Genomic DNA, 72,089 nt, shown 5'->3' on the forward strand with positions numbered 1-72,089 from the left:
TGGAGGCCGTATCCTCAGCGGCGATCGAGCCGAATATCGACCTTACCCTTCACGAGAGCCGTGTTGCCAAATTGCCGGATCCTTCTCCGGCCACGGACTCCGAACCACCTGCGCCCGTTCCTATCGAATTTGATTGGGCGCCGATCATGGAGTTTACCTCCGTGGATATTTTTCAGCACTCGCCCTTCGGCGACATACTGAACTCATTAAGGTCTCTCTCCTTGTCTGGAGGATCCTGGCCGAAATATGTCCGGCAGGATTGGGATGCGGATGACGAAGAAATTCGCCGCCCACCCACCATCCACTTAGTAGCCACTGTCGACGACTTAACCGACATGCTCGACTTCGACTCCGAAGACATCAACGGTATGGACGACGATGCGGGAGACGAAGAGGAACCACCGCCCACAGGGCACTGGACAACCACCTCATCATATGATATATACATGGTGGACACACCAAAAGAAGGCAATGGCGACGAGACAACGGAGGATGACCCCTCCAAGAAGCAACCCAAGCGCTAGCGTCAGCGGCGCCGCTCTAAGTCCCGCCAAGGCAAAAGCGGTGATACCAGCACAGGAGATAGCACTCCGGACAGTGCCGAAGACGGCAACAATCCCCTCCAGCAATTTAGGGCAGGAGGATGGAGAAGCCAGCCCTCCTGAGAGAGCGGCAGACGGAGAGGCGGAGGATGATAATTACATGCCTCCCTCCGAAGACGTGGAAAGCCTCGACGATGACGAATTCGTCGTGCCTGAGGATCTCGTCGAACAAGCGTGCTTCAAGAGCCGGCTTATAGCCACGGCAAATAGCCTTAAGAAAAAGCAACAACAGCTTCAAGCTGATCAAGATTTGCTAGCCGACAGATGGACCGAAGTCCTTGCGGCCGAGGAATATAAACTCGAACGTCCCTCCAAGAGTTACCCAAAGCGTAGGTTGCTACCCCGACTAGAGGAGGAAGCACTCAAACCCACATCTCCGTCATATGATGCGGCTGACTAGCCACCTCGGGGCCGCGACCGAGAGGCATTTCAGCCAAAAGCTCAGCTTGCACTCCGACGCCACTCACATAAAAACGTCAAGGCATGGGGAAATACGCCAGAACTGCAAGACGTATTGGAGGACAAAGAAAAACATGCAAGATCGATCTACGGATCACGAGGGCGCGCCACTATGTGAAACGATAATCGTCACGTCGAATACAGTAAAAGTAAGTCCGGCTGGGCCGAACACAGCGGGCAAGACTCATTCGAGCTGCGTCGCGACATAGCCCAGTACAGAGGCACTGCACACACCCTATGCTTCACAGACGAAGTAATGGATCATCAAATCCTAGAAGGTTTCAAACCTTTAAAATATAGAATCATAAGATGGCACAACGGATCCTGCGGTATGGATCGAGGATTTCCTCCTGCATATCCACATGGCCCGCGGAGATGATCTACACGCCATTAAATACCTCCCACTCAAACTCAAAGGACCAGCTCGGCATTGGCTCAATAGCTTGCCAGCAGAGTCCATTGGCTGTTGGGAGGATCTGGAAGCCGCATTCCTCGACAACTTCCAGGGCACTTATGTGCGACCACTAGATGCCGATGACTTGAGCCACATAATTCAGCAGGCAGAGGAATCGGCCAGGCAATTCTGGACACGGTTCCTAACAAAGAAAAATCAAATCGTCGACTGTCCGGATGCAGAGGCCCTAGTAGCTTTTAAGCACAACATCCGCGACGAGTGGCTCGCCCGGCACCTTGGTCAGGAAAAGCCGAAATCTATGGCAGCCCTCACGACACTCATGACCCGCTTTTGTGCGGGAGAAGATAGCTGGCTGGCTCGCAGCAATAACATATCAAAGAACCATGGTACTTTGAATACCAAGGATGGCAATGGCCGTTCACGTCGCAACAAACATAAGCGCCGCATTAACAGCGACAATACCGAGGATACGGCAGTCAATGCCGGATTCAAAGGCTCTAAACCCGGTTAGCGGAAAAAGCCATTCAAAAGAAGCACCCCGGGCCCGTCCAGTTTGGATCATATACTCGACCGCTCATGTCAAATACATGGCACCCCCGACAAGCCAGCCAACCACACCAACAGGGAATGTTGGGTGTTCAAGCAGGCCGGCAAGTTAAATGCCGAAAACAAAGACAAGGGGTCACATAGCGATGACGAGGAGGAGCCCCGGCAGCCGAACACCGAAGGACAGAAGAAGTTCCCCCCACAAGTGCTGACAGTGAACATGATATACGCAACCCACATCCCCAAGAGGGAGCGGAAGCGTGCGCTAAGGGACGTATATGCATTGGAGCCAGTTGCCCCAAAGTTCAATCCATAGTCCTCCTGTCCGATCACCTTCGATCGCAGGGACCACCCCACTAGTATTCATCATGGCGAATTCGCCGCACTGGTCCTAGACCCAATCATTGACGGATTTCACCTCACTCGAGTCCTTATGGATGGCGGCAGCAGCCTGAACCTGCTTTATCAGGACACAGTGCGCAAAATGGGCATAGACCCCTCAAGGATCAAACCCACAAAAACGACCTTCAAAGGCGTCATACCAGGTGTAGAGGCCCATTGCATAGGCTCAGTCACACTGGAAGTGGTCTTCGGATCCCCGGATAACTTCTGAAGCGAAGAGTTAATCTTCGATATAGTCCCGTTCCGCAGTGGCTATCATGCACTGCTCGGGAGAACCGCATTTGCGAGATTCAATGCGGTACCGCATTATGCATACCTCAAGCTCATGATGCCAGGACCCCGGGGGCATCACAGTTAATGGAAACACAGAGCGCTCTCTCCGCACGGAGGAACACACTACGGCCCTCGCAGCAGAAGCGCAAAGCAGCCTCTTAAGGCAATCCACTAGTTCGGCGATTCAAGACCCGAACACCTTCAAGCGCGCCCAGAGTAATCGACAACAAGACCGCCTGGCACGTTCCGAGATCGCATAGCAATGCGGCCCCCACCCCAGTACCAGCCAAACGGCTAACTCCGTGCCCCGCGTACATAATTACGCATTAAAAATACCATGGGCACAGATGGGGAGGGGGACACGACTACGGCACGCCCCAAGACGCGGCTCAACCGCACCAGGGGCTCCCCGTTTTGTTATTTTTCTCTTTCAGGACTTTAATCTCTGGAATCCCTGTCCGGCAGCATGATTGCGAACACATGATGCAGCAACCAAGGAGGCAGAAAGCTATGTCACACCACGGAACTCCCAAGTGGATTACGATAACGAGTGAAATACTTGCTTTAATACCATTCCTCAGCTTGCCCTTGGAGGGGACATGTCAAATAGTCCTATTTTTTGCTTATCGGACTGCTTGTATCATTCTGCTTCAACACACCTTTTTTATAAACAATGCATAGCACTAAGACTATTATTGCATTTTTCCTTTTTTATATATGTTCATCCATGACATCCAGCACCCGTACACTCTGGTACGGCCAATACGCTAGGGGCTTAAGCATACCCCATAAAACGGCATGAGAAGTCTGAACACTTTCGACAATGCGGCACCCCGAACTTATAACATTATATGCATCAGCTCCGAATCATGTCTTGGGTCAATAGTTGGGTTTGCCCGGCTCCCATGTTTTGGTACCTTACGTTCCGTTATATCGGCTAAGGTAGCACTAGGAGAACTACTGCGATTGTGCCCCGGTTCTGCTGGGCTAAGCACCTCGGTAGAGAAAGCTAAAACTGACTGTCATGATAAGGCGAGAGACTGGTCGCTGTTCGAGATGTTTCAAGTCCCTAAAGACTTATGCCGCTTAGAGCGAGGAGTCGGCTCTGTCCGGCTTAAGGCGTGTATAGCGCCCCGAATTCGGCCTTCAGAATACCAGGGGCTTCGCCGAAATTTAAAATTATAGAATTCTATGGTTAAGTGAGAGTGATAAAGCATTATAGTCCGATTACCTTGTTCGTTGTGCTGAGCACCTCCCTCGATGTTGGGGAACGTTGCAGAAAACAAAAATATTTCCTACGTTTCACCAAGATCAATCTATGGAGTCAACTAGCAACGAGAGGAGAGTGCATCTACATACCCTTGTAGATCGCGAGCGGAAGCGTTCAAGAGAACGGGGATGATGGAGTCGTACTCGCCGTGATCCAAATTACCGATGACCAAGTGCCGAACGGACGGCACCTCCGCATTCAACACACGTACGGAGCGGATAACGCCTCCTCCTTCTTGATCCAGCAAGGGGGAAGGAGAGGTTGATGAAGATCCAGCAGCACGACGGTGTGGTGGTGGATGCAGCAGTGATCGCAGCAGGGCTTCGCCGAGCTTCTGCGAGAGGGAGAGGTGTAGCAGGGGAGAGGGAGGCGCCAAGACTTGAGGTGTTGCTGCCCTCCCCCCCCCTTTATATAGGCCCCCTAGGGGGGTGCGCCGGCCCTAGGAGATGGGATCTCCTAGGGGGGGCGGCGGCCAAGGGGGTGGAGTACCCCCAAGGCAAGTGGAGGCGCCCCCTCCCCTAGGGTTCCCAACCCTAGGCGCATGGGGGGCCAAGGGGGGGCGCACCAGCCCACCAGGGGCTGGTTCCCCTCCCCACTTCAGCCCATGGGGCCCTTCGGGATGGGTGGCCCCACCCGGTGGACCTCCGGGACCCTTCCGGTGGTCCTGGTACAATACCGGTGACCCCCGAAACTCTCCCAATGGCCGAAACTGCACTTCCTATATATAATTCTTCACCTCCGGACCATTCCGGAACTCCTCGTGACGTTCGGGATCTCATCCGGGACTCCGAACAACTTTCGGGTTACTGCATACTCATATCTCTACAACCCTAGCGTCACCGAACCTTAAGTGTGTAGACCCTACAGGTTCGGGAGACACGTAGACATGACCGAGACGGCTCTCCGGCCAATAACCAACAGCGGGATCTGGATACCCATGTTGGCTCCCACATGCTCCTCAATGATCTCATCGGATGAACCACGATGTCGAGGATTCAAGCAACCCCGTATACAATTCCCTTTGTCAATCGGTACGTTACTTGCCCGAGACTCGATCGTCGGTATCCCAATACCTTGTTTAGTCTCGTTACTGGCAAGTCACTTTACTCATACCGTAATGCATGATCCCGTGATCAACCACTTGACCACTTTGAGCTCATTATGATGATGCATTACCGAGTGGGCCCAGAAATACCACTCCGTCATACGGAGTGACAAATCCCTGTCTCGATTCGTGCCAACCCAACAGACACTTTCGGAGACACCTGTAATGTACCTTTATAGTAACCCAGTTACGTTGTGACGTTTGGTACACCCAAAGCACTCCTACGGTATCCGGGAGTTGCACAATCTCATGGTCTAAGGAAATGATGCTTGACATTCAGAAAAGCTACAGCAAACGAACTACACGATCTTTGAGCTAAGCTTAGGATTGGGTCTTGTCCATCACATCATTCTCCTAATGATGTGATCCCGTTATCAATGACATCCCCATGTCCATAGCCAGGAAACCATGACTATCTGTTGATCAACGAGCTAGTCAACTAGAGGCTCACTAGGGACACATTGTGGTCTATGTATTCACACATGTATTACGATTTCCGGATAATACAATTATAGCATGAATAATAGACAATTATCATGAACAAGGAAATATAATAATCATTTTATTATTGCCTCTAGGGCATATTTCCAACAGTCTCCCACTTGCACTAGAGTCAATCATCTAGTTACATTGTGATGAATCGAACACCCATGGAATTCTGGTGTTGATCATGTCTTGCTCTAGGGAGAGGTTTAGTCAATGGGTCTGCGACATTCAGGTCCGTATGTACTTTACAAATTTCTATGTCTCCATTTTGAACACTTTCACGAATGGAGTTGAAGCGACGCTTGATATGCCGGGTCTTCATGTGAAACCTGGGCTCCTTGGCAAGGGCAATAGCTCAAGTGTTGTCACAGAAGAGAGTCATCGGCCCCAACGCATTGGGTATGACTCCTAGGTCGGTAATGAACTCCTTCACCCAGACTGCTTCGTGTGTTGCCTCCGAGGCTGCCATGTACTCCGCTTCACATGTAGATCCCGCCACAATGCTTTGCTTGCAACTGCACCAGCTTACTGCCCCACCATTCAAAATATACATGTATCCGGTTTTTGACTTAGAGTCATCCAGATCTGTGTCGAAGCTAGCATCGACGTAACCCTTTACGACGAGCTCTTCGTCACCTCCATAAACGAGAAACATGTCCTTAGTCCTTTTCAGGTACTTCAGGATATTCTTGACCGCTGTCCAGTGTTCCTTGTCGGGATTGCTTTGGTACCTTCCTACCAAACTTACGGCAAGGTTTACATCAGGTCTGGTACACAGCGTGGCATACATAATAGACCCTATGGCTGAGGCATAGGGGATGACACTCATCTCTTCTATATCTTCTGTCGTGGTCAGAAATTGAGCTGAGCTCAATTTCACACCTTGCAACACAGGCAAGAACCCCTTCTTAGACTGATCCATATTGAACTTCTTCAATATCTTATCAAGGTATGTGCTTTGTGAAAGACCTATGAGGCGTCTTGATCTATCTCTATAGATCTTGATGCCTAATATATAAGCAGCTTCTCCAAGGTCCTTCATTGAAAAACTCTTATTCAAGTAGGCCTTAATGTTGTCCAAAAGTTCTATATCATTTCCCATCAAAAGTATGTCATCTACATATAATATGAGAAATGCTACAGAGCTCCCACTCACTTTCTTGTAAACGCAGGCTTCTCCATAAGTCTGCATAAACCCAAACGCTTTGATCATCTCATCAAAGCGAATGTTCCAACTCCGAGATGCTTGCACCAGCCCATAAATCGAGCGTTGGAGCTTGCACACCTTGTCAGCATTCTTAGGATCGACAAAACCTTCCGGCTGCATCATATAAAATTCTTCCTTAAGGAAACCATTAAGGAATGCCGTTTTGACATCCATTTTCCATATCTCATAATCATAGAATGCGGCAATTGCTAACATGATTCGGACGGACTTCAGCTTTGCTAAGGGTGAGAAAGTCTCATCGTAGTCAACCCCTTGAACTTGTCGATAACCCTTAGCGACAAGCCGAGCTTTATAGATGGTCACATTACCATCCGCGTCTGTCTTCTTCTTAAAGATCCATTTATTTTCTATGGCTCTCCGATCAACGGGCAAGTCAGTCAAAGTCCATACTTCGTTTTCATACATGGATCCTATCTCGGATTTCATGGCTTCTAGCCATTTATCGGAATCTGGGCCCGCCATCGCTTCTTCATAGTTCGAAGGTTCACCGTTGTCTAACAACATGATTTCCAAGACAGGGTTATCGTACCACTCTGGTGCGGAACGTGTCCTTGTGGACCTACGAAGTTCAGTAGGAGCTTGATCCGAAGTATCTTGATCATCATCATTAACTTCCTCTCTAATCGGTGCAGGCACCACAGGAACATTTTCCTGAGCTGCGCTACTCTCTGCTTCAGGAGGCAGTACTTCATCAAGCTCTACTTTCCTCCCACTTACTTCTTTCGAGAGAAACTCCTTCTCCAAAAAGGATCCATTCTTGGCAACGAAGATCTTGCCTTCGGATCTGAGGTAGAAGGTATACCCAATGGTTTCCTTAGGGTATCCTATGAAGACGCATTTTTCCGACTTGGGTTCGAGCTTTTCAGGTTGAAGTTTCTTGACATAAGCATCGCATCCCCAAACTTTTAGAAACGACAACTTAGGTTTCTTCCCAAACCATAATTCATACGGTGTCGTCTCAATGGATTTCGACGGAGCCCTATTTAAAGTGAATGCGACAGTCTCTAAAGCATAGCGCCAAAATGATAGCGGTAAATCGGTAAGAGACATCATAGATCGCACCATATCTAATAGAGTGCGATTAAGACGTTCGGACACACCATTACACTGAGGTGTTCCAGGCGGCGTGAGTTGTGAAACTATTCCACATTTTCTTGAGTGTTTGCCAAATTCGTGACTCAAGTATTCTCCCCCATGATCTGATTGCAAGAACTTGATTTTCCTGTCACGTTGATTCTCAACCTCACTCTGAAATTCCTTGAACTTTTTAAAGGTCTCAGACTTGTGTTTCATTAAATAGACATACCCATATCTACTCAAGTCATCAGTGAGGCGAGAACATAACGATAGCCACCGCAAGCCTCAACACTCATTGGACCGCACACATCAGTATGTATGATTTCCAATAAGTTGGTTGCTCGCTCCATTGTTCCTGAGAATGGAGTCTTGGTCATTTTACCCATGAGGCATGGTTCGCACGTGTCAAATGATTCGTAATCAAGAGACTCTAAAAGTCCATCTGCATGGAGCTTCTTCATGCGTTTGACACCTATGTGACCAAGGCGGCAGTGCCACAAGTATGTGGGACTATCATTATCAACCTTACATCTTTTGGTATTCACACTATGAATATGTGTAGCATTACGCTCGAGATTCATTAAGAATAAACCATTCACCATCGGAGCATGACCATAAAACATATCTCTCATATAAATAGAACAACCATTATTCTCGGATTTAAATGAGTAGCCATCTCGAATTAAACGAGATCCTGATACAATGTTCATGCTCAAAGCTGGCACTAAATAACAATTATTGAGGTTTAAAACTAATCCCGTAGGTAAATGTAGAGGTAGCGTGCCGACGGCGATCACATCGACCTTGGAACCATTCCCGACGTGCATCGTCACCTCGTCCTTCGCCAGTCTCCGCTTATTCCGTAGCTCCTGCTTTGAGTTACAAATGTGAGCAACCGCACCGGTATCAAATACCCAGGAGCTACTACGAGTACTGGTAAGGTACACATCAATTACATGTATATCACATATACCTTTCGTGATGCCGGCCTTCTTGTCCGCTAGGTATTTGGGGCAGTTCCGCTTCCAGTGACCACCTCCCTTGCAATAAAAACACTCAGTCTCAGGCTTGGGCCCATTCTTTGGCTTCTTCCCGGCAGCTTGCTTACCGGGCGCGGCAACTCCCTTGCCGTCCTTCTTGAAGTTCTTCTTACCCTTGCCTTTCTTGAACTTAGTGGTTTTATTCACCATCAACACTTGATATTCCTTTTTGACTTCTACCTCTGCTGATTTCAACATTGAATATACCTCAGGAATGGTCTTTTCCATCCCCTACATATTGAAGTTCATCACAAAGCTCTTGTAAATCGGTGGAAGCGACTGAAGGATTCTGTCAATGACCGCGTCATCCGGGAGATTAACTCCCAGCTGAGTCAAGCGGTCATGCAACCCAGACATTCTGAGTATGTGCTCACTAACAGAACTATTTTCCTCCATCTTACAGCTGAAGAACTTGTCAGAGACTTCATATCTCTCGACCCGGGCATGAGCTTGGAAAACCATTTTCAGCTCTTCGAACATCTCATATGCTCCGTGTCGCTCAAAACGCTTTTGGAGCCCCGGTTCTAAGCTGTAAAGCATGTCTCACTGAACGAGGGAGTAATCACCAGCACGTGTCTGCCAAGCGTTCATAACATCTTGCTCTGCAGGGAAAGCAGGTGCTTCACCTAGCGGTGCTCGTAGGACATAATCTTTCTTGGCAGCTATGAGGATGATCCTCAGGTTTCGGACCCAGTCCGTATAGTTGCTGCCATCGTCTTTCAGCTTGGTTTTCTCTAGGAACGCGTTGAAGTTGAGGACAGCGTTGGCCATTTGATCTACAAGACATATTGTAAAGATTTTAGACTAAGTTCATGATAATTAAGTTCATCTAATCAAATTATTTAATGAACTCCCACTCAGATAGACATCCCTCCAGTCATCTAAGTATAACATGATCTGAGTTAACTAGGCCATGTCCGATCATCACGTGAGACTGACTAGTCAACATCACTGAACATCTTCATGCTGATCGTATCTTCTATACGACTCATGCTCGACCTTTCGGTCTTCTGTGTTCCGAGGCCATGTCTGTACATGCTAGGCTCGTCAAGTCAACCTAAGTGTTTGCATGTGTAAATCTGTCTTACACCCGTTGTATGTGAACGTTGGAATCTATCACACCCGATCATCACGTGGTGCTTCGAAACAACGAACTGTCACAACGGCGCACAGTTAGGGGGAACACTTTCTTAAAATTATTATGAGGGATCATCTTATTTACTACCGTCGTTCTAAGTAAACAAGATGCAAAAACATGATAAACATCACATGCAATCAAATAATAGTGACATGATATGGCCAATATCATATAGCTCCTTTGATCTCCATCTTGGGCTCCATGATCATCTTGTCACCAGCATGACACCATGATCTCCATCATCATGATCTCCATCATCATGTCTCCATGAAGTTTCTCGCCAACTATTACTTCTACTTCTATGGCTAACACGTTTAGCAATAAAGTAAAGTAATTTACATGGCGTTTCTCAATGACACGCAGGTCATACAAAAAATAAAGACAACTCCTATGGCTCCTGCCGGTTGTCATACTCATCGACATGCAAGTCGTGATTCCTATTACAAGAACATGATCTCATACATCACATATATATCATTCATCATTCATCACAACTTTGGCCATATCACATCACATGACACTTGCTGCAAAAAACAAGTTAGACGTCCTCTAATTGTTGTTGCAAGTTTTACGTGGCTGCAATAGGGTTCTAGCAAGAACGTTTTCTTACCTACGCCAAAACCACAACGTGAATTGCCAATTTTTATTTACCCTTCATAAGGACCCTGTTCATCGAATCCAATCCGACTAAAGTGGGAGAGACAGACACCCGCCAGCCACCTTATGCAACTAGTGCATGTCAGTCGGTGGAACCGGTCTCATGTAAGCGTACGTGTAAGGTTGGTCCGGGCCGCTTCATCCCACGATGCCGCCGAATCAAGATAAGACTAGTAACGTCAAGCAAATTGACAATATCGATGCCCACAACTACTTTGTGTTCTACTCGTGCATAGTAACTACGCATAAACCTGGCTCATGATGCCACTGTTGGGGAACGTTGCAGAAAACAAAAATATTTCCTACGTTTCACCAAGATCAATCTATGGAGTCAACTAGCAACGAGAGGAGAGTGCATCTACATACCCTTGTAGATCGCGAACGGAAGTGTTCAAGAGAACGAGGATGATGGAGTCATACTCGTCGTGATCCAAATCACCGATGACCAAGTGTCGAACGGACGGCACCTCCGCGTTCAACACACGTACGGAGCGGATGACGTCTCCTCCTTCTTGATCCAGCAACGGGGAAGAATAGGTTGATGTAGATCCAGCAGCACGATAGCATGGTGGTGGATGCAACAGTGATCGCAGCAGGGCTTCGCCGAGCTTCTGCGAGAGGGAGAGGTGTAGCAGGGGAGAGGGAGGCGCCAAGACTTGAGGTGTTGCTGCCCTCCCCCCCTTTATATAGGCCCCCTAGGGGGGTGCGCCGGCCCTAGGAGATGGGATCTCCTAGGGGGGCGGCGGCCAAGGGGGTGGAGTACCCCCCAAGGCAAGTGGAGGCGCCCCCTCCCCTAGGGTTCCCAACCCTAGGCGCATGGGGGGGCCAAGGGGGGGCGCACCAGCCCACCAGGGGCTGGTTCCCCTCCCCACTTCAGCCCATGGGGCCCTTCGGGATGGGTGGCCCCACCCGGTGGATCCCCGGGACCCCTCCGGTGGTCCCGGTACAATACCGGTGACCCCCGGAACTCTCCTGATGGCCGAAACTGCACTTCCTATATATAATTCTTCACCTCCGGACCATTCCGGAACTCCTCGTGACGTCCGGGATCTCATTAGGGACTCCGAACAACTTTCAGGTTACTGCATACTCATATCTCTACAACCCTAGCGTCACCGAACCTTAAGTGCGTAGACCCTACGGGTTCGGGAGACACGTAGACATGACCGAGACGGCTCTCTGGCCAATAACCAACAGCGGGATCTGGATACCCATGTTGGCTCCCAGATGCTCCTCGATGATCTCATCGGATGAACCACGATGTCGAGGATTCAAGCAACCCTGTATACAATTCCCTTTGTCAATCGGTACGTTACTTGCCCGAGACTCGATCGTCGGTATCCCAATACCTTGTTTAGTCTCGTTGCCGGCAAGTCACTTTACTCGTACCGTAATGCATGATCCCGTGATCAACCACTTGACCACTTTGAGCTCATTATGATGATGCATTACCGAGTGGGCCCAGAGATACCTCTCCGTCATACAGAGTGACAAATCCCAGTCTCGATTCGTGCCAACCCAACAAACACTTTCAGAGACACCTGTAATGTACCTTTATAGTCACCCAGTTACGTTGTGATGTTTGGTACACCCAAAGCAATCCTACGGTATCCGGGAGTTGCACAATCTCATGGTCTAAGGAAATGATGCTTGACATTCAGAAAAGCTATAGCAAACGAACTACACGATCTTTGAGCGAAGCTTAGGATTGGGTCTTGCCCATCACATCATTCTCCTAATGATGTGATCCTGTTATCAATGACATCCCCATGTCCATAGCCAGGAAACCATGACTATCTGTTGATCAACAAGCTAGTCAACTAGAGGCTCACTAGGGACACATTGTGGTATATGTATTCACACATGTATTACGATTTTCGGATAATACAATTATAGCATGAATAATAGACAATTATCATGAACAAGGAAATATAATAATCATTTTTATGGTATATGTATTCACACATGTATTACGATTTTCGGATAATCATTTTTGTGACAATTATCATGACGGAGAGGTATCTCTGGGCCCACTCGGTAATGCATCATCATAATGAGCTCAAAGTGGTCAAGTGGTTGATCACGGGATCATGCATTACGGTACGAGTAAAGTGACTTGCCGGCAACGAGACTAAACAAGGTATTGGGATACCGACGATCGAGTCTCGGGCAAGTAACGTACCGATTGACAAAGGGAATTGTATACAGGGTTGCTTGAATCCTCGACATCGTGGTTCATCCGATGAGATCATCGAGGAGCATCTGGGAGCCAACATGGGTATCCAGATCCCGCTGTTGGTTATTGGCCGGAGAGCCGTCTCGGTCATGTCTACGTGTCTCCCGAACCCGTAGGGTCTACGCACTTAAGGTTCGGTGACGCTAGGGTTGTAGAGATATGAGTATGCAGTAACCTGAAAGTTGTTCGGAGTCCCTAATGAGATCCCGGACGTCACGAGGAGTTCCGGAATGGTCCGGAGGTGAAGAATTATATATAGGAAGTGCAGTTTCGGCCATCAGGAGAGTTCCGGGGGTCACCGGTATTGTACCGGGACCACCGGAGGGGTCCCGGGGATCCACCGGGTGGGGCCACCCATCCCGAAGGGCCCCATGGGCTGAAGTGGGGAGGGGAACCAGCCCCTGGTGGGCTGGTGCGCCCCCCCTTGGCCCCCCCATGCGCCTAGGGTTGGGAACCCTAGGGGAGGGGGCGCCTCCACTTGCCTTGGGGGGTACTCCACCCCCTTGGCCGCCGCCCCCCTAGGAGATCCCATCTCCTAGGGCCGGCGCACCCCCCTAGGGGGCCTATATAAAGGGGGGGAGCATGTGGGAGCCAACATGGGTATCCAGATCCCGCTGTTGGTTATTGGCCGGAGAGCCGTCTCGGTCATGTCTACGTGTCTCCCGAACCCGTAGGGTCTACACACTTAAGGTTCGGTGACGCTAGAGTTGTAGAGATATGAGTATGTAGTAACCTGAAAGTTGTTCGGAGTCCCGGATAAGATCCCGGACGTCACAAGGAGTTCCGGAATGGTCTGGAGGTGAAGAATTATATATAGGAAGTGCAGTTTCGGCCATCGGGAGAGTTTCGGGGGTCACCGGTATTGTACCGGGACCATCGGAAGGGTCCCGGGGGTCCACCGGGTGGGGCCACCCATCCCGGAGGGCCCCATGGGCTGAAGTGGGGAGGGGAACCAGCCCCTGGTGGGCTGGTGCGCCCCCCCTTGGGCCCCCCTGCGCCTAGGGTTGGGAACCCTAGGGGAGGGGGCGCCTCCACTTGCCTTGGGGGGTACTCCACCCCCTTGGCCGCCGCCCCCCTAGGAGATCCCATCTCCTAGGGCCGGCGCACCCCCCTAGGGGGCCTATATAAAAGGAGGGGAGGGAGGGCATCAACACCTCAAGTCTTGGCGCCTCCCTCTCCCCTGCTACACCACTCCCTCTCGCAGAAGTTCGGCGAAGCCCTGCTGTGATCACTGCTGCATCCACCACCACGCCGTCGTGCTGCTGGATCTTCATCAACCTCTCCTTTCCCCTTGCTGGATCAAGAAGGAGGAGACGTCATCCGCTCCGTACGTGTGTTGAACGCGGAGGTGCCGTCCGTTCGGCACTTGGTCATCGGTGATTTGGATCACGGCGAGTACGACTCCATCATCCCCGTTCTCTTGAACGCTTCCGCTCACGATCTACAAGGGTATGTAGATGCACTCTCCTCTCGTTGCTAGTTGACTCCATAGATTGATCTTGGTGAAACATAGAAAAAAATTTGTTTTCTGCAACATTCCCCAACACCGCGGGCCGGCGGCGGAGCTGAGGAGAGAGGGCGGCGGCGGACAGATGGCGGTCTCCGATTGGACGCAGGCGGCGGCGGACATGTCCGGGCCGCGGGATTTTTGTCCGGCGGCGCGAGGGAAAGAAGCTAGGGTTTGTACCGCGGATTTCGGGAGGGGAGCACATATTTATAGGTAGAGGGAGCTAGGAGAGTCCAAATGAGGTGCAGTTTTTGGCCACGCGATCGTGATCGAACGCTCTAGAAGATGGAGGAGGTTTAGGTGGGTTTAGGGCCACTTTGGAGGGGTGTTGGGCTGCAACACGCACGAGACCTTTTCGGTTCCTCGGTTAACCGTTGGAGTATCAAACGAAGTCCAAATGGCACGAAACTTGACAGGCGGTCTACCGGTAGTAAAACAAGGCCGCATGGCAAGTCTCGGTCCAATCCGAAAAAGTTTAACACCCGCACACGAAAAGAGGTAGAAAGGGACACCGGGTGACATAGGAGCGCCGGATTGCAAAACGGACTACGGGGAAAATGCACGGATGCATGAGACGAACACGTATGCAAATGAAATGCACATGATGACATGATATGCAATGCATGACACGCAAGCAATGACAAGGCAACAACAGCGAATAACTGAAGGACACCTGGCAAATCGGTCTTGGGGCGTTACACGCTCATAGGCATTGGGTGTTCGGTCCCAGTATACTGAGACCAGAACAGCTTCTCCGTCGATCTTCCCTCCTCGGCATGGTAAAACTTGGCGGCATCCGACACACTACGGGGAAAATCTGCGAATGCTCCAAGAGAGCTCCGGACTCGGGTAAGTAACAAGTAATTTACTTTCACACGCTTGCTTTGCGTATTGAATGCCTTACCCGCCGCTATCTTCCTCATCGTTTCAATCTCCTGGAGGGCCTTTTGGGCTTCGGCCTTGGCATTCTTTGCGCTCTCGAGGGCCGCGGCAAGCTCGGACTCTCGCGTCTTCGAGTCAAGCTCCAAAGCCTCGTGCTTCATCACGAGAGCCTGGAGCTCTTGCTGCACCTCGCCCACCCGGGCCTCTTGTTTCTCCCGCTCGGTGCGCTCCTTGGCCGCTTTATCTTCGGCCTCGGACATCGCTTGCTTTAGGGTTGCCACTTCGGTCGTGGCCCCTGGCAAATTCATGATGATCCTGTCACTTTGCAATTGCATCTTTTTTATGTGTGTGTGTGTGTATATATATGTATATATATAAACACTATTCTGATCACGGGATCAGAATAATATTCTGATCACAACCTGACCTGCCCCGCTAGTAGTACGTTGAACTTCCCTGTTAACTAGGTTGAACTTTCGCCAACATTGCCCAAATGGGGCTTGCGATATACCGTTGGAAAGCTATGGACACCAATATCATGACCCAACTTAAATTTTTGGCAAAATATAAGCGGTTTAAGAGCAGTTTTGAAAACCGTTTTTTCTTCGCACAAAAAACGTGAATCGTATTTTCGATCACATTTTTAAACCTTTTATCGGAATGAGGCATATAATATGGCGTTGGAAAGCTGCTGCAAAACCGCTCCTTCCATATGTTGAAAGTTTTCTCTAATTCCCTATGGTTAAAGAGTAATTTGAAAAAACGTAAAATTTTGTAAACCGAACAGCTGAGTTCGTTTTTCGATGTCATTTCTAAATGGCTAATCCAATGGAGGCATATGATACGGCGTTGGAAAGCTTATGAAAATGCGCTACTTTTTCATCTTGAAAGTTTTTTTCTAATTTTGAATGGTTTAAGAGTAATTTAGAAAATTGTCCAAGTCCTACCGAGTTCATATTTTCGAGCTAATTTTTTAACCGTGCGTCCGAATGCAGCAAATGATATGGTGTTAGAAAGCTTGAACAAATGCGAAACTTTTTGGTATGTATTGTTTCTCCCAATTCTTTACAGTTTTAAGCCAGTTTTGAAAATGGCGAAAAACATATTTTCACCATAATTTCTACAAACTTTATCGGAATGGGGCAAATAATATACCGCTGAAAAGCTACGAAAAATGTGAAACTTTTTCATGTTGATGGTTTTCTCTGATTCCTAGCCGTTTTCAAGTAATTTCGAAAACGGCGGGATCATGCGTTCCGCCTTTATCGTGAAACAGATTCTTCAAAAATGCACCGCGTGAAGAACCTGAACTTCTCGGCGCGTGTACCTGAACTTCACTTTGTTTTTCACGTGATTTTTTTGCTCGTAGGTCTCCATCCACTGCTCGTAACTCTCCATCCACTCACCGGAATTGAGCAAGTGATATACCATTGGAAAGCTGCTGTAAGCACATAACTTTCCCGTGTTGATCGTTTTTTCATACTCGTGATGATTTTAAAAGTTTTTCATCTGAAATTCATTCAGCGCACTAGTTGAACTTCATGTTGTTTTCATGTTGAACTTCTGTGACGTATTTTCGTTTGTAATTTTCTCATCCATTCATTAGTTTTACACAAATGCTACTCCTTTTGTACAAACCCCTCTCACAATAATTTTTTTAACTTTCTCTGGCCGAGGACTTGAAACTTACACAAATGATATTCTTGTAGTTTTGAGGTAAATTAGAAAATGGCGAGATCATGATTTTTGCGTTCATCGCGAACGGAAATGCACTGCGTGAACTAGTTGAACTTCTGGGGCATGTTTGTTTGAACTTCACACTGTTTTTGACGAGCTGTTTTTTGCACTGCGTGAAGTAGTTGAACTTCTGGGGCATGTCTGTTTGAACTTCACTCTGTTTCACTTTATTGTATTTTTCTTATATGAAATACACACCATGTAGTACCTGAACTTCCGGTTGTTATCATTTTGAACTTCTCTCTGATTTGAGAGAATTATATTAAAACACAAAAAACAACATAATTTTATGTATTTTTGGACATCTAAATACACGGTTAACCTCTCTCACAAGAATTTTTTGAACTTTTGCTCGCCGAGCACTTGAACTTCTAGCAACCATTTTTTCGTTTATGAGTTGTTTTTAAAAGTGCAAAAATGGCGGTGTGTTTTTTATTTTTTTCAATAGGTAAACCCTAGGTTTAAATAAACTCCGAACTTCTCTGTTATTTCAATTTGAACTTCACCTTTTTATATTTTGAGTAAAGAATTGTATCGATTTTTATACGAAAAAAATCGAACATGGAAATACAAGGTGAACCTCTCTCACAAGAATTTTTGAACTTCCCCGGATAGAGCACTTGAACTTCTTTTCAACAAACCTTTTAAGCTTTTATTTTTCCGTACTTTTATTCTCACCTGAAATGCATTCCTTGCAGTACTTGAACTTCTCATTGTTTTCACCTTGAATTTCTGTCAGTATTTTTGTTCAACCTCTCTCATAAGAATTTTTGAACTATCTCGGGCCGAGCACTTGAACTTCTAGCAACAAAACTTTTAGCCTTTGCTTTTTCATTCTTTTTTTAATACAAAATGCACACCATCTAGTATGTGAACTTCTGGCGGTTATCAATCTGAACTTCTGAGATCATGAGTTCTGCCTTCATCGCAAAAACAAAGTCTCTGAAAATGCACTGCGTGAAGAGGTTGAACTTTTCTCTGTTTTTCTCACTGTTGTTTTTTGCCCCTAACTCCCCAACCACTTACCGGAATTGAGCAAATGATATACCGCTGGAAAGCTGTTGAAAACATGCAAATTTCCCGTGTTGATAGCTTTTTCTCGTGAAGTTTGAACTTGTAGTTTTTCTTAAAAAAATGGGAAAATCTTTTAAAAAAAATTGTGCTTTCTATTTTTAATTTGAACTTCTTAGTTTTATTGTTAAGTAACGAGGAAAGTCGAGTTTTTTTGAACTTCTTTGTTTTAAAATTTGAACTTCTTCGTTTTATTTTTTAATAATGTGAAAAAATCAAATTTTTTATAGACATCGAACTTCACCATTTTTTAAATTTGAACTTCCTAGTTTTATTGGTTAGGAACAGGAAAAATCCTCTTTATTTTATAAACATTGAACCGCACCATTATTTTAATTTGAACTTCGAGTTTATTTAGAAACATGAAAATTCTTTTCTATGGAGTTCTTGAACTGGTATGTTAATTTAATTTAAACTTCTTGGTTTTTATTGGTTTTTCCGCCATGAATTACTCATGTCTACACAGTGGATTTTTCTTCTCTGCACATCCCGTCTCTTGAGTCGCGACTTTTAAATCCAAATGAATTTGTTACATGAAATAAACAAGTTTGTTCTTTTTTGTGCCTACATAGTTTTTTATTCTCTGAATTTCTCTCGTAGCTCCCTCTGAACTTCTATACGTATGTCATGAATGTTCCGTAGTTTGTTTTAACCTTTTATTTTTATTTTTTGAACTCTAGGATTAGTGGTTTTTTTGTTGAACTTCGCTGGTCTTCATTTTTGGACTCGAAGGGGTTGTCATATCAACTAATATCTTTTTTATCATTCCTCTTGAGCATATTATTTCATGAACTTCTACTGTTGACAAATGCACCAGACTTTGGGAACACCTCGTTCTTTCTTTTGAACTTTTTTCAGCAATAGTAATACTTGAACTTCACTCACTTTTTTCTGGAGCAACCAAATGTGCAGACCACACAGGGAAGAGGGCACATTTTCTTTCGTTGTGGACATTTTTTAAAATCACATGGAGAGCACACAATCAAAAAGATGAAAATAAAGAAGGAAAAAACTATGCATTTTTCTCTTTTTTTGCTCATACATAGAAAATGTGTATATCCGCATTTTTAAAATTTCTATGTTGTTTCTTTGATCTACATGACAGAAAATAGTCTTTTTCAATTCAGTGTAGTACGCACGCACACACGCACAACAAATCCGCATTTTTTGGCTGACATCAATTCACTTATTTCTATTCAGGCATAAATACAAACACATTTTTATGTACTATAGCTCGCCTGCAAGTATCATTCTTCTTTTATCAGACTCGAGTTCTCTGCAATCCTTGAAGCTCCATTGGGAAGCTAGCAAGCAACACTAGTGCTCTCAGGTGAAAATCAAACGACCAAAAAATAGCCTCTCCACCTCCACGGGTTCGTTCACGATCTACTTCTGCTTGTTAGACTCCATCGCCGGGTGGTGCAGCCTGCTGCTGCTAGCATTATGAGACAAATAGCTTTTCCTAGGCAACCTTACAAAAGCAAAAACTTCTTGCAACAAGTTGGATGAAAGAAAGATATGTGTTTTTGTGAACCGACAGAAGGAGCTGAGTAACCCCAGGTAACTGCTAAACACATGCGACAGAAGATTCATGTTCATGAAACCTGACAACCTCCCAGGAAACAAATGCTACATGTTCAGAAAATTGGAATCTTCTGTTAGATGTGGCAAGAAGGCACGCTAGGTTGAAAATGAACAGAAACCTAACACAAAATTCTAACTCACCATGGCCCTTGAACTTGTATCCTAATTTCTTTTGAACTGCTACATTTTTGTGTAGGGATCCGGCGAGCTCGCCATGGTGTCCACCACACGCAGAGGAAGATGAAGTGAGATCACATCCCCATGTGGAAATGCACCCCAAAAACAGCACAAAGATCACATACATCATTCTGAACTCCAACCTTCTTTCTGCACATCATGTGATATTCTCCCCTTCCTGATAGTGACCTTCTTCATTCCTATATTCACGCAGGTAGCGAGCACCAGCAGCACATAGGTCTCTGCAGACACAATTTTCAAACATAGGCAAACAAGAATCTGCCACAAGCATTCAGGAAGATATTCTTTGTTTATTTTTTTGGTCAAACTTGTGTCATGAACAAGCATTCTAAACAGGAGTGAGTGACAAGCATTCAGGAAGTGCATAAGTGTCAGATGCATAAGCCTCAAGCTTCGAGTCTCTATCCGATGTATAGTCCATTCGAGAAGAGAAGTGAAAAGCCCAACAACGATACTAGAATGATGCTTTCCATTGGAGTTAGTCTGTCAATTCTTCACGTGGGGCCTAGTTCTGTTCTCACCTTCTTGTATGAGATCGCATCACAAGGAATTGCATCCGAGCTCCTGCCATTTCTACAATTTTCGATCAATAAACACATTTGGCCTACTAACAGTCAACACATTGGACTGCAGCCATACTTATTACAGAAGAAAATGGTGGTTTCGCAAAATCTACAGGGAACAGTCACCTTTTTGTGAAGAACGTCAATGACATCCAGAGCACGATGCCTGCGGGGCTTCACCAATGAACATCAGGATGGCATGACGGTGGTTGGAGAAGAAGTTCGAGCAGAGGAGGGGAAACCGTCCATGGTGAGTCAGAGGTGTGCAAACGAGGAACAACGCTAGCCGAGCACGGGGTCACGGGTGGAAGGCGGGGACAGTGGCTAGCGGGGTGGATGGCACCGGTGCCGTAGCCTGGCGGGGTTAATGGCGGCTGGCGGCGGCACTTGATCGGGTGGATCCAGCAGGGACGCACATTGGCGTTGCCGGCAATGGGGATGCGAGAGGAGGTCGTCGACGGGGTTGCGGGAGGAGGCCGCCGGCGGGGTTGCGGGAGGAAGCTCGCGGTGGCAGCAGGTTTGCGGGATGAACCTCGCGGCGGCGGTGGGGTCTGCAGGAGGAGGCCGCGGCGGTGGCGGCGGGTTCTGCGGGAGGAGGCACGCGGCAGCGGCGGGGTCTGCGGGAGGAGGCCCGTGGTGGCGGCGGGTTTTGCAGGAGTAGGCAGGCGGCGGGGGGGTCTGTGGGAGGAGGCCCCGCGGCGGCGGGCGGCGGGTCTGCCGGAGGAGGCCAATGGCGGCGCTGGTGTTCCGGAGATGGGAGGAATCGAGAGATTGGAGAAGACAAGGAAGGTCGTGGGTAGATTATGCGTCGGTCCAGGATGTGATAGTGGGCCAGTCGGGTTGCTCTGTTTTTTGCTTTCACGGATCAGGAAAATCCCATCAGGCCTTATATAGGGCTGATTGTGATCCAAATAGTTATTCTGATCCCAGGATCAGAATAGTGTTACTATATATATAGAGAGAGAGAGAGAGACAAGGAGGTACTTACCTTTGTTCTCCTCGAGCTGCCTCTTGGCAAGGCCGAGCTCCTTCTCGGACCCTTCGAGGTCCTGCTTCAGTGCGGCAACCTCCGCAGTTAGTGCGGCAGAGGCCAGCAGCGAAGCCTGCATACGCATATAGACATACTTATGTTAGACTCCTGCGATATTGTTTGATCCTCTATTCGGCTTTTCTTTGTGAACACCGAACAGAGCATCAGGGGCTACTGTCTATGCAGTAATATTTTTCCTACATTTTAAATACTTACCTCAAAGCCTGTTAGAAGGCTGGCACATGCTTCAGTCAGTCCGCTCTTGGCGGACTGAACCTTCTTGATCACCGCACTCATAATAGTGTGGTGCTCTTCGTCGATGGAAGCGCCGCGAAGCGCTTCCAGAAGGTTGTCCGGTGCCTCTGGATGGACAGAGGTCACCGGCACGGGCGTCTTACCCCTTTTGGAAGGGGGTCGCTTGCTAGAGTCCGGAACCACTGGAGGTTCCGGCACGGTGTCCGACTGAGTGCCGGACTTGGAGCCCCCGGGAGCCTTGCTCCCTTTGCTCCTGGAGTCCGGAAGGTCGCCTTGAGGCGCCTCCGGGATTGTCTCTCCCCGTCTCGGTGCCCCTTGGGACAATACCTCGGCATTGTCCATAGGGCAAGGGGAGGAGGCGGTCGAAAGTGGATCGCTATCCATATCCGACGAATCCAAGGAGCCGTCCGACAAGGATACGTCGATACGGGCTTGGGGCAGTCTGCATAATTACATCCAGCGTTAGGAGAAGCAGTGCGACGACGGTATGCTATGAGTTACTCTGGTATCCGAACACTTACGATTTCGCCAGGGGCTTGGCCCTGAGCAACCACTCGTCCTCGCCGTCGGCGGTGGTGGTGGAGCAGTCCGGAAGGAGAGTCCTTCCCTTCTTGGACCCTTCGGCCTCCCCGGTTGGGGAGGCCTTCCTTTTCTTATCTCCCCCGGCTGGAGGGGGAGCATCTCCGTCTTCCTCCTCCTCATTGTCATGGGAGGAGTGTGTCACGGAGTTATCGGATGATGAGTCCGATAACACCTGGCGCCGGGAACTCTTTCGGGTTCCCTTGGCCTTCTTCTTGGTCTTCTCCGGCACCTTATAAGGAGCCGGAGTCAGCATCTCCGTCAGGAGAGTGTCCGCGGTGTCTTCGGGCAGGGGGGCCGGACAGTTAATCTGCTCCGATGCCTCCACCCAGTCCTGTCAAAGGCATGAAAGCTCAGACCCCGCGCATGGTTAAGCTATGGGAAGTAAACATCCTACCAGATGTACAGGACTTACCGGATTCGTAGGGCGCTTTGCGCTTAGCCCACGGTCCTCGGTGAGAGAGGGAGGGACCTCGGCGCCCTTGAACAGCACCCTCCAGACGTCGTTGTGCGTCGTGTCGAAGAGCTCGCTTAGAGTCTGGTGCCGGGCCGGGTCAAACTCCCATAAGTTAAAATCCCGTTGTTGGCACGGGAGGATCCGGCGGAAGAGCATGACCTGGACTATGTTGACAAGCTTGAGCTTCTTGCTTGTCATATTCCGGATACACTTCTGGAGTCCGTCCAGCTGCACCGATGAACCCCAGGACAGGCCCTTCTCCTTCCAGGAAGTGAGCAGCGTGGGGATTCCGGATCGAAACTCAGGGGCCGCCACCCAGTTGGTGTCGCGCGGCTTGGTGATGTAGAACCACCCCGATTGCCACCCCTTTACGGTCTCCACGAAGGAGCCCTCGAGCCATGCGATGTTGGGCATCTTGCCCACCATGGCTCCGCCGCATTCCGCTTGTTGTCCGCCCACCACCTTCGGCTTAATGTTGAAGGTCTTCAGCCACATGCCGAAGTGGGGCCGGATGCGGAGGAAAGCCTCACACACGACGATGAACGCCAAGATGTTGAGGATGAAGTTCGGGGCCAGATCATGAAAATCCAGCTCGTAGTAGAACATGAGGCCGCGGACAAATGGATGGAGGGGAAACCCCAGTCCGCGGACGAAATGGGGGAGGAAGACCACCCTCTCGTGAGGTTCCGGGGTAGGGATGACCTGCCCCACGGCTGGTAGCCGGTGCGCTATGTCCGCGGCTAAATATCCGGCTCCACGCAACTTTTTGATGTGCACCTCCATGACGGAGGAGGCCATCCACTTGGCTCCCGCTCCGAACATGTTTTGGAGAGAGTTGAGGAGGAGGATGCGGACTTGGGCGCTGGAGCTCAAGTGCGCAAGAATGGATGAGCAAGAAGAAGGCATGGGTAGGAAAGGGTGAGATTCTATCCCTTTATAAGGGCGGACTAAATTATGCGCCCCCACTTGCCTGGTAAAACTCGCTTGTTCCCCAAGCGCCGTAATTGATGGTGCGGTTGGGTTACCCATGTCCGTATTGATGAGAATCCCGTGATAAGGGGAACACGGTCTCTGCTTTGACAAGACGTGTTAAGAAACCGCCTCGCGTTATGTGCGGGGCTGGTTAAAGAAAAACGGTTCGAATAATTACCGGGCCATGACGTGATGTCGTGCTGCCAAAACGTGTCAGCAGATTGGATTTGTGGAAATATTGTTCTCTCTACGGTGGTATGTAGAACTTATTTTGCAGGGTCGGACACTATCCTTGTATTCAAATTCTTTCATGGTGTATTCGGAGGAGGAACCCGCCTTGCAATGCCGAAGACAACACTGCGCGCCGGACTCATCGTTATTGAAGCCTGGTTCAGGGGCTACTGAGGGAGTCCTGGATTAGGGGGTCTCCGGATAGTCGGACTATATCCATTGGCGGACTGTTGGACTATGAACATACAAGATTGAAGACTTCGTCCGGTGTCCGGATGGGACTCTACTTGGCGTGGAAGGCAAGCTAGGCAATACGGATGTGTATATCTCCTCCTTTGTAACCGACCTTGTATAACCCTAGCCCCCTCCGGTGTCTATATAAACCGGAGGATTTTAGTCCATAGGACAACAGACAATCATACCATAGGCTAGCTTCTAGGGTTTAGCCTCTCCGATCTCGTGGTAGATCAAATCTTGTACTACTCATATTATCAAGAATAATCAAGCAGGACGTAGGTTTTTACCTCCATCAAGAGGGCCCGAACCTGGGTAAAACATCGTGTCCCCTGCCTCCTGTTACCATCCGCCTTAGACGCACAGTTCGGGACCCCCTACCCGAGATCCGCCGGTTTTGACACCGACAATTACCATGGTGTTATTTATGTGCAGAAACAAAAGTTCTCGGAATGACCTGAAACTTTACGGAACATCTATTCGGAAAATATAAAAAATACCTACAAAAGATGAAGACCGGGGGGTCCACCACCTGTCCATGAGGGTGGGGGCGCGCCTGCCCCCCCCCCCCCAGGCGTGCCCCCTACCTCGTGGGCCCCCTGGAGCTCCTCCGACCTCAACCCCAACTCTATATATTTGCTTTTGGGGAGAAAAAAATCAGAGAGAAGGATTCATCGCGTTTTACGATACGGAGCCACCGCCAAGCCCTAAAACCTCTCGGGAGGGCTGATCTGGAGTCTGTTCGGGGCTCCGGAGAGGGGAATCCGTCGCCATCGTCATCATCAACCATCCTCCATCACCAGTTTCATGATGCTCACCGCCGTGCGTGAGTAATTCCATCATAGGCTTGCTGGACGGTGATGGGTTGGATGGGATCTATCATGTAATCGAGTTAGTTTTGTTAGGGTTTGATCCCTAGTATCCACTATGTTCTGAGATTGATGTTGCTATGACTTTGCTATGCTTAATGCTTGTCACTAGGGCCCGAGTTCCATGATTTCACATTTGAACCTATTATGTTTTCATCAATATATGAGAGTTCTTGATCCTATCTTGCAAGTCTATAGTCACCTATTATGTGTTATGATCCGTTAACCCCGAAGTGACAATAATCGGGATACTTACCGGTGAGGACCGTCGTTTGAGGAGTTCATGTATTCACTATGTGTTAATGCTTTGTTTCGGTACTCTATTAAAAGGAAGCCTTAATATCCCTTAGTTTCCGTTAGGACCCCGCTGCCACGGGAGGGTAGGACAAAAGATGTCATGCAAGTTCTTTTCCATAAGCACGTATGACTATATTCGGAATACATGCCTACATTACATTGATGAACTGGAGCTAGTTCTGTGTCACCCTAGGTTATGACTGTTACATGATGAAACGCACCCGGCACAATTCTCCATCACCGATCCATTGCCTACGAGCTTTCCATATATTGTTCTTCGCTTATTTACTTTTCCGTTGCTATTGCTATCATCACTACAAAATACCAAAAACATTACTTTTTCTATCATTACCTTTTGCTACCATTACCACTACTATCATATTACTTTGCTACTAAATACTTTGCTGCAGATATTAAGTTTCCAGGTGTGGTTGAATTGACAACTCAGCTGTTAATACTTGAGAATATTCTTTGGCTCCCCTTGTGTCAAATCAATAAATTTGGGTTGAATACTCTACCCTCGAAAACTGTTGCGATCCCCTATACTTGTGGGTTATCAGTAGTCATGTGAATTTGGTATTCGTTCGATATTTCGATGAGATGTATGTTGTCTCTGCTCTAGTGGTGTTATGTGAATGTAGACTACATGACACTTCACCATTATTTGGGCCTAGAGGAAGGCATTGGGAAGTAATAAGTAGATGATGGGTTGCTAGAGTGACAGAAGCTTAAACCCTAGTTTATGCGTTGCTTCGTCAGGGGCTGATTTGGATCCATATGTTTCATGCAATGGTTAGGTTTACCTTAATACTTTTGTTGTAGTTGCGGATGCTTGCAATAGAGGTTAATCATAAGTGGGATGCTTGTCAGAGTAAGGACAGTGTGACGCCCTCGATTCAATCATACACTAATCATACACGCAAATGTGTACGATCAAGATCAAGGACTCACGGGGAGATATCACAACACAACTCTAGACACAAATTAAAATAATACAAGCTTTATATTACAAGCCAGAGGCCTCGAGGGCTCGAATACATGAGCTCGAATACACAAGAGTCAGCGGAAGCAACAATATCTGAGTACAGGCATGAGTTAAACAAGTTTGCCTTAAGAAGGCTAGCACAAAAGCAACATCGATCGAAAAGGCAAGGCCTCCTGCCTGGGAGCCTCCTAACTACTCCTGGTCGTCGGTGGTCTTCACGTAGTAGTAGGCACCCTCGGGGTAGTAGCAGTCGTCAAAGGTGGCATCTAGCTCCTGAACTCCACCATCTGGTTGCAACAACCAGCAAGAAGAAAGAAAGGGGAAAAAGGAGGAGCAAAGCAACCGTGAGTACTCATCCAAAGTACTCGCAAGCAAGGATCTACACTACATATGCAACATTATCAAAGGAAGGTTGTATATGTGGACTGGGCTGGAGAAATGCCAGAATAGAGGGGAAAGCCTAGTCCTATAGAAGACTAGCATCCTCAGCATCTTCAAGCATCATGCAGCATCAGAAGGGATAAGAGTAGCATAAAGTAAAGTAGAAGTAGTAGTGTTATCAACCTCGGCCAGAGATCCTTCCTCGACTCCCTGCGAGAAAGCAATTCCAGAGCCATACTATCCATTTCTCATCACAATCCATTTCTCATCACAAGTATCCAGTTCTAGTTGTATCAATCAGGATACAACTCCAAGTGTCCGTTACCGTAGGACAAGCTATCGATAGATGTTTTCTTCCCTGCAGGGGTGCACCAACTTACCCACCACGCTCGATTAACTTCGGCCGGACACACTTTCCTAGGTCATGCCCAGCCTCGGCCAAACAATACGCCGCAACCCGACCTGGGCTTAATAGAGAGGTCAGCACGCCGGACTAAGCCTATGCCCCCAGGGTTCATGGGCCATCGCCCCGGGAACTCCTGCACGTTGCGTGGACGGCCGATGAGCAGACCTAGCTACCTCCTTCAAAAAGGCAGGTGCTTATGCAGTCCAACCCGGCACGCGCCGCTCAGTCGCTGACGTCTATTAAGCTTCGGCTGATGTATACGATGCAGAACGCCCATACTATGCCCACGTGATGGTTAGTGCTATTAGGCCAAAGGCCCCTCGGATCAAATATCCAAATCGTAGTGGATTAGGAACGCGCGGTAACAAGCAGAGACTCACGAAAGATGTGACCCCGTCGCCCCGTCTAGAGTACTTGCGGCAAGGGCTAGGAATGCCCGGCCACGCCTCATAAGTATCTCGCGGGCACCTTCCAAGTCAACCCAACTCCACATCACTCGCTATTAAGCTAGCGCGGGTACCCCTCAGGGTCGACCCGTCTTTAGTAACATGGTTCAGTGTAAAGTCATAGTAACCATAGTAACTGTGTGTCTAACACAAAGGGGAAAACCCGAGGAATCACCCCCGGTGAATTCCACTCGATGTTATCATCAAGGTGAATGTAAGAGGATCCACCCTCGAGGTTCACATTTGAGGGGTTGCACGACAGAGTTGTAACGGAAGTGGTTAAGGAGGAAATCACCCTCGATGACCTCGACCGTATAGCTACACTACAGAGATCTCATTAGGAGTGATGTAAGAGGTTCCACCCTCGGCACTCGATGGTAACTCTGTAGAGTCATACACTAGGGGGTGATGTGTGGTGTCGGGGCCTGGACGTCGATCACGTTGATCGAGTCATCGAACATAAAGCGGGGCAACTGGGACAAGGTGGGGGTCACTGATGGATCACTAACCAACCTATACTAAGCAGTTTAGAATAAGCGGGTAAGGTATGAAAGTAGGTAACAAAAACAGGCTATGCATCAGAGTAGGATCATACAGAAAGCAGTAGCAATTCTAATGCAAGCATGAGAGGGAAAGAAATGGGCGATATCGGAATGCTCAAGGGGGGTTTGCTTGCCTGGAAGCTCTGCTGAAAAGGAATAAGTCTCGTCGACGTAGTCGATCACAGGGGCAACATCGGTCTCGGGGTCTACCGGAGAGAAGAGCGGGAAGAAAGAATAAATATACAACAAACAAAGCATCATAAAGCATAACATGGTAATAGGTTGTGCTAGGAGCGATCTAACGTGATCCTAGGTGTTACAGACGAAGAGGGAAAGCATCCGGGAATGTTTTCCCGAAGTTTGGCATTTTCGGACATACGAACTGGAGAGGAAAGGTTGCATGTTCGCTAAGTTAGGGACACGTGACAGATGAACGGAGAGCGTATTCGGATTCATTGGACTTTTCTGAGCAACTTTCATGTATAAAACTTTTTCATCCGAGTTACGGATTATTTTATATGATTTTTCAAAGTTTTAAACAGTTATTTGGAATTTCCTGAAAATTGGCTAAGTCTGAGAATCGCCCAGTTTTAACACCACTTAGCTGTTTCCCAAAGGCTATAACTGTAGTTCTGTACATCCTATGGCTTAGTGATCTTTACCAATTTTTATCATCTTTCTGAGATCTACATGACAGTATCATTGACATCCATGTTAGAGTTCAGTTGCTTGATCGAAACTGCATTTTGAAAGTGCCACTTGAAGTTAAATCCAGAAACTGCTAAAATATACGAACATAGGATTTTGTGATTTTCATAGGATTTAATCCTTACATTTTTTGAATTTGGCCCAATGGGATGTTCTGAACCATGTCAAGTGTACTTTCTACCTGTATTATTTTTAGAGTTAATTACACCTGGGGTACATAAACTTGCGTGGCGGTAATGGATTCATACATAAACAAAAAAACCCCATAAAAGTCATACAGTAACTCTGATGCGGACTCATTTAGGCCCAACTCGCATGTAAAGTGGACACATGGGCTTCCACGCACGCCTGGGTCGGTCCACTGTGTCATGGCATTTTTTGCAGATAACCCCCCCAGTTTAATTGAAATTGACCCGTCGCCAACTCCTCTGTATCCCCAATTCCTTTCTCCAGATCCCTAGCTGCTGCGGCGCGGCGGCCGCCCTTCTCGTGCGACATGGAGGGAACGACGGCCAGATCCCGTCGTGCGACCATGGTAGGCGGTCGGAACGGCGGCCTCAACCACGGCGATAGCATCAACCACGACGACCGCATCAACCACGCCGGCAGCCTCAACTACGTCGGCGGCCTCAACTACGCCGGCGGCAGCAGCAACATGGATGGCGAGTGGAGAATGAGCTCCGAGCTTACATTTGGCTCCAAAAAATCCATGAAGGTGTGTCCTTTCATCGTTTTGTTGCCGTGGATTCTTGTGTCTGATTGCACGCGTGATTTGTAGGGAGGGGAGAACAGTGCAAATGAAAATCGCCAAGGTCATAAGGCTGAATGTGGCTGCAAACTGACGCCTGTTGTGAGAGTGTGCAATGAAGGATTTGATGCAGGACGACGTTTTCTGAGCTGTCCATATGAGGTATCCGATTTGGTTTCACTGAATTTTGCTTGTTTCACTGAATTTTGCCATGTCCAAATTTTGTACTGAATGTGTTTCTGCAATTGAAATGGACAGGGGCTGAACTCCTGTGGGTATTTGAGTTGGATGGATGATGCATGGCAGGGGAGATCAAGGCTTGTTATTCACAAGCTTGCAGATGATAACAAGAAGCTGCAAGTTAGTATGTTTGAGAAGGAACTGGAGATTCAGAGGTTGAAGAAAGAGAGGGAAAAATAGATGAGCAGAGGAAAACTAGGGAAAAATTAGATCGGTTTCTTGTACTTGTGATTCTTGCCAGTGTTGTGGTATATGTCGTGGTTGCATTGCTTAGCAGGGGATTTGTGTGATTGTAAGATGAAGAAACTAGAAAGTGTAATGCAGAAAATCTGAAATGTTCGGCAAGTTTGGAATATGTAATGTTTTCTGCCTTTGTTATTGTACAAATGTGACAATTTTTAAGTATAAAGAAGCTCTGAAATGCAAAGTACTTAGGATACAGTTGAAACTGAAATTCAGTTCAAATGCAAAGTACAACACTGACCACTAAGACTAACACTTGAGCACTTCAGACTACTAACACTTGAGCACTTCAGAGTACTAACACCTGATTAAGACTGACCACTAACACTGACCACTAACTTGATTAACACTGACTACTAACACTTCTGAAACTTAAGCACTAACTTAAGCAGTAACATTGACCACTAACTTGATCAACACTGACCACTTAGCAGAAATTCAGTTTCTAGTTCTGAACTTTTCTAAAACTCTAGTCCTCGTCGGACGACAAGTCGATGTACTCAGGTGCCGGACGGCTGCAGCTCGGCTCCATAGCATGGTTGTACTGCGCTGGTGCTTTCCCAGGCGCTGCAGCTTGCCTCCTGACCATGGCGTCGCGCGCGGCGCCGTGGTATTCCACGGCCTGCCTCACTCTAGCGGGGTCTGCATCAACAGGAGCGGGCAGTCCCAGGACAGAATGCTCGTCGGTGAATCTACGGCTATAGTCCTCCCTCGCCGCAGTGTCGTACGAGTTCAGCAGGGCAGTCTGCTGATCAACTGCAGGCACCATGACTGGGAGCGGAGCTTGTGGCCATGGATCCCATGCCTGGGGCTGGAGCAGAGGCTGTGGTTGATGGGGAACGAGGACGGGTGATGTGATCCCAGGTTCCGGTGATGGTAGCCCAGGTGGTGATGAGCTTGCGCACCATGATTGTCGCAGTGAGCTTGCGGCTTGGGTTTGGCCGCGGTGACCATGGCTTGTATAGCGGCCGAGCATGGCCATGGCGGGAACAGGCATTGGCGGGAAGAGGCGAACGCGGGAAGTGGCCATGGCGGGAAGTGGCCATGGCGGGAAGGGAATTGGCGGGAAGTGGGCCACCGGTGTACGGACAGCGGTGTCCTGTTTGGCCAGAGGAGGCAGACGATGCGGCCTCGGTCCAAGAAGGATAGGAGAAATATTCAAAAGCTTTAGTTGGCCTTTTAATATCGATATCCTCTCACAGCCCAATGGTAAGAGCGCACTAGTGTAACCCAGAAGTCCTGGGTTCGAGTCCCAGGATCCCACAATTTTTTAGGGTTTAGTTTTTTTGGAAATATTTTCACAGCAAGTATATAAAAGATCAATTTGCCATGAACAATACCAAAAATTTTGCAAGCACATAAACTTGATTTTCTCCAAAGTAATAAACTTGACCATAGCAATTCAAGGTATGGAAATACACTCAAATTCAGACTTGACAGTATTAAAATGTGAGGCTGTCAACACACACATATAAACACACACATAACTTGAAATGCAAACATAGATTATACTGACATCATGGCCAAATTAAAAGATCCATCATGGCCAAGATTAAGGTCATGCATTACAAAATTTGCTCTTGCAGTCTTGTAGTTCATACATGAACTGGGACAATTTTTTGCAGTTCAGTGCTGAACTAATGGAGCATACAGAAACAAAAACTAGTGCTCTAGAGTCCTTGGAGCATTCTGGGTCACTGGAATCTCTTCATTCAGGTCTGGGATTGCATTCCTTGCTCCATCATGTCCAAACATCAGTTGCCACAAAGCATAATCTTCAACTCTTCTTCCTCCTTCCCCAACTCCTGTTGCAGGTGCTTCTTGTCCAGCTCCTGTTGCAGGTGCTTCTTGTCCAGCTCCAGTTGCAGGTGCTTCTGGTCCAGCTCCTGTTGCAGGTGATTCTGACCCAGCTCCTCTTCCACCCCTCCCAGCTCTTCCTCCTCTTCCAGCCCTCACAGCTCTTCCACCTCTCAATTTCTTCACTACTCTGCTTGCACTAGCACTGGTACCTGCCTCATCTGCAAAATTTAGTTGTTGTAAGTTTCAGACAATGCAAATTTAAGGGGCATGCAAGATTCATTAAGGGTACTCATTCAGTTCTTGAAAGATTCAGTTACTGTACCTGCATTTGTTTGAGCTGTTGTTGTTGCCTTTCTTTTACCTCTGTCAGCCCTTCTACCAGCAGCTGTAGCAGTTGTTTGCCTGGTCCTTTAAGGGATTAATTCCCTAGCTGCAGCTACAAAGCTTGACTCCTCTGGCAGTGGTCCAGGTGGTCTGACATTTGTAACATATGCTCTCTCCTACAAAACAGTTGTGGCAATATTAAGTACAACAATATTAACCACTGCTTGTCCAATCCTCTCAATATACTCTCTCTTACCTCTTGACCCATCCTGTAAACCATGCTTGTCCTGTCATTCATTGGGCCCAACCTAGGGTTCAGTCTGCAATGCACAATGTCCTGCAACAACATTCAGAAAAGCAACAATATTAAGTACAACAACAGTCATAGAAGTAGCAATATTAAGTACAACAACATTCAACATGCAAATTCATTAACAACCTGCAGAATAGCTTCACATGCAAATTCATCCTCTTCTTCCTCAACCTGTTGTTCCACTTGTTCCCTCTGCATGTATTTCTCATGCCCCCTGCTGTTGTGGTCCTCTTTGCCACAAACTGAGCAATGCATAGCTACCCCTTTTTTATTCAGATACACTGTTCCATCCTTCTTTCTTTTCTCTTCAGGAGTTTTTCTTCTATTCTTAGGTGGCCTGCCCATCTGTTTTGTGAAAACTGGTGGGTGAATGTACATTCCATTCATCTTATCCCAGTGGCCCTGTCTCTTAAGGGCATGATGAAGTGACCATATGCTTGCAAATATGTCTCTATTGTATAGCATTTGTGGACTAGTTCTTCAGGGTCAATTCTTTCAGCCCTGCACACTGCAATTGCATGACTGCAAGGCACTCCACTCAAATCCCACCTTTTGCAATTACAAGTCCTTGCTATGATATCAACAATGTATGAGTTGGGCCCAGACTGCACATGGAATATACCATTGCCAGCATTTGTTGCAAAACAATTGGCAGAAAATTCTGCATTCTTCTCAAGCTTCTTCCTAATTTTTGGGCAAATTCTTCCTGTCCAATTCTCTACTGCTTCTCTGTGTTTGCTTGCATGCCTCGGTGAAATCTTTGCAAGGATGCACTCCAACATTGACACAACACATAGCTCTCTAGCTTCAAGTATGTAACTATCATGACAAGTGGAACATGCTATTAGAGCACTAGAAGATACAGTTGGAGACAACAACTAGAAGATGCAAATGCAAACTACAACTTAAAGATGCAGTTAGAACATTACCTATTATACACCTCAGACATATTATTCAAAAGAATATCACATTTTGGAAAATCACTGAAGAAGTTTTTCACCCATTGATTAGGTGGCTTTCCCTCTAACCAGTTGTAAGCATCAATGGAAGCCTCTCTCATTTTTTCTCTGTTCTCATTCCATCTTGGTAAGTTTGTAGATCTGGCCATGGCCCACAGCAGATTCTTCAATGTCTCACCTTTGAATTTCTTGTGGAAGTTTTGGTATAGGTGCCTAACACAAAACCTATGCTCTGCATCTGGGAAAACTTTTTCAACAGCATTTATCAAACCCTGCAATGGATTTTCACATAAGTTCATATGAAGTAGCCCATGCAATTCATACATAAAGCATGCATATTAATGCAATGGATGAGGAACAATACCTTTTGCTTGTCACTCATTATGGTGTATGGGCTTGTGTTGATAATATTCAGATCATTTTTTAGTGTTGTCAAAAACCATTCCCATGTGTAAGTGGATTCAACCTCTACCATTCCCATAGCTATTGGATAGATGCAATCATTTGGGTCAATTCCCACAGCTGTCAACAATATACCTTTGTACCTACTTTTCAAATGGCAGCCATCCACAAATATAATTGGCATGCATCCCTTTAGGAACCCTCTCTTGCAAGCATCATATGACCAATAGAGTGAGGACAGGTGATCCTTTGGCAGTGCATCATTCTTCTCCTTCACCTTGGTAGTGGAAACTATGAATTTGCTGCCAGGATTAGCTCTTCTGAGTTCTTGCCCATAGTCCCACAATAAGTTGTACTGCTCTGCTTCATCCCCATGAATTAGGTCTAGAGCTGCCTTCCTGGCCCTTCCCAATTTCATCTTGTTTGGTAGCAGTTTGAACTCTCTCTGGACCTTCTTACCAAATGTACCCAAATCCATGGTTTGGTTGTCTTTGAATTCCTCAATGAATTTCTGTGTGAGAATTTTAACTGTCAAACACTTTGAATCAAATGATTTCTGACATTTATGAGTGTCATTGTACTGCCTTATGACAATGCTACCAGTCCTATTGTTTTTTGAAGCTTTTAGTTGCCAAGGACAACCTTGTGAGCAAACTGCATTAAGCCTTTCAGATTCATTTCTTTTCTTGTAGATCTTCACTCTGTTCCTAACAGTATATGCATCCAAAGCCATCCTCAGCTCTTTCATGTCCCCAAACACCAAACCAACACTGAAAATTGGATTATTCAGATCCACTGCTGGATTGTAGGCTTTGAAAGTGTACTGCAACTTTGACAATTCATCCTTGCTCAGGTTTAGATCATCATCATCTAAAGGGTCTTCTTCTTCAATGTACCCTTCCTTCTCATTGTTATCATGGACATCTATATCCACATTCTCCACAAACAAATCATCATCTAGATCTTCAACATCATATTCACTCTCATCAAAATCACTGTCAGTTTCTGCCTCTCCCTGCTCTGTTTGCTCTTCTTCTGCCTCTCCCTGCTCTGCTTCATGTCCATGATCTTCTCCCTCTCCCTGCTCTGCTTCCTCTCTTGCTTCTCCATGTTCTTCTTCTCCATGCTCTCCTTCAGCAGAACTTGGCAATTTCCTTGGAGTAATTACCCTTGGCAGAGGGGGGCCATCTAGGATCACATCATCATACAAAGTTCTTATCTTGTTCTCATCCACTATTAACAGCAGTGTCTTACATTCTTTGATTGCATTGACCATAGCAGCAATGACCTCTTCAGTATCCACACAAACAAGGCCATCTACTATGTCTTTGCCTGGCAAGCACCAGTACACTTGCAGGTCTGGATAACCATGGGAGTAATCCAACTTGTCCAGGCAAAACTTCAACATATCTAAGGACCAAGTTTCAGCATGACAATAGTCAAATTCACAGTAAGTGCTGCCAATATATGATCTGTTCACTCCTTGCCCAATAAATATGCCATTGTGCTCAAAAGCTACAGAGAACAACAGAGATTCTTCTCCTGAAGTTACTGCAAAAAAAGACAGATTTTTTGTTCAGACTATGATGCAAACCACAGTAGTAAATGAAGTTCTTTTGACTATATAGTACACCAATAAATAATTAACAACATTTATCATCACTTAATTGAATTCACTGCAACATTTATGGACAGCCTGCACTTAACTGAATTCGACAACATATTCACTAACTGAATTTCAACAGCAAGTACAGAGCCATATCTGAATTTCGACAGCAAGGACAGAGCATAACAGGGCATCCATCACAGTAATCACAGGGGAGTGCATACATCACATAAGTTCATATGAATTGCAGTAACTATGATACATCTTCCTTCAAATCCAAGAACAACCCCTAAATTAACCCCCAAATCATTACCACCGCAAGCCAACATGGAAAGCAACAAAACAACAGTAATCGTCCTATCGAACGCCTACATTCCCTTCATCGCATGAATTTCGGCAACAAAACATCAATCTTTCGACCAAAATCATGAAGAACCTAGCCCGATCAAAACCCTAGGACAAGGGGGCAACCCAGCAGGAGACGAGGTCGAGCGAGCGCGTACCGTACTCAGGAGGCCACTCCCCGGGCTCCCGTAGTAGCGGCTCCATGCCGCGTTGATGGGCGGCGGCGTTCAAACCGGCGGCAGAGAAGGCGACGGCGTCGAGGCAGAGGCAGAGAAGGCCAGGGGTTAAGGGGGGTTTCTGAGCACCGGGTCGAACCGCTGCTTGTACTTATCTGGACGCGCGGACCGATCTACAAATATTGTACTACACAAGGGGGAATGTAGAAAAGTGCCCCAAGACCAGCCGTGAGCCTTCTCTTCCCACGTGGCAGCCCAGTTGGCACGTTTCGGACAGTTTTGTAGCTACACGTTACCGTATCAGAGTTGGTGTATGACTTTTATGGGATTTTTTTGTTTGTGTATGAATCCGTTACCGCCGCGCAAGTTTATGTACCCCAGGTGTAATTAACTCTTATTTTTACTCATGTTAACCGTCGTTTAGTCGCTGTTTAGGGACTGCTCAAAGGGTTAGTCAACGTAGGAGTAGCAAAGCTAGCTACTGCTACAGTAACATTCAGTTACTGTAGCACAGCAGCAGAGGAGCAACGGCAGAGGCTGCCACACCCTACACACACACACAACACGCATGCACACACAACACACACACACACACGCGCTGCACACACTCACAGCCGCTCGGCGGCCGGCAGCGATGCACGGCGAGCAGTGGCGCCGACGGGCAGCGGTGGCACCTAGCGGCAGCAGCAGTACACGAGCAGCAGCGGCAAGAGCAGTGGCAGCAGGCGGCCGGGGCAGCAGGTGCGCGCGGGCAGGCGCGGGCGTCTGCAGGACGCGGGGCGAAGCATCGGATGGATGGTCGTGCGTGGCGCAAGCAGGAACGGACGTACGCGCGCGCTGGCGTGCTCGGGGCGCGGGCAGCTGCGAGGGCGCGGCCAGGGAACAGCAGGTGCAGCAGTGAAAAGGCAGTAGGAGCGGTGGCTCAAGCACGCACGTACGCGTACGCGTACGCGGGAGCTCGGACGAGTTCGGAAACGGCGGCTACGTCAACGAATCGAGGTGGGAATTACGAAGGGGGATTTGGGGGAGGAGCTCACAGTGAGCCTGTAGGGGTGCATAGCGGGCTCGGGGGAGGCTCGGAGGCGACGAATTCCGGCAATGGCGTCGGCGGTGCAGAGAAGGGGAACGACTCGATCCGGTCAAAGCAGAGGCAGTCGGCTCGCGTTCTTTAGCGTAGAGGAAGCAGCGGAGGCGGGAGGAGCTCCTGGCGCAGTCGTAGGGGACGGGAAGGGCAGTGGCCACGGGATCGACGAGGGCCATGGCGATGACGGCGTTGGGCACGTCCAGAACAGGACGAGGGAGTAAGGAGAGGGACGAATGGATGTTAGGGTTTGCAGGGGGGTCGACGGCGACCTAATAGGCGCCGGGGAGCGGCGGATGGCTGCAGCGTGGAGGATCCGGCCATGGACGCGCGGGCAACAGCCACGGCGCCATGGATGAATAGGGATTGAAGATAATGGTGAGATGGGCTGGGCTGGGTACTGCTCATGGTGGGCTAAAGTGTACAGGAGACGAATTTAGTTTTTATCCCTTTTCTGTCAATTACTTTCTTTTATTTCTGTTGCATTTTAAAAGATAACAAAACATTTATTTTGCCCATGATATCTGGCAAATAAATCAAAGGCAATATCATGGAGTGGATGGCAACGTTTGGGGACATTTGGAGAACTTTAAACATTTTTAGGAAAAGAAAAGGTCAAGTAAATTACTGTTGATCCACTTAAATATTTCCCAGGGGCATTTTGAGAATTCAAAAGAGGCTGGTTCCAACGTGAAAATGGTCAGGGGAATTTATAGGACAATGTGAACATTTTTGTTTTACTGTTTGAAGAAATAAATATTTGACTTGCAATACAAATTTGAATTTGACTTGAATTTTAATCAAGTGGAAATTTGGCAAGGTAAACATGGTGACATGGCAACCATCGGGGGGAGATTACTGTAGCATGATTCTCGGGGTGTTACAGACAGCACCCAAGCACCGGTCCACCCACATACCAAATTATCAAAGTACCGAACACGAATCATATGAACGTGATGAAAACTAGCTTGACGATATTCCCATGTGTCCTCGGGAGCGCTTTACATCATATAAGAGTTTGTCCAGGCTTGTCCTTTGCTACAAAAAGGATTAGGCCACCTTTCTGCACTTTATTTACTTTTGTTACTTGTTACTCGTTACAAATTATCCTATCACAAAACTATCTGTTACCTATTATTTCAGTGCTTGCAGAGAATACCTTGCTGAAAACCGCTTATCATTTCCTTCTTCTCCTCATTGGGTTCGACACTCTTACTTATCGAAAGGACTACGATAGATCCCCTACACTTGTGGGTCATCAGGGGGCACCACACACGGCTAAGACAACTGTCAACTTGTGTGTTCTGGGGTGTCCCCCTGCCCCCGTATACAAAGGAGCAAGGGAAAGGCCGGCCGGCCCTCATGGGGCGCGCCCCAAGTAGGATTCCTACTAGGAATCCTATTCCTAGTAGGTTTCCAACAAGGGAAGAGAGGGGGAAGGAAGGAGAGGGAGAAAGGGAGAAGGAAAGGGGGGGCCCTTCCCTAGTCCAATTCGGACCTAAGGGGGAGGGGCGCGCGGCCTGCCCTAGCCGCCCCCCTCTCTCTCTCTCCACTAAGGCCCATGAGGCCCATTAGTTTCCCCGGGGGATTCCGGTAACCCTACGGCACTCCGGTTTTATCCGAAACTTCTCTGGAACATTTTCGATGTCCGAATATAGTTGTCCAATATATCAATCTTTATGTCTCGACCATTTCGAGACTCTTCGTCATGTCCGTGATCACATCCGGGACTCCAAACTACCTTCGGTATATCAAAACACATAAACTCATAATACCGATCGTCGTCGAACGTTAAGCATGCGGACCCTACGGGTTCAAGAACTATGTAGACATGACCAAGACTCACTTCCGGTCAATAACCAATAGCGGAACCTGGATTCTCATATTGGTTCCTACATATTCTACGAAGATCTTTATCGGTCAAATCGCATAACAACATACATTGTTCCTTTTGTCATTGGTATGTTACTTGCCCGAGATTCGATCGTCGGTATCTCAATACCTAGTTCAATCTCGTTACCGGCAAGTATCTTTACTCGTTCCGTAATCATCATCCCGTAACTAACTCATTAGTCACATTGCTTGCAAGGCTTATAGTGATGTGCATTACCGAGAGGGCCCAGAGATACCTCTCTGATACACGAAGTGACAAATCCTAATCTTGATCTATGCCAACTCAACAAACACCATCGGAGACACCTGTAGAGCATCTTTATAATCACCCAGTTACGTTGTGACGTTTGATAGCACACTAAGTGTTCCTCCGGCATTCGGGAGTTGCATAATCTCATAGTTATAGGAACATGTATAAGTCATGAAGAAAGCAATAGTAATAAACTAAACGATCATAGTGCTAAGCTAACGGGTGGGTCTTGTCTATCACATCATTCTCTAATGATGTGATCTCGTTCATCAAATAACAACACATGTCTATGATCAGGAAACATAACCATCTTTGATTAATGAGCTAGTCAAGTAGAGGCATACTAGGGACACTTTGTTTGTCTATGTATTCACACATGTACTAAGTTTCCGGTTAATACAATTCTACCATGAATAATAAACATTTATCATGATATAAGGAAATATAAATAACAACTTTATTATTGCCTCTAGGGCATATTTCGTTCAGTTACACCACAAGAAGTCGGCGCTCCTAATCAAGATGGATATTGCGAGGGCTTTCGATTCGTTCTCCTCGGAGTACATCCTCAAGTTGCTGAAAAACTAGGGTTTAGTGTCTACTAGCAGGATTCGATCGCCATGATGTTGTCATCCTCCTCATTTGCGTTCCTTCTTAATAAATCTCCTGGTGCACGGATTGCACACTGCTGCGGGCTGAGGCAGAGTGACCTACAGTTGTCCCTGTTGTTTCATTCTTGTCATTGATCCACTGCATGGCCTCATCGCTAAGGCTACGAACTCGGGCACGGGGCATCCTGCCACCCTTGCTAGGAAGAGATGTCAAGTTGCACGTCAGTTTGTACACAGACAACGCCGACATATTTGCCAACCCGATCCGTAAAGAGATCGACACCCTCTTGGAAATCTTGCAGCTCTTCGGCCAGGCCTCAGGCCTATGCGTCAATCCGTCAAAATCTTCAATGGCCCCAATCAGATGCAACGAAATCAACTTGACCGAGATCCTCTTGAATTTTGGTGGCACCATTGTCGCATTCCTAGTCAAAATACATGGGGCTGCGAATTTCAATTTCTAGGATGCGCCTGTTGTAGTTGCAGTTCATCCTTCATCACATCAAGGCACGACTGGAGGAATGGAAGGGCAAGCTCATGTATGTTGCTGGCAGAAGGGTGCTGGTGCGGTGCGTGCTGAGCGTGATCCCCACCTTTGCTCTCACCGCGCTCCACACCCAAAAGAAGTAGTTCAAGGAGATCGACAAGGCGTGGCACCTTTTCCTTTGGCCCAAGAAAAGGAGCTTACTTAGGGCAGTTGCAAGGTGAACTGGCATAAGGTGTGCACGCCGGTGGATTGTGGCGGGCTAGGGGTGCACGACGTGGATAGATTTAGCAGAGCTCTGTGCCTGCGCTGGATGTGGCTCACATTGAATAACCCTGAGCGGGTGTGGTCTGGATTGGTGCTACCTTGTGACACTGCCGATCAAGAATTGATCACCTTTGCAGCTTTGGTCACTTTGGGCAATGGCAAAACCACTTCCTTCTGGCACTGCTGTTGGATGGGCTCAACGAGCCTTGCGAAGCTCTTCCCCAAATTGTACAAAAGCTCTCGGCGAAAGAAGAGAACGACCGCGTCTGCACTGCTCAACGACACCTGGACTGATGACATGCGTCATCATGCAAATGAGGATCTGGTTGATGAATTCATCGTCCTCTGGAGAGCTATTTGCATGGCAAACACTAACCTCTCACCAAACATGTCGAATTCCATCAGTTGGAAGTTCTATTCATCGGGTGAATATATTGCAAGATCGGCCTATCTCATGCAATTCCATGGTTCGACGACATTGAATTTCAAGCAACTGTTTTGGTCGGCCTAAGCATCGGGGAAGGTGAAGATGTTCAATTGGCTACTAATGCAGGACCGTTTGTGGTGCAACGATAGATTAAACGGCAAACACTAACCTCTAACGATCGCACCAAACATGTCAGATTCCATCAGTTGGAAGTTCTATTCATCAGGTGAATGTATTGCAAGATTGGCCTATCTCATGCAATTCTATGGTTCGAAGACATTGAATTTCAAGCAATTGTTTTGATCGGACTAGGCATCAAGAAAGGCGAAAATGTTCACTTGGCTACTCATACAGGACCATTTGTGGTGCAATGATATATTACAACGAAGTGGCTGGCAAAATGGATACTTCCGCCCCATGTCGTCAGCTCGAGTCCTCTCTTCACCTATTCTATAATTGTCCTGTTGCAAGAGAAATATGGCGAAAGGTCTCTTGATGTCTGGGCTGCTTCTCCCTCAACATTGTTGATTGGGGAGAGGCCAACTGCTCTGCCGACCAAGCTCGCATTGTGATCACCAAGGCCCATGTCCGGGACAAAAGCATATTAAGACAATGTTGATCGTGGTCACCTGGAAAATCAGACAGGAGAGAAATGCCCGACAATGAGATTTGGCGCCTAGCCGGCGCGCGCTATTTAGAGACCGAACTAGGATGAGAAATTAGCTTGCCAGCATTTTTATTTTCTAGCTTTCCAATGTGATATCTTTATCACACACCATGTCTTTTTCACCCCTCTTCTACTCTTTTTTTTTTGACATCTCACCCCTGTTCTACTTAATATATGAAGGGATGCTGAAGCTCTCAAAAAACACGGTATAAATCCAACCTTCTTGAGTTGCGGCTAATTCTGTGTCTAGTACAGCCGCATGCGAGGGGCTCCAGTTCCCAACCCTAGCCGCTGCCGCCAAGGGTCACCTCCATGTTACATCCATTTCTTCAACAAGTATGGACAGAGTATTAGATTTAAGACACCCTATGGAGGTCCTTCAAAAAAAGATACCCTATGGAGGTCTTTTTAAAAAAAAATAACCTTCGCGTTCTCACACCACTCACTCAGAGATGTACTACATCACAGATGCTAACAAGGCAAGCACATAAGAAACACAGCACTACCAAAGTCAAACGAAGCGAGTATACTCGATTACTTATGTAAACCATGCATTCCAGACACACACACCATCATCACATACACCACCATAGCACAACCTCCAGGAGGAGACCTGGATATATTCCTGACTGACTGCACAGCAAAATAAAATTATGAAGCAATTTGAGCGCTAAGCATGAGCAGATTTTGGAGCACAATGTGCCATCCAAATTGCTAGGCTGCAAGGACTATTATCACTATGAGCAGCACCACCCCAAAAATAACCATCAACAGGCATATCTGCAAAAGGGAAATCAGAGGGGCACAGTTAGAGAACAGATATGGAGAATCTTAAAACCAAAGTGTGGATTACTGAATATACCAGAGAAGAGTTCGACTTCTGGGTTTTAGCAGCTTTTGAAAGCTGGCCTTTTGCTTGTGCAGTCGCAGCAACAGAATTGTCGATATGAGTGTCAATGTCATCTGCAGTACAAGGAGAAATAATACAATCAGATAATGGTGGGAAAGTAAACAGTATTGCCCTTCAACATATGAATTGGGTATCGTCTCATCTGTCAGCTGAAAAAAGGTATCACAGACCGATCATTGCTCCTTGATCATGAACTAGCACAGCAAGATCTTTGAAGATCTCATTTACTTCAGTGATTTGGTGTTGAATCTCCTGTATTCCCTGGTCCCTTTCCTCGATGATGGCCTCGTTGAACACAATCTCATTATCCAAGAAGACTAACTCTTGTCTATGGTACAATCAAAAAGGTTAAAGTTAGTGGCTTACTCGAGACATTAAATCATTAAGATTAAGAGTAGCTTATAAACACACAAAGGTTCAAGTTCTTGACAATAAAAAAACACTTCTTGTGCATAAAGTCACCGAGATATGTCTGCCAAGTTTACAACAAGAATACGAAGCCCAGACGGATACAAGATAATTAGATCAATGAAACACGCCATATATGAATAATATTATCAGCTTACCTTCTTGATTCTAGAAGCTGAGTGCGCTGCTCAGCCAACTTATCAGCACCGTTATTCGTCTCGGTTGAGTTATAGCTGCAAAGAATTATTAATCCTAGATCAGACCTTTGGTGGCAACAATACAGAAAGAACTCGAGTAACATTTTTAGTAAGAGAAAACAATCTCCAGAACTCGAGTAATATTTTTAGTAAGAGAAAACAATCTCCAGAACTCGAGTAACATTTTTAGTAAGAGAAAACAATCCCCAACAGAAACATTCATACATGTTGTCTCTATCTGGAGAAAAAACAAAAATTGAAAAGCTGAGAGTAGACTATCACACTACATGCAGCAGCGCACATAGATTCTCAGGTGGGCAGTTACAGACATTAAGAAAGTAGGAGTAATTGAAACATAGTAAAAGAATTCCTGTATACTATTTAAGAATGGTTATAAATTACTGAAGTATAGAAGCCCAAACATACAAAAATATGATGATGAGAAACTTTGCTGTAACCAGACAAAGACTGTTCGATGGTTGTTTATTATGTGAAGCTAAGAGAACTAATATGGAAAGACACATGACTACAAAGCAATTCCTATGCTACAGTATATCAGCATGTCAATGGAAAAGCATGCAAATAAGATCAAGAATGCATGTTCATCCTATAAATGCGCCAGAACAAACTTTAGGTTCACCCCATGGATGTATAGTCCTCTACTGTTGCATAATTTTTAATACAATTTGTAGTCCTCTGCTGAGGCATACAAGCACTGAAGAGAGCTAAATGGTAAAAAAATATTGAAATGTAAGGAGTGTCATGTCACAGTAGTTGGACAACAAACCGTAAACTCCTAAAGGGGCATCAATTGCAGTTCACTTTCCAAAATGTCTGATTGTAATGGGCATTATTATTTTTATTAGGCTGTCTTATTAGCAAAGGGAGACATATCTAACAAAAAAATGACACATAAACTGGAATTGAACAGACTATTTTAGCATATGAGGTTAACATACTACCTAGAAGAGAGTATACAGTGTGTCAATAACTATAATAAGTCCCCCATTGTTTGAAAGCGAAAAAAGAAACAAGATAATGCATAGAGCTAAAAGGTAGAGCATCTGAGTAGAATATTACCTCTGTGGTAGACCTGTTTGAGTAATAAAAGGAGCATATGCAGCTTCTCTCTCTACTGCTAATCGTTGAGCTTTCTGAAACTCTTTTAGGACTGCTTGGAAATCCTTTGCTAGCTTCGCATCAGCAATCTTTTTGGTAGGCTGTAGTTTAAAACATGGTCGGAATCACATTGTGTAGAAAATTAACCAGAAGCACATATGAAAGAGCAAATACATCCAAAATAATAAAGCCACAGAGGAATGAAGATGCAAAGATGGAAAACAAATATCAAGTGGAACGCCATGTATAAGAAATTTGGTTACCACATTTGATCTTTATATTCATGATTCCAGGAATTACTGGCAAATTTTGTCATGAAGGGTATGCCACCACGCTAAAAACAATCATGACCACAAATGTCAAGAATGAAGGAAAACCTCATTAGTTATCTGCCAAAGGAGCCTAATTTCTTAGCACGTTAGTACAAGACAACTAATATTTGAATACCAAATTATATTTGAGGATTCCTGTCATGAATTGGACAGGTTAATTACCATAACTAAACTCAAAAAGCAAAATTGCTTTCCTATGTACTTGCGAAGTGCAAACAGCAAAATAAATTACAGTTCCAGGTTCTGTTTAAGGGACAACATTACAACAGAAGAGATAGTAAGAATCAGCAAGAAAAATATGTATTCATTTATTCAAGTTTCTATTATTAATGAACAAAAAATAACATCCAAGCTGAAGTAGTATATGAACTAAGAAAAGATGTAAAATCTACATGGTATCACTCATTTCCATGCTCGGACAAAAGGAGAGAAAACAGTACATAAATGCTTCTAAGTTGTAACAATAAAGGAAATATCAAACAGAAATATGTAAGTAGAAAAAAGGGATAGACACATACGGTGGCTTCAAGACGATGATCCGCCTCACTAGCTTGCTTAAGCTTTTCCGATGTATCCTTCACCAGTTGTGTTATGTGTGCTCGTGTCTTATGTCTGCGAGCAACAGAACTGATAGTTAGATGGCCTATCGTAGCAATTTGAACAAGAAATTAAATGCTACCAAAGAAGGTTAATCGAACGTTTAGTAGTAAAGTTAAACATATTAAGGGCTATAACACGGCATGACCAAGTTATAAATGATATAAATCACATCAATTTCAGAAGAAAGAGAGCTAAAACATTTCATTTGGTGTCACTGATGATGGGTCAATTCATGTATAGCACATACGGCCTCACCCGGTGATTCGCCCAATTAACCTACACGCGAAGGTTCAGCGAAGGGATGGGCAACTTGACGCCCTGCGCAGTAGGCGTAAAAAAACGTGTTGCAATAAGCCCTAGGCAATCTCTTCTCTGACATAAAAGATAGTGATTGTTCGCACACATCCACCAAACAAACATAGCCTAAATCGGGATCAGAAATCGAGCCGAGGAATTCTCCTCCAATCCCGCGCACGCTTCCGAAATCGTCACAGCGCCCAACCCGGGATTGCCAAATTCATCCCTCAGTCGAACCAAAACGGTCCTGGAAACGAGGGGAGGGGGTAGGTAGGGTAAAACGGCGACTCACATCCTGTCGCGGAGGTCGGGCGTGTCCTTGGGCGTGCCGAGCGTGTTGACGAGGCGCTGGAAGGTGGCGACCGCCGTGTTGATCTGGAAGACGCCCGACGCGACGGCCTGCGACGAGCCGGCGCCGGCCCCCGCCGCCCGGCCGTTCCTCCGCGGCGTCCCGCGGACGCCGTTCCCGGCCTCCAGGTCCTGGAAGCTCATCCCGCCCCCCGCGAATCGACCGATCGGCGGCCGGCTATCGGCGACTCGACGAAATTCCGGGGAGGATTTTTGTGGAGGAAGAGGTCGCGGCCGGCCGAGAAGGGGGATTTGGGGCTGGCCTGCTCCGGTGTCACGGTTTGGTTTGGTTTCGTCTCGTGGAGTTTAATTGGAGATTCCGGGATACGTACACACTCGTGGGGTAGAGGGAGCCAAGGGAGGTAATTATGCTGTGCTGGTGTTGGGGCCAGGCCAGGTCGGGAGGGAGCTGTGGTTTTGTCGGGGCGCGTTCGCGGCGTGATTCGCACACGGTCGCACACGCCGGCTAGAGGAGCGGGCAGGGCTAAATTTCGTGTATTGAGCCTTTCCTGAAACCTATTTAAGATTTGACTCTAGTTTAAAAAAATTTGAAATCTAACTTTTTGCTACCGCCAGTGACCATGCGGTAAGGTATAACAACGTACCGTCAAGGTCCCTGGCGGTAGGGTTGCATGCCCTACCGCCAAAAACCTCCTAAGTATTGAACACAGTGCATGCTTGTGCCTACCGCCAAGCACCTTAGTGGTAGGGTTGTGCAGGCTACCGCCAGTCTGGTTGACGGTAGCGATGTTTCCTACCACCAAAGTCCCTGGCGGTAGACTGTTAGACCCTACCGTCATGGACTCTGACAGTAGCAAACGGGTCAGATCTCAAAAAAATTCAAACTAGGGTCAAATTTCGAATAGGTTTCGAAAAAGGGCCAAAACACGAAAATTTGCCGCGGGTAGGTGTGGCGATAAACGGGTCGCGGTTAACTAATTTTTTTTAGCAGACGCTCGTTATGAGATCGAACATCGTTGAAAGTTTGAAATAAATTCAGAAACATGTGTATATCAGTGTCAAGTCTAGAATTTAAACTCTGATGGACTAGTTCCACCACAAAAAACCTAACCATCTGAGCTGCCCTCAATTCACGTGATGAATTAATTATTATTATTATATATGTTAACAATTGTCTCCGAATTTATGTTTTACTCAAATTGTTAGACGCACATGATTAAACAGTACAACATCTAGCAAAAAATAGAAAACAAAGCTAAACGGATCCTTTTCTTTTGCAAACGGATCCTTTTCTTTTGGAAAAGCTAGTTGGCAAACGTCAAATTTTTTGCTCCTCCCAGTGAACGCATTGGTTGTTGTTGGATGTGTCGGGCAGACTTGATGAGCGGTTGCTTGCCACCTTAGTTGTTGAAACTCCACTGCAACACAAAAGTTGCACTGACGCGTCCTATTTAAACACATCCTACCCATTGCATTGGCTAGTGCCTCAAGCTTCATCCAAGAGACTCGGGATCAAATCCAGGTTCCTCTTTTTTTCTACCAAGCGGCAGAATATGAATTATTTTTTTGTTTAGATACATGACAACTTTTTTAATTTTCACACGTCAAGTTGTTTTGTACACATCGAATTTTTTTAGAAACTTTCTCTCTTAATCCCATGGCAAATTCATAATATTTTTTGTCTTCTAAGCATGGCAGTTTTAGGGTCTTTTTTGTAATGCTCCCATGGCAAGCCTTGAGAATTTTTGTAACTTATTCACGTCAAATTTATTATTAGGAGCATGGCCTTTTAATTATAAAGAGCATGACAATTTTTAATTTTAAGAGCATGGCATGTTTATTTATTTATTATCATGGCAAAATCATGTGTGTGATTTTTATGTTTTTGAAAATGAAAAATATAAAGCATGCCAAATTATGTATTTTTAACACTCAATTTCTGTGAGCTCTATTTTTCTTAATAACATGGCAAGTTATAAACTGATTGTAGTAAAACTTCTGTGGAAACTTTTCTTATAAATTAGAGGATGGCAATTGTAAATCTATGTTTTTCTCTGTCTTTTTTTATAAGTACAAAATTGTTTTTTCTATCGATGGCAATTTTTTATATAAAAATCAGCTAAATGGGCCTCTGGCCAACCGGGAGGGGGTTGAGGTCGAGCTAGACCCCCACTGGAACGAACGCTCGAGTTTTTTTTTGAGAGGGAAAATAGTTGCTCTTTTATTCGTGGTTCATGTCTTCTGCAACCTCGGAGCGAACACACTCCGGGGGTACATGAAGCCAAGTTTTATAAAGAGAATTACAGCAACCCTCCCTAGCTAGGACATGTGCTACTTTATTTGCACTCCTACGCACCCAGACCACACGATGCTCTTGAAGTTCTCGAAGCAGGTTTTTGATTTGGTGGACTAGGTGTCCGGTGTGAGAGAAATATTTGTTTCGTTTGCTGGTTCAATCCTTCCCCAAGTGAACAAATCATTTTCTAGGGGCGACCGCCAGGTATTAGGGTCCTTTTCTTTTAAGTTGAGATCCCTCTTTTAACTATCCGTTGTTAGGAAGAAATGGGACCTCTCAGTGAATAAACGTGGATATCGCCTCACGAAGTCTTGGGATTCAAACTTGGGTGGGCGAATTCAACGGCCTAAAATTCTGCCACTGAACATTATAGTCCAGTTCATGCATCCAGGGAAATAAGAGATGAATAGATTTATGACATCATTTAGGGTCAATTGGATTGAATTGTTTTGTCTTATAAGATCTTAATTTATAAGAAAAACTTTGAAATAATATTAACATATGTAGGAACGTTGGAAGGATTTTAAAATTAGCTTTGAGTCTTTGACCTCATCGAAACTAATTTGTATGTTGTACATGAGCCTGATTATCTTCCCGTTTCAACAAGCTCACGTGAAACACTAAGAAGTTGTATTTGTATATTCAAGCAGTTTTCTCCTAATGTGATTCCACATGATCATCAGAAAAATCATACAGTCTCTTTATGGGAAAATTTTGTTTTTGCCATTCTAGTTTTTGCCTAGTTTGCTTATGCCACTCTAGAATTTGACATATCACTTTTGCCACTCTTATTTTTGGATAATACATCACAAATGCCATTTCGTGGCAAAAGCAATAACTTCTCATTTCACTTTTGCCACTCTTACATTTTGACAATGTATCACAATTGCCACTCTAAAATTATTGCTTTTGCCACACAATGGCAATTGTGATGTATTGTCAAAAACTAAAAAGTGGCAAAAGTGAAATGTCAAATTTTAGAGTGGCATAAGTAAACTAGGCAAAAACTAGAATGGCAAAAACAAAGTTTTTTCTTTCTTTATTCCCAGGTTTTAGAACCATATTTTCCAAACTTAAGGTCGTGTTTGGCGATGTGATGAATCACAATAATCGCGTCTCATAAATAGATTGTACATGTATTATCATTTAGTTAGTTGCTTCCACATAATTATAAATGAAAGAGAAAACACAAATTGTGCCTTATATACCCGGAAAGTAGAACGGATATATCACTCAGTTGTGATAAAAAAAAGATGTTATTAAGTTCGTGTTTTTAGAATGTAGTCATTATAATATGTGTGAACATGGTTCATAAATTTTCGCAAAAAATATTCGGTACAACAACTATAAGTGTAGGGGTGATTAAGGAGGATACTACGTTTGCTTCAACCACTGGTGGATAATTATAAGAAATTTAAAAAATAGATATCCTGGGTAAAAAAATCTTAATCAACTCGTGCTTATATTGACATATATTTAAACATAGAAAATAAAAAATCCCACTTTTACAAAATAATGTAAGGTATTAATTAGGAGACAATAAATAATATTAAGAGTTCATAAACCATGCAAGGAGATTTAATTTTTGCCTCCAAATGTTGGATGCATACTTCTATCAAAATCGATCAAAAGGGACGATTTGGACCAATGGTACACCAATCAAGTCGTATTTTTCCTCACAAAAAAGAAAGAAAGAATCAAGTCGTGTTTTATGTTCAAACAGATGTACAATAACTTGTACTCCCTCTGTCATGTAATACTATAGTATCTACGGAGTATATCATAGGACAGAGAAAGTAATGTTAACAAGTGAGCTAATATTAGAGTATAATCGTTTAGTAGCTTCATACTAAATTATTTTTCATTTGGTTTATTAATCGCTTTGGAGCAAGCAGCTATGATATCCTGCTACGGATTTGTAGTAGTAGTAGTAGCTTGGTTTGATGAGCAATCCACCGATGGGACAGACGGCAGCGGCGACGTGGGGGCGAAGAAAGTGGAGCTTGCCGTCGAGAAGTTCAGCTGTGAACGGCACGGCGACCGAGTATAACAATACAGTACGAGACCGGATTTGGCGTCGTGCCTTCTTTTACGGACCTTTTCTTTCCACCGTCGACTGGGTTTTCTCGTATGGCGTCGCTTGCCCAGCTGGTCTCCGTCGCATGGACCGGTGAATGGTGATGGTGGGCAGCAAGCAAGTGGCCCCTCTCGAGCTCTCCAGAACCTTTATTAGCTCTGTCGGCGTGCCGAGCAACCTTTTTTTTTTAGCATCAGTACAGACACAAGCGCTCATATACACGCGCATACACCCATCCTTATGAACGCACACACGCACACCCTACCCCTATGAGCATCTCCGAGAGACTGAGCCGGCATATCATCTTAAGATTTACGAAGTCACCGTAGGCGCCTCGCGTCTCCTCCCACTAAAAGCGCATCGCCGAAAATCCTAAAATAAATCCAGGAATAATGCGAGCACCAGGATTTGAACCCTGGTGGGTTGGAGATACCACTGTCCACCTAACCAACTCAACCACAGGTCATGATGCCGTTTTTCCTGAGGTTTAATTCTCGTGATTAACTACTCTGCAGCTTTTTTTAAAAAAACGGAGGTAAAAGATTTGCCTCATCTATTAATTAAGATAAGAAGAGAGTTTGTTACAGAAGTCACTCTTACACGGCATGAGTGATTACTCGCATAAAATAATAGCCCCTAATTTCTTTGCACCGGCAGTGACCCAAAGGTTTGCCTCACAAATGATGAAGTTGAGCAAGATTGTTGGCGGAGCGCTCTTCTGTCGAAAAACACGGGCATTCCTCTCATTCCAAGTGGTCCATGACACGAGCATGGTAAGAGAGGCCATAGCCTTCCTATTGGGGACTCCGGCACCGGTTATATTTGTCCACCACTCCTCTACCGAATCATGTAGCTGCCAAGTAGTAGTGTCCAAGTGGTGAAGGCCGAATTTCGCGATGACCGAGTTCCATAGCCGAATGGTGTATCGGCATTTGAAGAAGAGATGTGGTCCACTTTCTTGATCTCTCTTGCAGAGAGTGCAAAGCCCGCAGTTTGACCATCCCCGCTTTGCAAGCCTATCCGCAGTCCAAACTCTATCTTGGATAGCCAACCAAGCAAAGAATTTAGCCTTTGGCGGCGCCCAAGCCTTCCAAATCATTTGATCCATGGGGGAGAGGACCAATCCTAGAAATTGGGCCTTGTAGGCGGAGGCAGCAGAGTAATGCCCGCTTGTCGTGTGCTTCCACACAATGGTGTCTTCGGCATGTTCAACAAGGTGGACATCAATTAAAAGCGCCCAAAGAGTGAAGAATTGCCGAAGGTGTTCAACTGATACGACCGTGGAGGTGTTGATCTTGAGGATCCACGCATTATTTTTTAGAGCCTCGCGCACCTTCCAATTCTTCCTCGAGGAGGCCTCAAAAATGAGAGGAGCGACATCCTTGGGTTTGCATCCATGAAGCCAAGGAGAATCCCAAAAAGGTGTTTTAGCACCATTCCCCATGGTGATGGTTGTGGATGCATAGAAGAAGTCAAGGTCCTTCTCGTCACACAGGTTTCCCAATCCCACCCACATCTTGTGAGGCGCCGTCCATTCAAACCATGGCCACCTCAAACGCAAGGCCCTCGCAAATTTGTCGGTGTTGAGGACCCCTAGACCACCATATTCACGCGGCCGACAGACAATCTCCCAATTCACCTTGCACTTGGCACCCGTCGTCTTGTCCGATCCGGACCAAAGGAAGGCTCGCTCGAGTTTGTTGATGCTTTGAAGAATGCTCGGCTGTACGACTAATGGCGTGATGAAGTAGATCGCTTGGGAGGTGATGACGGACTTGACAAGGGCAGTGCGTCCACTGGTGGTGATATTTTGTCCATCATAGGTAACCAGCTTGCCTGCAACCTTGTCCACAAGGAATTGCCAATCCACCAACTTAAGCTTCCAGACAGATAGAGGAAGGCCCAAATATCTTAAGGGGAAGGACGCCCTTTTCGCCGGCAAGTTTTGAAGGATGTGCTCTAGATTGAGGTGATTGCATCGAATGGCCACAACAGAGCTCTTATGGAAATTGGTGCATAGCCCGGTGACCTCCCCGAATCTGTTCAAGATGGCTGAGAGGTTGTCAATATCATTTTTAATTGGGGCCATGAAAATGGCTGCATCATCTGCATAGAGTGAAGTTCTCACCATGACCCCTCTCCCCCGCACCTTGTGAAGTAGCCCTTTTCTGGTTGCCAACTCAAGCAGTTGTTGGAGTGCATCAATTGCAATGACGAAAAGGAGCGGGGATAGGGGATCCCCTTGCCGAAGGCCCCGACCATGCTTGATGGGGTGGCCGGCCACACCATTCAGCAGGATCCTCGAGGATGATGTGCAAAGAAGAGCCGCAATCAAGTCTCTAAACTTGGGGGGAAGCCCCTTCGTCGTAGGAGATCAAGGATGTATTCCCATCTGACTGAGTCGAAGGCCTTGCGGATGTCAAGCTTGAACAACAGAGACGGGGTCTTGCATTTGTGCAGTCTATGGGCCAGGTTGCGAACACACAAAAAATTGTCGTGTATACTTCTACGCTTGATGAATGCGCTTTGGGCGTTGGAGACCAGCTTTTCCATGTGCGGAGCAAGACAGGTTGAGAGGATTTTTGCGATAATCTTAGCGATGGCATGGATGAGACTGATGGGCCTAAAGTCTGCAATCCCCTCGGCGCCTTCTTTTTTGGGCAAAAGGACCACATTTGCAGAGTTGAGCCAGTGAAGATTTTCCGTGTGGAGGGCATCAAAATGGTGTACCACCCGCATCATGTCCTGCTTCATGATGCCCCAACACTTCTTAAAGAAAGCATCGGTGAAACCGTCCGGGCCCGGTGCCTTATCACTTGGCATGCCATTGATAGCCTCCCGCATCTCCTCCTCGGTGATGGGCGAGTCAAGGCCGTGCAAGTCGTGCACCTCTAAGTTGAGCTCATCCCAATTGAAGTCTTTGTCGCTTGTGCTCCCTTTTTTCATCACGTTAGCGAAGTGATACAGAATGAGCTTCCCTTTGGCGTCGTGCTCGGTGACCCAACATTGGTCATGCTTTAACCTATGGATATGATTCTTCCTCCTTCTACCATTAATCCGGCGATGAAAGAACTTGGTGTTTGCGTCGCCCTCCTTGAGGTTAGCAATTCTTGAACATTGCTTTTTCCGAGCTCTCTCGACTATGGCCAAGCTGATAACTCTCCTCTTCAGTCGGGCCCTAAGGTCCCTCTCATCAGGGGAGAGTTGCCGATTCTCTTGAGCAATGTCGAGGCGGAGAATCACCAAGAGAGCGGCATGAAGGTGAACTTTTGCCTTCGAGAAGAGGCCCCTACTCCACTCTGAGATTCGGAGGGCCACCTTCTTGAGCTTATGGAATAAGACTTGATATGGCTCGGAGTGCTCGAGGGGCTCGTTCCATGCCTTATTTACCACTTCCATGAAACCGGGCATAGAGATCCAAAAGTTTTCAAACTTGAAAGTTCGCGGTCTCCGCGGTCCCTTGTCATCGGCGAGAAGGAGTGGACAATGATCGGACAGAGATGACGAGAGGGCGTGTAGCAAATGAGTGTTGAAAGAGGTGTCCCATCCGGCGTTGCAGAAAAATGAGTCAAGTTTGCACATTGTAGGGTTTTCCCTCTCATTGCTCTAGGTCAACCTTCTGTTTTGCAAGTGTATCTCTTTAAGATCACAACTTTGAAGGGTGGTTCGGAACCGATTTATTCGACTACGGTTAACATGCCTTTTATTCTTGTCTCTTGCACAATATATTTGGTTGAAATCCCCTGCAATATCCTACTGGTAGGCGCTTTAGCAGATCTGTGTCCGATGTCCATCATACTAATAATAAACAATCATCTCTTCTCTATTCTTCTCTATTCTCTAATAAACAATCAAACATAAACTTCTCCAAATGCACCCCACAAATATACACCAATCCATTACCACCACATGATTAGGCCCATTAAACTCAATCCAATCGCTAGCTTTGATCTAATCCATTTTCTGTGTGCACTTAACAATTTACATTGACTGACTATAGTCACAGAAGGGAAAAAATTGATCGCAATCATATCCTAATCTATCTACCTGCACACGACTCATGCAGCAGGAACCACACTGCCCGTCGACAGACGCGAGCAGCCACCCCGATCCTCCTCTGGCGCACGCGAGAGAAGGCAGCTGCCCCCGTCGTTCCTCCTATGATCGACGCGACCGCGGGCGCCGCAACCTCCGCCCACAACGCCAAGGTCTCAGTTGTTTTGCGCCGCTGCCCATGCCGCCACCGCGACCTGCTGCTCGGCGGCGTCCCTCTCCATGCCCTCCGCCGACCACTCCGCCGCCGGCCATGCCCGTGCATCTCCAGGTAACACAAAAAGGTGTCACAGTTGATAGCCCTATCCATGTAGCTGTCGAATATGTGAAATGGTTTGTGGTGTGTAGGGTGCTGCGGGGAATGTCACCGCTGCACGTCTGCATAGCGTGGTGGCTGCGACGAGGCTGACTTTGCGGCTCAGCACAGCGTCCCGGAGCTCCTGCGCTCTCTCTCAGGGTATCATCTGTCGCACATATCATAGACTTTAACAATCATACGATTGATGAATCTATTGTTTGTCTTTTCGGTTTGGGTGAGAACTACGCCCGTGCATGCCTTTCTTTTTTCTCACATCATTAGTTTAACTGCTTGCTTTAGCATGTTGAAGACTCTGATGCTGCTTGTTTGGTTCATGTCACCCTCTCGTCACTTTTCTGTTGGTCATTGTGTAGTATTTATCCAAATATGTGTGATGTATTAAAGGGAAATGTTCAGCTCGCTCAGATAGTTTGATTAATTAAAATGGAAAATTGGATATCCATGTGCACAAACTTTAAATTCCTCTATTTTTTACCAGAATAATGGCGTACGAGTATATAACAACGTTTGGCTGGGTTCCAGTGAGAGCACGGACAGGACCACCCCAACTCCTTGATCAATCCATTTGTTAACGAAGTTAGCAATGTTCATGAGAAGATGCAGCGTCACAAACAACTCAACATTTATCATTGTATAGTATAGCTAGCAAATCATTGTATATTATGATTTATACTTTTCTTCATATATAATACTACTATCTTTGGGAAAGGTAGAATAATTGTTCCTCTCCAGTTGACATGATTGGCTGAATTTCAATAAAAGTCTTTTGGTTTGCAATTTTTGTAATCTGTGGTATTCTAAAGATTGCATATACAGTACTAGAGAAGGAATGGTTGGGATATTTTTTTTATCATTTGCCTTTTCAGCGTTAAATAATTACAGGTCTATTGTTCGGTTGCCCTATCAAATTCATCTGCAATTTTGAGTGGAAGTCCTTTTATGGAAGGCTGGCTAAGAGCAACTCTAGCAGACCCCGCATTTCGTCGGCCCGCAAAACGCGTTTGCAGTTCGCGCAAAACCGCTTTTGCGGGCCGGCTTGGACGGCCACAGATGCAGACCCCTCAAACGGACCTGTAAAAAAGCATATTCACGGAATATGCTTTTTTACGGGTCGGCTTTGCGGGGTCTGCTCTTTGCGCCGCTGCATCCCGCATCTCATCGGCCCGCAAATATCAAATCCAACATAATACAACAATCGAAAGTAAAACTAAATTATTCAAATCAAACATGATACGATAATCATTCACATTACAAATAATTATTCAAATCACCATATCAAACTTAAATAATGCAATATAAAACTTGTCATGAATACAAATACAAATGAATACAAAAATGAGTCATTGTCCAGCCCTTTGCCAATGGTGCTCAATGAGATCCTCTTGAAGTTGAAAGTGGGTATTCGCATTTTCAATCTCCTTGTATGTTTGAAGAAAAGCTCTAATGCGGTTAGGGTCTCTAGCTGGTTTGACACGACTACCCACATTGTCATAGAAGAATTCCAAGTTCATTCCTCTCTCATCTTCAATCATATTGTGCAGGATAACACAGCATGTCATAATATTTTTCAAGGTTTTCTTATCCCAAAAACGAGCAGGACCACGGACAATGGCAAACCTGTATTGCAAAACACCGAATGCTCTTTCAACTTCTTTTCAGGCTGCCTCTTGCACCCTTGCAAATTCACATTGCTTTTTAGTTTTGGGTTCCTTGATGCTTTTGACAAATGTGCACCAAGGAGGGTATATACCATCTACAAGATAGTACCCCTTTGTGTATTCATGCCCATTGATAGTGTAGTTGCAAGCAGGAGCATCACCACTAGCAAGCCTAGCAAACAAATAAGACCGTTGCAACATATTGATATCATTGAGAGTGCCTGACATACCAAAAAAGCAATGCCAAATCCATAAATCCTCGGATGCTACGGCCTCTAGCACAATTATTGCATCACGAGACTTGCCACAATACATTCCTTGCCATGTCTTGGGGCAATTTTTCCAAGTCCAATGCATACAATCAATGCTACCTAGCATGCCAGGCCAACCTCTCCTCTCATTAGTTGCCATCAATTTCTTTGTGTCATCTTCGTTGGTTGCCTGAAGATACTCAGGACCAAAGACACGGATGATCACATTTGCAAATCTACGCATAGACTTAATTGTAGTATCTTCACCAATGCGAAGGTACTCATCAGCATAGTCAGCCGGAACACCATATGCAATCACCCGCATTGTCGCGGAGATTTTTTGATATGCACTAAATCCCTTTAAGCCCGCAACATTTCTTCTTTGAGTAAAATACCGGCAATTTTCCTCGCAAGTTTGAACAAAATTGACAAAGAGGGATCGACCCATTCCGTACCTTCTCCGGAAGAGGTGCGGTGGATATGTAGGATTCACTGCGAAGTAGTCTTGCATCAACATCTCGTTCCAAGATGACGATTCCGGGGAATGCAAAGACGCCCGACGGTCGATCCTCGCCTCCTCTTCCGGTTCTCATCTTCGTGCTCCTTCACGGCAAGTGCCATGACTAATGTTTGCTGTCGAAAGTTCGCAAGCATGGTCTCAACATCCGAGTCGTCTGAATCAGATGAATCGGAGAGCAAGAACTTCTCGCACGGGCTCAACTCCATCTACATGCGCACCGACGCGTCAAATTAACTATACCGCTTGCAAAATTCACAACAAAATGCACTAACTGGTGGCGGACGCGGCGGGTGATCCCGGGCGGCGACGAGGAGGCGGGCCCGACGGTGGTCGATCCCTGATACGTCTCCAACGTATCTATAATTTTTGATTACTCCATGCTATATTATTTACTGTTTTGGGCATTATTGGGCTTTATTATCCACTTTTATATTACTTTCGGGACTAACCTATTAACCGGAGGCCCAGCCCAGATTTGCTATTTTATGTCTATTTCAGTGTTTCGAAGAAAAGGAATATCAAACGGAGTTGAAACGGAACGAAATCAACTGGAGATTATTTTTGGAACGAAAGCCACCGGATAAACTTGGACTCCACGTCAGGAGATACGGGAGGTGCTCATGAGGGTGGGGGGCGCCCCCCCTAGGGCGCGCCCCCTGCCTCGTGTGGCCCTCATGGCTCCCCTGACGTGCTTCTTCTGCCTATATAATTCCATATACCCTAAAACTTCCAGAACGCACAATAGATTGGGAGTTCCGCCGCCAGAAGCCTCCGTAGCCACCGAAAACCAATCTAGACCCGTCCCGGCACCCTGCCGGAGGGGGCAATCCTTCTCCGATGGCCATCTTCATCATCCCGGTGCTCTCCATGACGAGGAGGGAGTAGTTCTCCCTCGGGGCAGAGGGTATGTACTAGTAGCTATGTGTTTGATCTTTCTCTCTCTCTCTCTCGTGTTCTTGATTTGGCACGATCTTGATGTATCGCGAGCTTTGCTATTATATTTGGATCCTATGATGTTTCTTCCCCCCTCTACTCTCTTGTAATGAATTGAGTTTCCCCTTTGAAGTTATATTATCGGATTGAGTCTTTGAAGATTTGAGAACACTTGATGTATGTCTTGCCGTGCGTATCTGTGGTGACAATGGGATACCACGTGATTCACTTGATGTATGTTTTGGTGATCAATTTGCGGGTTCCGCCCATGAACCTATGCATAGGGGTTGGCGCACGTTTTCGTTGTGATTCTCCGATAGGAACTTTGGGGCACTCTTTGAGGTTCTATGTGTTGGTTGAATAGATGAATCTGAGATTGTGTGATGCATATCATATAATCATACCCATGGATACTTGAGGTGACATTGGAGTATCTAGGTGACATTAGTGTTTTGGTTGATTTGTGTCTTAAGGTGTTATTCTAGTACGAACTCTAGGGCTGTTTGTGACACTTATAGGAATAGATTGATTGGAAAGAATAACTTTGAGGTGGTTTCGTACCCTACCATAATCTCTTCGTTCGTTCTCCGCTATTAGTGACTTTGGAGTGACTCTTTGTTGCATGTTGAGGGATAGTTATATGATCCAATTATGTTATTATTGTTGAGGGAACTTACACTAGCGAAAGTATGAACCCTAGGCCCTATTTCCTATCATTGCAATACCGTTTACTCTCACTTTTATCATTCGTTACCTTGCTGTTTTTATAATTTCAGATTACAAATACCTTTATCTACTATCCATATACCACTTGTATCACCATCTCTTCGCCGAACTAGTGCACCTATACAATATACCATTGTATTGGGTGTGTTGGGGACACAAGAGAGACCATCTTCATCCTACGCCTCCTATGGATTGATAAATCTTAGGTCATCTACTTGAGGGAAATTTTCTACTGTCCTACAAACCTCTGCACTTGGAGGCCCAACAACGTCTACAAGAAGAAGGTTGCGTAGTAGACATCAAACTCTTTTCTGGCGCCGTTGCCGGGGAGGCTAGCGCTTGAAGGTATATCTTTAGATCTTGCAATCAAGTCTTTTAGTTTCTTATTTTATCACTAGTTTAGTTTATAAAAGAAAATTACAAAAAAATGGAATTGAGTTTGTCTCATACGCTTCACCTTTTTAATATCTTTCGTGAGTATGATGGAAAGGATAACTGTGCTCAAGTGCTAGAAGAAGAAATCTATAAAATGTTTGGCACTAAATATTTGAATGATGAGAATGATTGCAATGTTGTTAGTATGAATTACTTGAATATCCATGATGCTAATGATATGCAAAGCCACAAGCTTGGGGAAGCTATGTTTGATGAAGATGATATTTGTTGTCCCCCAAGCTTTGATGAGCAAATTTACTATGATGAAAGCATGCCTCCTATCTATGATGATTATTGTGATGAAACGTATGCTTTAAAGAATAATGATAACCATGAAACTTGTCATCTTAATCTTAATTTTCAATCACATGATAGTTATTTTGTTGAGTTTGCTCCCACTACTATTCATGAGAAGAATTTTACTTATGTGGAGAGTAGTAAATTTTGCATGCTTGTAGATCATGAAAAGAATGCTTTAGATGCTGGTTATATTGTTGAATTAATTCATGATGCTACTGAAAATTATTATGAGGGAGGAATATATGCTTGTAGGAATTGCAATAATATCAAGTTTCCTCTCTATGTGCTTAAAGTTTTGAAGCTATGCTTGTTTTACCTTCCTATGCAAGTTGATTCTTGTTCCCACAAGTTGTTTGCTCACAAAATCCCTATGCATAGGAAGTATGTTAGACTTAAATTTTCTAGTCATATTCTTCATGATGCTCTCTTTATGTTTCAATTCTTATCTTTTATGTGAGCATCATTGAAATCATCATGCCTAGCTAGGGGCGTTAAACGATAGCGCTTGTTGGGAGGCAACCCAACTTTATTTTTATTCCTTGCTTTTTGTTCCTGTTTAGTAATAAATAATTCATCTAGCCTCTGTTTAGATGTGGTTTTATGTGTTTAATTAGTGTTTGTGCCAAGTAGAATCTTTGGGAAGACTTGGGGAAAGTCTTGTTGATCATGCTGTCAAAAACAGAAACTTTAGCGCTCGCGAGAATTGCTGCCATTTTTATTTGGAGAGTGCTATTTAGTTAATTATTTTTGAAGATGATTAATAGATAAATTACTCAGGTCCAGAAATTTATTTGAGAATTTTATGAGTTCCATAAGTATACGTTTGATCCAGATTACTACAGACTGTTCTATTTTTGACAGATTCTGTTTTTCATGTGTTGTTTACTTATTTTAATGAATCTATGGCTAGTAAAATAGTTTATAAACCATAGAGAAGTTGAAATACAGTAGGTTTAACACCAATATAAATAAAGAATGAGTTCATTACAGTACCTTGAAGTGGTGATTTATCTTCTTATACTAACGGAGCTTACGAGTTTTCTGTTAAGTTTTGTGTTGTGAAGTTTTCAAGTTTGGGTAAGGATTCGATGGACTATGGAATAAGGAGTGGCAAGAGCCTAAGCTTGGGTATTCCCAAGGCACCCCAAGGTAATATTCAAGGATAGCCAAGAGCCTAAGCTTTGGGATGCCCCGGAAGGCATCCCCTCTTTCGTCTTCGTTCATCGGTAACTTTACTTGGAGCTATATTTTTATTCACCACATGATATGTGTTTTGCTTGGAGCGTCAATTTATTTTGTTAGGATTTGCTTGCTGTTATTTATAATAATGTTTTGCATCTTTTATTTCAATAAAAGTGGCATTGATAGCCTTTCCTATGCCTATTTTAGAAGTCTACATGTTGCTGTTTGAAAACAGAAAGTTTACCGCTGTTGCAATAATTCCCTAGAAAAGTCAGAATGTGATAAAATGTTGAAACCTTTTGAATATTAAGCTCTGATAAATTTACTATAGTGGTAATTTTATTTCATAATTTTTGGAGTTAGGGAAGTATGGATGTTGCAGCATTCTTTACAGACTATCCTGTTTAGGCAGATTGCTGTTATGTTTGCATTGATTGCATATGTTTGCTTCTTTAATGATTCTATTTGATGATAGGACTATTAAATATGCAGAGGCATTTAGTATGCAATGTTGAATAATAATTTTAGTGAATTGCTACAGTAGAGTATGATAAGGTTTTGGCAATGGTTTATACTAACTTATCTCACGAGTCCTTGTTGAGTTTTGTGTGGATGAAGCTTTTGAGATTTAGGGAGACCGTGATATGAGAGGAATTAAGGAGACACAAAAGCTCAATCTTGGGGATGCCCAAGTCACCCCAAGATAATATTTCAAGAAGTCTCAAGCGTCTAAGCTTGGGGATGCCCCGGTTGGCATCCCACCTTTCTTCTTCAACAAACTATCGGTTAGTATCGGTTGATCCTAAGTTTTTGCTTCTTCACATGATGTTTGCTATTCTTAGAATGTCATTTTATTTTGCTTTGCTTGTTGTTTGAATAGAATACCAAGATCTGAAATTATTAAATGTTAGAGAGTCTTCACATAGTTGCATAATTATTCGACTACTCATTGATCTTCACTTATATCTTTCGGAGTAGTTTGTCATTTGCTCTAGTGCTTCACTTATATCTTTTAGAGCATGTTCGTAGTTTTATTTTGAAGAAATAGATGAAATCTCATGCTTCACTTAGATTATTTTTAGAGTCTTAAATAGCATGGTAATTTGCTTAAAATCCTAATATGCTAGGTATTCAAGAATAATAAAATTCTCTTATGAGTGTGTTGAATACTATGAGAAGTCTGATACTTGATAGTTGTTTTGAGATATGGAGATGGTGATATTAGAGTCATGCTAGTTGAGTAGTTGTGAATTTGAGAAATACTTGTGTTGAAGTTCGTGATTCCCGTAGCATGCATGTATGATGAACCGTTATGTGATGAAGTCGGAGCATGATTTATTTATTGATTACCTTCCTTATGAGTGGCGGTCGGGGACGAGCGATGGTCTTTTCCTACCAATCTATCCCCCTAGGAGCATGCGCGTAATACTTTGCTTTGATAACTAATAGATTTTTGCAATAAGTATGTGAGTTCTTTATGACTAATGTTGAGTCCATGGATTATACGCACGCTCACCCTTCCACCATTGCTAGCCTCTCTAGTACCGCGCAACTTTCGCCGATACCATAAACCCACCATATACCTTCCTCAAAACAGCCACCATACCTACCTATTATGGCATTTCCATAGCCATTCCGAGATATATTGCCATGCAACTTTCCATCATTCCGTTCATCATGACACATTCATCATTGTCATATTGCTTAGCATGATCATGTAGTTGACACAGTATTTGTGGCAAAGCCACCATTCATAATTCTTTCATACTTGTCACTCTTGATTCATTGCATATCACGGTACACCGTCGGAGGCATCCATATAGAGTCATACTTTGTTCTAGTATCGAGTTGTAATCATTGAGTTGTAAATAAATAGAAGTGTGATGATCATCATTCAATAGAGCATTGTTCCCCCCACAAAAAAGAAAGGCCAAAAAAAAGAAAGGCCAAATAAAAAAAAGAAAGGCCAAATAAAAAAATAAAATAAAAGGGACAATGCTACTATCCTTTTACCACACTTGTGCTTCAAAGTAGCACCATGATCTTCATGATAGAGAGTCTCCTATGTTGTCACTTTCATATACTAGTGGGAATCTTTCATTATAGAACTTGGCTTGTATATTCCAATGATGGGCTTCCTCAAAATGCCCTAGGTCTTCGTGAACAAGCGAGTTGGATGCACACACACTAGTTTCTTTTGTTGAGCTTTCATACATTTATAGCTCTAGTGCATCCGTTGCATGGCAATCCCTACTCACTCACATTGATATCTATTGATGGGCATCTCCATAGCCCGTTGATATGCCTAGTCTATGTGAGACTATCTTCTCCCTTTTGTCTTCTCCACAACCACCATTCTATTCCACCTATAGTGCTATGTCCATGGCTCACGCTCATGTATTGCGTGAAGATTGAAAAAGTTTGAGAACATCAAAAATATGAAACAATTGCTTGGCTTGTCATCGGGGTTGTGCATGATTTAAATATTTTGTGTGGTGAAGGTAGAGCATAGCCGGACTATATGATTTTGTAGGGATAACTTTCTTTGGCCATGTTATTTTGAGAAGACATGATTGCTTAGTTAGTATGCTTGAAGTATTATTATTATTTTTATGTCAATATGAAATTTTGTCTTGAATCTTTCGGATCTGAATATTCATATCACAAGTAAGAAGAATTACATTGAAATTATGCCAACTAGCATTCCACATCAAAAATTATCTTTTTTATCGTTTACCTACTCGAGGACGAGCAGGAATTAAGCTTGGGGATGCTTGATACGTCTCCAACGTATCTATAATTTTTGATTGCTCCATGCTATATTATCTACTGTTTTGGGCATTATTGGGCTTTATTATCCACTTCTATAGTACTTTCGGGACTAACCTATTAACCGGAGGCCCAGCCCAGATTTGCGGTTTTATGCCTATTTCAGTGTTTCGAAGAAAAGAATATCAAACGGAGTCGAAACGGAACAAAATCAACTACAGAAGTTATTTTTGGAACGAAAGCCACCGGATAAACTTCGACTCCACGTCAGGAGATACGGGAGGTTCTCACGAGGGTGGGGGCGCGCCCCTGCCTCGTGGGGCCCTCGTGGCTCCCCTGACGTGCTTCTTCTGCCTATATAACTCCATATACCCTAAAACTTCCAGAACGCACAATAGATCGGGAGTGCCGCCGCCAGAAGCCTCCATAGCCACCGAAAACCAATCTAGACCCGTTCCGGCACCCTGCCGGAGGAGTCAATCCTTCTCCGGTGGCCATCTTCATCATCCCGGTGCTCTCCATGACGAGGAGGGAGTAGTTCTCCCTCGGGGCTGAGGGTATGTACCAGTAGATATGTGTTTGATCTATCTCTCTCTCTCTCTCGTGTTCTTGATTTGGCACGGTCTTGATGTATCGCGAGCTTTGCTATTATATTTGGATCCTATGATGTTTCTTCCCCCTCTACTCTCTTGTAATGAATTGAGTTTCCCCTTTGAAGTTATATTATCGGATTGAGTCTTTAAAGATTTTAGAACACTTGATGTATGTCTTTCCGTGCGTATCTGTGGTGACAATGGGATACCACGTGATTCACTTGATGTATGTTTTGGTGATCAACTTGTGGGTTCCACCCATGAACCTATGCATAGGGGTTGGCACACGTTTTCGTCGTGATTCTCTGGTAGGAACTTTGGGGCACTCTTTGGGGTTCTATGTGTTGGTTGAATAGATGAATCTGAGATTGTGTGATGCATATCATATAATCATACCCATGGATACTTGAGGTGACATTGGAGTATCTAGGTGACATTAGGGTTTTGGTTGATTTTAGGGTTTTGGTTGATTTGTGTCTTAAGGTGTTATTCTAGTACGAACTCTAGGGCTGTTTGTGACACTTATAGGAATAGCCCAACGAATTGATTGAAAAGAATAACTTTGAGGTGGTTTCATACCCTACCATAATCTCTTCGTTCGTTCTCCACTATTAGTGACTTTGGAGTGACTCTTTGTTGCACGTTGAGGGATAGTTATATGGTCCAATTATGTTATTATTGTTGAGGGAATTTACACTAGCGAAAGTATGAACCCTAGGCCCTATTTCCTATCATTGAAATACCATTTACACTCACTTTTATCATTCGTTACCTTGCTATTTTTATAATTTCAGATTACAAATACCTTTATCTACTATCCATATACCACTTGTATCACCATCTCTTCTCCGAACTAGTGCACCTATACAATTTATCATTGTATTGGATGTGTTGGGGACACAAGAGACTCTTTGTTATTTGGTTGCAGGGTTGCTTGAGAGAGACCATCTTCATCCTACGCCTCCTACGGATTGATAAACCTTAGATCATCCACTTGAGGGAAATTTGCTACTGTCCTACAAACCTCTGCACTTGGAGGCCCAACAACGTCTACAAGATGAAGGTTGTGTAGTAGACATCAATCCCCGGCGGCGACAGCGATGAGGGCGGCTCTTCTCGCCGGATCCGGGGGGTCCATGCAGCGTCTCGGCGAGGGAGGGTGTGAGGCGGCCCCGCGGACCGATTCTGCCAGCAGATTTGGCCGGAATCGCCGGCGGCGGGCGGGCGGAAGCAAGGGCGGTCGGCGGAGGAAGGAGGGGGGAAAGCGCGTGGGCTGAAATGTCCCTCCCGCCAACGGCTTCTCTGTGATGCGGGGCACCGCAACCGCGAGGGGAAAACCCGCGTATTCCCGGGTTGGGGTCGGGATTTTGCCGCGCCCCTTAAAAAATTTTGCGGGTCGGGGCGAAATGCGGGGTCTGATCAGGCAGGTTTTTCCGCCCCTACTCGCATTTTGACGGTTATTTTGCGGGTCGGGGGCGGATGCGAGGTCTACTAGAGTTGCTCTAAGCTCATTGGTTTGAAGTATTGAGGAAGAGCCTCCTGCATGCGAGACCATAGACGACGAGAATGGTTCAGGCTAATTGTGTCATGAAAAGTTAGTTATCTTATGTTCTACTGTCTTTTTCAATTTGTATTGTGTACAAACTTGCAGGGGCTGGAATGGATGCTCATGTGAGTTTTAAGTGTATTACTTTTTCGTGCTCACGTTTGCTGCTCCATATTTTTTCCTTCCACACTTTGCTTACGGATACCTTTGTTGAGTTACTATAACATTAACATTACAATTTTTTATGTGAGTTTTTTTATGTACTTCATTTTGATCTACCTCCATTTGCATTGACCAAGCCAAACTAGGATAAGATCCCACTGGAAAAAGCACCAAGAAGTTGTGCATGGAGATGTCTTGGAGTGATGAAAGAAGTTTCTTATATATTCATGACAATGCATCTCATAGTTCATAACATTTCTCGTTTCCATTCACTACTAATATTTTTCATGTCTCTGATTTCTACATGTGTTATGCAGCCAGCACAACAATTATATTGAACTAATATAAAATGATTGTGGTACTCTTTTCTTTTTATCATTTCTTGTCTCTGTGGTTCACCCTTATGTGTTGAAGCTACATGCAAGAATGCTACCATCTATTTATAGCTTATTATGTGATCATCTATTTGTAGCTTATTATGCCTTAATATGTGTTGGGAACAGGAGATGCATTGCTAGGGGAAAGTAAAAATGATCTTACCAAAATCATCTTTGTTATCTATATTACTACATACAAGGTTAGGCCATTCAGATATCAATACCAATGTGTCCATTATTGTTTTCAAATTTAATTTGCAACATGGACTATAGTGTAAGTTACCATTGGATTCCTAATTATGTACATTATCAAGGCTAAGCGAGCTAGATAATTGGGAACTTTTTTATATGTTTGTCATCACTGTATATTGGATACACTTTCAGTCATCCACTCTTATGTGGAAAAGCGTTGTAAGCACGCATATTATGATGGTTCTACAAAGCTTCTTTTTACAGCCAAATAAATTGCGTTGGCCTTTTGGTCTTTGGTTGTTGATGAACGTGAGATGTTGCATCATGGGCATTTTGTTGGGATCAAATCTTGCATTATGTGAGCGATGACACTCAACCTTGACAAAATAGCAGATCTAAAGATTAATGGTTTTGTGTTTGTTTCTTGATGTCGGATAATAGTCAAAGGGTCTACCTCCCTATTCTTAGGGATCATTTCATTTATGAAGAGTGGAGTTTCAAGTTGAGTGCAAGCAAGGTCTATGGTTGTATCTTTTTTTTGGGCCACTCTTGAATCGAACATAGTGTTCCTTCTAATGAAATACATTTGGTCCTCACACATGGTTTAAATTTTCACTATTACTTATGAATTACACCCCTGAAAAACTAATGGGTTACATTTTGTCAAACAAAGAAAAATTTACTTTTGAAATAAAAAGTACACTTGTAAAAATACATGCAGAGGGAGATCAAATTAGTTTTTTATGCATTTGAATTCTCGCATCCAATATTAATTTTAGTCAAAACATGTGCTGCACGTGCACATTTACTAGTGCGTGTAAACAATAGTACTACTGCTCCACTATATTGCCTGCTTCTTTTTCTGAGAATATTATAAATAATTGGCACTCCTACACTAAGGGGAAAGCATTAGTGCTCCCAGGCTTGGGGTGCTCCCGGTGCTTCAAATGTCCGAAAACCATTTTTAAAATGTTCAAAAAATTCTGAAAAAATGCAGCAGATCGACGGAACATCGATGTCTATTGTCACAAAATTTCAAATCAAAATTCGAAACATTGCTCGAGATACAAAAAAGACTAATTTTTGTACATAACATAAGTTGGGCTTTAGTTTTGACCCATTATCACATTGATGTCAAATTTGTCATTTTTGTATCTCGAGCAATGTTTTGAATTTTGATTTGAAATTTTGTGACAAGAGACATCGATGTTCCATCGATGCGCTGCATATTTTTTTCAGAATTTTTTGAGCATTTTAAAAAATGTTTTTCGCATCGGAGCACCGGAAGCACTTTAGGTCTGAGAGCACTAGATACTTTCCCCTACACTAAATAGGCACGGATCTAGATCAGCCCAAAGAACACGCTCGTATAGAATCATGAATTGGCAGAGTGACCGGGACGTCAGAGCATCCATACCAACTATAACTCGCACTCCGGTAAGATTTGTGTTTTTTTTACTCCGGCCCCGCCATCTTCCAACTTGTTTGCTTTTGACTTACAAAAGTACTCCATGCGGAACGGTCAGAGGGTGCATGGTTTATTACCTTGTAGTATTAATTCACTGACCGGCGGACTCGATCACCTTATAACGCGTTTGGTACGCTGCACCAAGCCTAAAGAGCGTCTCTAGTAGGTGATGTAAATTTAAAGATGTAAATTAGATATTGTATAATTTACATCATAAGTGCATTTTACATTAAAAAAGCCGTCGGCCGCGCGGTTGTGTATAGCCACTGTACAGCGGCTGTATTTGAAACAAAAACAACCCGAATTAAAACTTAAAAACATCCCGGCGTTGTGGGCGAGGTGGAAGCAATCGGCCGGCGCCGGGTTAGGCAATAGATGGGCGGCTCGTGCGGGCGGCGGCTACAGACGGCCGCGAAGCTGCAGAGAACAACGGTCACAGTGAGGCGGCTCCACGCGCGCGCGGGCGACGTCGAGCGGATCCGTCGTTGCGTGGCTCCACACAGGGCAGGCGACGTCACGCGTCTCCCCTAGCTCCGGCGGCGGGTCGCGGTTAGCAGAAGCACCAACACGTCTACAACCACGCCGTCAACGGCATGATGACAGCCATAACTCTGTCAAATCTCCGGATCAAACCGGCGACGAGGCAGACGGCGGGAATAGGCGGCTGGGGTCGCGGCGGGTCGGAGATGAATTGGCGGGCGACAGCAATTTTGGGTGTGCGGGGTGGGGGGAGCGAAATTATGGCGATTGGGCGGTTGACGCGTGATAGACCATTTTACATCTCCTAAAGGTGTTTGTATCTCCAAGTGTTGTATTTTACATCTTTTGGAGGTGTTGTATCTCCCATTGAGACCGAGGCATGCTCGAGGTCGCCATGAAAAAGACGGTGGCGAAGAAGATCAAGAGCCATAGCCCCCTACCTGGCGCGCCAGATGTCGTGCGCGCGAGCACGTCAATGAGAATGATGGGCATATCCTTTTTGTTGTTTGCCTAGGGGCTAAACACTCGAGACCTACTTCTAACCCATGCCGATGCAAAAAGGATGACACATGTTTTTTTACCCAGTTCAGGCCACTCGGAGGTGTAAAACCCTCTGTCCTGCTGCTTAGTTGATCATATGGTGGAATGTGTACAATGGTGAGCTAGGTTTCTTTTCTCCAATGTGCGCGAGGAGGAAGAAGAACTTGTTCCATGGATGTAGATATTCTAGCTCTAGCTCTCTAGTGGCACGACCAACCTTCGAACCCTTTCTTACATGGCTATGAACCCTTCCTTTTATATACTCAAGGGGCTAGCACAATAGCAGGTTGCAATTGTTACACATTGCATTAAATGTGTGGACACGTGTCAGCCTAGCCCTTGTTGGGTAGGTGAGACTCTCGTCTTGTTGAGGTGGTTTGTGGAGGTGCACTCCTTCTACCTGACATGTCATGCGGGAGGTGTCACGCTCCGGGTAAAAGAGGGCGATGAATCACCTTGGTGTACCTCGTGGCAGCGCCTCATTGCGATATGCTGTAGCATGTCGTCGTAGGCTGTAGTAGGCATGTCGACTAGCCCCGCCACCGTAGGTCATGGTAAGAGCAGCTATCACACACGTTCGCCACTCTCGGCGGCATTACCGGGACGCCGTTGTGGAAGGAGCCATTAGCAAGGTAGTGAAGCCGAAGCAGCCGTTGAAGGGAGGAAGCCTGCATGTGGGTTGCCGGGATGGGTTCCCGACAACCGGCTCTTAGCTGCCCCTGTGAATCTTGGCTTTGATGTTGTCGATGGTGTCAAACGACTCCCTTACAAGTGTGATGGTCTTCCCGATGAGTGTCTTCACAAAGATCTGCATGCCACCGTGTAGATGAAGGATAAGGTGAAGGATGGACTCCTTCTAGATGTTGTATTCAACAAGGGTATTGGCATCATCAAGTTGCTTGCCAGCAAAGATGAGACACCGTTGTTCCAGGGGGGAAATGCCCTCCTTATTTTGGATCTTGACAAAGATCTGCATGCCACCTTTAGAGGCCGTGAGGGCTTATGTTAGCGAGAGGTAACCAACATCACATTGCCAAGCACAACCATTACCACACATGCTTGATGGGTTTGTGAGATCCTGGTTCTCACTGGGCCAACAATGGGGCGGACGGAGGACGCGGCGGAGGTGGCAACCATGGTCGGGCGGATGGAAGGAACCTAGACAACTAGAGGTGAGAAGAGGGGAGGGGACGCGGGCACTTACCTCTCGGGAGAAGGCCAATATGCTGGAGGAGGTACGCTGACATCAGGCGGTGGCCAGCGTCATCTACTCCTGAAATCTGTGAGTCCCAGGAGGTTCTCCGAGACCAAAAAAGGGTGAGTTGGTATGGTCCGGATCACCGTATGCACCAGAATAAGTCTACCGCCACAATCCACCATCCCTTTCCACCAACCAGTGATCAACATGGTAATGGTACCTACAACCCGAGAACCCGACGGGTAAAAAACATATTAAGATAAGGATTGTACCCATGGGAAAAAAATAAACAATTGTACCCATCAGGTAAGCCGGGTACAGGAAGGCAATACCCATCCCCGCGTACCTTCTAACGGGTAGGTCCCATAGGCATTCATTAAAGGAAATAAAACCTAGTGCTTTACCCTAGGCTAGCCCAACCGCTAGTCTCGACCCAAAATCCCTCCCCTTACCCATGTGTATGATCTTGATTAAATGCACTGATCTTGTTTTGTGAACTCACGGTTTTGTTGATCTTATTATATAGTCTATTCATTTGATCATTTCAATGTAGGATCATTATCTTCAATAAAAGAAAAATAGAAAAAATTGTGTCCCTCTTGTTTGTCTTGTAATTGGGAAAAAGAATAAATAACAGATGTGAATGTTTCTCTACAAAATTCACTTACAGGCTACTCATCCATGAATGTAATTGGATATTTTTTAGTGTCATCTAGTTCATGCTTATTGCTATCCACTTATGAAAGTTAATACTACCATTATTTTTATTCCATCGCCCAACAAATCATGATATACATGTACTGAAATACTAAAATGTGCTATATATGTGCTGAAATGTTGAAATATACATGCTGGCACCGCCTGACGGTTTGCTTGTAACAAAACCTCTTCTTAATTAATGAAAATGGCAAATCTTTTGCCTTGTTTAAAAAAATACACGCTAAAATGTTGTGTGTGAAAATTACATGCTGAAGTGTGAATTCGGTAAGGTTACCGAGATGGGTATTTTCACCCGCGGGTATTACCCACACCCGGCCAAGTATGAGTATGGTAATAGTTCGAAACCTGAGGTGCGGGTATGGGTTTGGACAAAAAAATGAGACATGTACCCGCAATCGAACCCGGCGAGTGCCATGTTGAATTGGGAGCAGTTTTATGATTTTGTCAATGATCAGCCGCCACTCATCACGCGTGAGCTGCCCCAAAGATAATTGCAGCCCCAAGTATTTGCAAGGAAAGATTTCCATCTTCCATTGAAGGGCTGCAGCGACAAGTTCACTGCCCTGAATATCCCCAGAAATCAGAATGGCTGAAGATTTTGCAAAGTTAGAGCATGGTTAAGACTGGTCACAATGGGAGTAACTTAACTAGTAACATCACATATTTCAATACAAGATTGCTTATGTGGCAGCTAATTAATGAGGAAAGAGGGGCTTGTGGTAACTTAAGTAGTTACTATAACATCACACATTTCAAGGCATAATAAGTGTATAGCCTAATAAATGAACTCTTTCATGATACCACTCATATGTTACTAGATAGTAACATAGACTAGTAACATCGGCAAGTTACTACTCTATGTTACTCCCCACTGTGAGCAGTCTAATAAAAGAGCCGACATCGGGCTTTAAATTTGTGCCATGTCATCTTATGCTGCTATAGTAGTAGTATTTGCATGCATAGGGAAGAAAGGAAACACATTGATTGGGAGGGAGAAAGCAGCACCTGCTTTGAAGGGCTGCATGCGGTCCTTTTCTCTCGTGTGGTGTGCTGCAGCCTGGCGACTAGTGAAGCACTGGCTACCTTCTCTTTCCTCTCTTCTCTTTCTTCCACATGGGATTTTGTTGGTGTAAAATGGCTTATAGCCTGCTGACTAGGATCTATTGTACTTGCTCTTAGACTAGCCACAATGGATAGTAACATACACTAGTAACATACACATATTTCTAAACTATGTTACTACCTTCATAGTGGGTAGTAACTTAAGTGTGATAACATGCAAATATTCATTTATTAGGTTATAGACTCATATTGCATTGGAACATGTGATGTTACACTAACTAGCTAAGTTACTACAACTATCTCTCTCTTCATTAACTCATTGTCACATAAGCAAATTTGCTGAGTTGGACTCGATG

The 72,089-nt window shown here is 45.2% G+C and overlaps 2 protein-coding genes and 1 pseudogene across 2 annotated transcripts; all 3 read right to left on the minus strand.

Moving 5' to 3' along the window:
* Positions 1 to 32,912: 32,912 nt before the first annotated feature.
* On the minus strand, positions 32,913 to 35,431 carry LOC147979159 (uncharacterized). The gene is made up of 3 exons (XM_087516708.1): positions 33,860 to 35,431; positions 33,466 to 33,767; positions 32,913 to 33,355 (listed from the first exon to the last, which is right to left on the minus strand). The coding sequence occupies exons 1-3, from the start codon at positions 35,303 to 35,305 to the stop codon at positions 32,920 to 32,922; spliced, it is 2,184 nt and encodes a 727-aa protein (XP_087372834.1). The 5' UTR covers positions 35,306 to 35,431; the 3' UTR covers positions 32,913 to 32,919.
* A 6,784-nt stretch (positions 35,432 to 42,215) lies between these two features.
* LOC125543548 (syntaxin-22) lies at positions 42,216 to 46,280 on the minus strand. The gene is made up of 7 exons (XM_048706923.2): positions 45,860 to 46,280; positions 45,189 to 45,282; positions 44,300 to 44,439; positions 43,181 to 43,255; positions 42,785 to 42,942; positions 42,567 to 42,667; positions 42,216 to 42,484 (listed from the first exon to the last, which is right to left on the minus strand). The coding sequence occupies exons 1-7, from the start codon at positions 46,057 to 46,059 to the stop codon at positions 42,419 to 42,421; spliced, it is 834 nt and encodes a 277-aa protein (XP_048562880.1). The 5' UTR covers positions 46,060 to 46,280; the 3' UTR covers positions 42,216 to 42,418.
* A 9,268-nt stretch (positions 46,281 to 55,548) lies between these two features.
* On the minus strand, positions 55,549 to 57,900 carry LOC147979160 (uncharacterized; annotated as a pseudogene).
* Positions 57,901 to 72,089: the final 14,189 nt, after the last annotated feature.

The sequence above is a fragment of the Triticum urartu genome, chromosome 3A (genome assembly GCF_056163025.1).
Source record: "Triticum urartu cultivar PI428250 chromosome 3A, HENAU_Tu73, whole genome shotgun sequence".
In the NCBI taxonomy this organism is placed as follows: Eukaryota; Viridiplantae; Streptophyta; class Magnoliopsida; order Poales; family Poaceae; genus Triticum; species Triticum urartu.

Coding starts and splice junctions, on each gene's coding strand:
- LOC147979159 (XM_087516708.1), bottom strand. CDS start 35,305: ATGTTGAAGTTTTGCCTGGACAAGTTGGATTACTCCCATGGTTATCCA. Junction 33,768..33,859: donor TAATGAGTGACAAGCAAAAG/GTATTGTTCCTC, acceptor AATCCATTGCAG/GGTTTGATAAATGCTGTTGA. Junction 33,356..33,465: donor ATGTCTGAGGTGTATAATAG/GTAATGTTCTAA, acceptor TTGTCATGATAG/TTACATACTTGAAGCTAGAG.
- LOC125543548 (XM_048706923.2), bottom strand. CDS start 46,059: ATGAGCTTCCAGGACCTGGAGGCCGGGAACGGCGTCCGCGGGACGCCG. Junction 42,668..42,784: donor TGATCAAGGAGCAATGATCG/GTCTGTGATACC, acceptor CTTGTACTGCAG/ATGACATTGACACTCATATC. Junction 42,485..42,566: donor AGAAGTCGAACTCTTCTCTG/GTATATTCAGTA, acceptor TCCCTTTTGCAG/ATATGCCTGTTGATGGTTAT.